General features: G+C 35.2%; 1 protein-coding gene, 1 long non-coding RNA gene and 1 pseudogene across 2 annotated transcripts; 2 read left to right on the forward strand and 1 right to left on the reverse strand.

Moving 5' to 3' along the window:
* The first annotated feature begins 38,147 nt into the window (after positions 1–38,147).
* On the forward strand, positions 38,148–43,610 carry LOC124885589. The gene is made up of 2 exons (XR_007042821.1): positions 38,148–42,743; positions 43,350–43,610. It is a non-coding gene; the product is annotated as an uncharacterized LOC124885589 (long non-coding RNA).
* Positions 43,611–44,069: 459 nt separating this feature from the next.
* On the reverse strand, positions 44,070–54,484 carry LOC107877834 (respiratory burst oxidase homolog protein E). The gene is made up of 14 exons (XM_047393614.1): positions 53,523–54,484; positions 53,213–53,372; positions 52,201–52,249; positions 51,807–51,920; positions 47,935–48,360; positions 47,479–47,862; positions 47,304–47,399; positions 46,545–46,660; positions 46,294–46,464; positions 46,054–46,207; positions 45,773–45,961; positions 45,499–45,627; positions 45,009–45,087; positions 44,070–44,413 (listed from the first exon to the last, which is right to left on the reverse strand). Exons 1-14 carry the CDS (start codon positions 54,178–54,180, stop codon positions 44,304–44,306), a joined length of 2,835 nt encoding a protein of 944 aa, XP_047249570.1. The 5' UTR covers positions 54,181–54,484; the 3' UTR covers positions 44,070–44,303.
* Positions 54,485–55,500: 1,016 nt separating this feature from the next.
* Positions 55,501–59,651, forward strand: LOC107876453 (annotated as a pseudogene).
* Positions 59,652–72,089: the final 12,438 nt, after the last annotated feature.

The following is a 72,089-nucleotide window of genomic DNA, read 5'->3' on the forward strand; positions in this document are numbered from 1 at the left end:
CTCGGCTAAAGTGACAAAGATGTCACCAACTGGGTCAATAGATAAACAGATCAATGAATCTCAGCATTATAAATGTCTCCTTGAGGCGGTGGGGTATAATCATCATCTATTTAAAGATCCCAGAGAGGACTGCTAAGGATTGGTGGAACTCTATGAGGGTTAGTACAATCAGGAGTTGGGACCTTAGACCGAGTTCGTACCTCGTAGGTAGGACGAGTTCCATCCATATTATCCTCAAATGGGATAAAAGAGTTTCCACGAGCATCAGATCTTTTGGGAGGTATGATCTGAAAGCGAATAAATGAGAATTAGAGGAGATTTCTATATCCTAGACTTAATAGCCCAAAAGTAAAACACAAAAAAGGAAAATATTTTTAACTGTCTCATAGCCTCTGTCTTATAAGTGTGGCACACTACACACCCATAAAAGAGACTTTACTTGACACAACTTTATGGACACCCAATGACACAAAGCCTATGCCATGATACCAACTTTGTCATAACCTGAACCAGGGCCTGGCCGCGATGGGTATCTCAATTCTGCTATAGATGGAGACCACCCCCTTTGTCTAGTTAAACTGAACACAATACACTAATAATGTATGAATTTTGAACATATAACAAGATAAAGAAATTAAAACTCAAGAATTATTAGAATGTCAACAACTGTCCTAATCCACAGTATCCACAAAGCCTCTAACCAAACCAAAAACCAATCTAAGTCAGGACATGTCCCTGACGATATCCAAAAGCAAAACCAAAGAAGTAAGTCTATGACATAAATAAAATAGGACTTCAAAATGATAGCTCTTTCAGAGAATAGAAGCTCACCACTTCAAAGCTGACAATTGACAATCCAGAAATCCTAACACTACACAAAAAAAGGCAGAAGTGTCTCTGGTTCCTACATCACATGGGAATACAACGTTCAAACATGGTTAGTGGGTTAAGCGCTAGCATGTAACTCAGGAAAGGGATAAAATAATGCAAAGTCAAAACCATAGTAAAATTTGTATGCACACAATGTACATACATATATATAATCATACTAGGTAGGGAACAGGTCTTAGCATAAAGTAAAATATTAGCCTTGACTATATAGCTCAACCATTATAAACAGGGACCCACGGGCTATATGAGTTTTGCTCCCCCCTCTAAAAGGGCCCCAGTGAATATTTTCTGCATGAATGAGAGGTATCAAGAAAGACCAGGGAATACCCCGACCCCACGTCAATCTAAGATACAAATATATAACAACTGTGGTATAAGCACACAATCATCAAGATGAACCCTCACACCAGCAAATATGAGTTTCCAGTATAAGTCCTTCAAGACTCACACCTTTGTGGCTTAGCTACATAACCCCCATTAAGCCAAATTTAAAACAAGTTTTACATAACCCATTTATTTAACCATGGAATGACACATTAAGGCACACCACAGGTATTGTCATACCCATATGCTTCAAGCTTACACTCATGACATTTTAATTACATTCCATCATCTTGGAGGAATGCCACAACTTCTTTTATTCATTAAATCAAATTTGGGGAATTCCTCAAATTTATTTTATTTATCAAATCAACTCGAGGGAATGCCTCTACCCCCCGAGGTTTTAATTTAAGTCAAACCATGGCCAATAAAGCCTTCAAAATCCATATTTAACATTTTAACCAATTATGCAATGCAATAATGTGGGTAAGTAATGTCAAATCATGTGATAAACCATATTTCAAAACCAAGGACACTAGTGGGTTGAGGAAACACAATTCCCAAACCAATTTCAGTACCAAAAGCCATTAAATTGGGGGAATGCCTTGACCTCCTTTCAAATTCCCATACCCATGAACCCTATTAGTTCAAAAACATTTGATTCAAAGCATAAAGAATTTATGATAATCATGGGAAAATAATTTAAGACTTAACCATGCGAAAACCCTTAACCCATGTCTAAACCCACATTTAATTTCACATCAATAATCATTTAATACATATGCTTAAAGGAAAATAAGTTTGAGGGTAGAGTCATACGCCTTAAAGTACAGATAATTATGAAGAGAAATTAACCCTTGATCCCCTAGATGGCCCACTTTAGAAACCTTGGCTTATTCTTTCCTTAGGGATTTGAGAGTGTTTATGATTGATAAAGGTTGGAAATAATGGCCTCAAGGTGTTTTATGTACGTAGGGTCTAACTAGGTAGAAAGGGAAATGTCCAAAGTGCCCTTCATTAAAAGCTAAAAAATTATCCTTAGTCACTACGGGTCACTATACAACTAGTAAGGACTCGCTACAACTCGTCACCGCAAGTCATAATCTAGATAGTAGATAAGGGACCCCTCTCCGATAACTTTATGACTCACACCACATGACACATCAAGAGACCTTATAAATCATAGGGTCCAAGTCATAACCAAGACAGAAACATTTAGGGTACACACTGGTCACCCTATGATTTGGACACCACGACTCATAATGAGTCTTTATGACTCGTGACCTTTAGTCATAATCAGGTTAGTATCTAGCCACCACTCACTAGTCAGATAATGATTTGGCTCCTATAGCTCGTAAGAACACCTTACAACTTGTAAGGTGAGTAGTAGGTTGTTCAGTGAGTTCAAAAACTCAAAAATTACCAGTGACCAAATCTCAGGGTGTTATAAGGATGCTTATGACAAAATTTGGGGTTGGTCGAGTCGCATAGAGAGAACTTTGTTACTTAACAGCTAAACACGTCAGCGAGGAGGTGGTAGAGAGGTTATCTAGATTTTAGGATAGCTAGATCCCCACCAGCGACTTGAACTCAGTTCTTTAAGACTTTCTTAGAGAAGTATATGCCAAGAAGTATGTACGAGCATCTTTGAGATGAGTTTTCTTCTTTGAGATAGGGTTCTATATATGTGGTTGAGTATAAGGTAAGATTTCATAAGTTAACTAGGCATGCCATTATGAATTTTCTTATGGAGTATGAGTAGATTTTATGCTTTATTAGGGGATTGAGATTACCGCTTCGTAGGGCTACATAGAGTTTGGTGACTTTAAGGAAGTCTTTTTATGAGATTGTTAAGCATGTTTATTCTATAAAGGACATGGATCATAAGGATCAAGAGGGTAGAGATAAGAGACCTTATTACTAGGGAAGTTACATTGGGGAGCCACAATAGTTTATAGTTCTCAAGCCCAGGGTTTCATAGTAGGTACCCCCAGCAGCAACCTTATCAGCATTTGGGTTAGCCTAGTCGGCAAGCATCATTTTAGATATTAGATGGAGGTCAGACCAATTATAGTAGTTCTAGTGGTAAGAGCAGTAGTCAGCTATAGAGGGGTGTTCATTTAGGATCATAAGAGCAGTAGTCAGCTATAGAGGGGTGTTCATTTAGGATTATCGAGTCGGGGTGGCCATTTTGGATCCATCAGACCTTTTAGATAGTGTAGGGTGCCTAGGGCATGTTATGACTGCAGGTTTGTTGGTCACTTCGCCCATGAGTTCCCCAGTGCAGGATAATTGTGCCTTTAGTTCAGACTACACAGCCAATCAAATTAGCGCTGATGCTAGCTAGGAGTGGTGCATTGTCACAACCTGATCCTAGTCATGATGGGTATCTCAAGCCCATTGGGGCAGAAGACTGCCCCTTCACCTAACTTCTAGAGCACAACATAACAAATAGTGAAAGCCAACCAAAAAAATATATAATAAAGATAGATAAGTCTAATCAAGTGCTAAGAGTAAAACCACAATGACCAAAATGTCCCAACAATTTCCACAAAAGCCTCTAAATCAGAAGTAACAAACTAGGTCGGTACATTTCCCGACCATGATAAAAGAAAATTCACAAATCCTAAAATATGAAAATAAACGTAATAAAATGGTAGGCTTTTCAAAAAATGGAGGCTCACTACTTCACAGCAACTCAATCAACGGACCACACCACTTAACATTGTATAGGAGTAATAGAAAAGCCCTCAGACCCTAAGTCATGAAATAATGCAATGTCCAGGAATAGTCAGTGAGGCAAGCACTGACATGTAACTCGAGGGAAAGTGATAAAATAATGTCATTGCCAAAAATCAGTCAAAACCACATTCATAACATTTATATTTATATGGATGTTGGGAGAGGGATAAGGGTCATGAATATTAGAGTTTAAAGTATTAACTTGCACTATGTAGCTTACCCCATCCTAAAGGCACCCATAGGCTATATGGGTCTGAATCCTCATATTGAAAGAACCCTAGTACGTGTTAGCCGCATGTACCGAGGAAACCGCAGAAAGGATAAAGACACCAAGGCTGTCATCCAATATAAAAAGTATGCACCAAGCATCCGATCATGTAGATGCCCACATCGGTAAATGTAGTTTCTAGTGTTGGTCCCCCCAGGACTACACCTTCACGATGAGATACATAATTTCCCTTAAGCCCAAATTAAAATAGTTTACATATAAACCCAAGCATTAACTAAGGAGTCTCTATTAAGGCATTTTCTATTATGGTATCATCATACCAATATGTTTGCAAGCTAATTTGATTATGCTAAACCAATCCATATAACCACTTGACTCCCAAGTTCCATTTAGCAACCAAAGCATTGCCACCAAGGGAATTTCAAAACCATTTTTCATTATCCATTTATCCTTTAATGTAATGTAATGTTTCAAAGATAAGTTAAACTATGTGAATGGTCATATTTAAAACCAAGTTCACAAAGTGGGTTGAGGTTAATGCCAAACCAAGCAAAAATCCATCAATTTGGGGAAACCCATGTTCCCCTTTCCAATCCTCATACAATGCACCCATTCAGTCCTAAAAATCATAAATTAAAGCATGAATAATCCATTTAAAATATGAGAAAAGTAATTCAAGGAATAACAATCAAAAGCCCTCAACCCAATTTTAAACCCATCAATTAAATCACATGAATATTGAGTAAATAAGTTTCACAATATAAAAATACAAGTTAGGGATAAGTAACATGCCTAAACTACCAAAGAATTTTGAGAGGACTCAAAGTTTGGAACTTCATTGTTGAATTCCTTAGAAAATCCTAGTATCGTATGCCTTGGGACTTAAAGAGGAAAAAAATAAGTTTAATCTAAATAACTAAAGGCAAAGAGGTCCTTTGAGCATTTTTAAGTCATGGGAAAGAGCATAAAGGGAGAAAAGACCAAAAAGACCTCATTTAAAATATGCAGGAAAAATTCATAATAGTATCCACGACTTGGGTAACGACTGATACGCTCAAATTATGAGAGAGTAAGCGGTTGCTGTCAAATATAGAACCCAACTAGGTTGGGGTCAAATCCCACAAGGAATATGGTGCTAATTAAGTTGTATGCAGATTAGTTGACTTTTAATCATTCGTTTCCATAAAACAAAAATGGAGAATTCAATTCAGTTCACAAATTAATGGTTTCAGTTTAACGAGATGAAATATATGTAGTAGTATTCAAATTCAGAGAAATAACAAGCTAGGGTTATGTCCACCTTGTAGTTTTCAATACTTTCTAACTATGGGCTTTACGAATTCATACATGCATCGTGCTTACAGAGAAATGTATTCTATTTAATAACATAATCCTAGTGTTTCTCAACCATCAAGGACTAATTCACTTTAGTTCTCTCAAATCAAAAGTGTTTACAAAAACAATACGAAATCTCCAAGTAGTTAATCCTATTAAGGCATTAACATATGAAATAGGGGTTCAAAATTTTATTTTCTTGTCACTTCTCTCTTTTTTGAACCTCAACCTTTCTATCGAACAAGTTGAGTTTTAAGGCACATCCTCTGTGTTTGCAACCATGAGAATTCAAGATAAACGAAAAGAGTATGATATAAGCAGATCAATACATGATGAATTCAAAAATCCAAAGTAATAAATTGTATGCTACAAGGCTTCCATAACCCTATCTAATAAACTTAGCTACTCATAAATAAAATGGGAATCACAATAGAAATATTCATCATACCAAAAAGTGAACACAATCTTAGTGAAGAAGATGAAGTTGCATATTTTTCCCCTTAGTGCTAAGCAGCCACTCTCCAATCCAAAATAATATAGAATAATGAATTATCATAAATTTTTATAATCAAGTCTTTTTAATAATCTGTTCTCTCATAATTGCCCTCTAAGTCCCTAAACTAATAATAAATGACAAATTAGTCTTGGGCATAGTTTCTAGGCACCATATTTGATCCAGACTGCTACTCTCTCTTGTGCCATATGCCATCCGCATTCCATAGTCCTATTAAGTCTCTATCTACCTCATTAATACCTGAAATTATGCTAATCATATCAGTTAGCTCAATCACATAGAAGTAGAGTAAAAACATAAGAAACTAGGTACTTTGTTCTCTAAACTTAGCTAAAATATGGGTAAGTTATGGTGCTTAGGCATATATATACACCCAAGATCACCACCCCACACTTAAAACTTTGTTCGTCCTTGAATAAATTATCCATTTTTTCATACTACACAAGTCTTAACACCCACGAAGGAAAAACAAGATGCTCAAATAGCTCACACAACAATTATGAGCAAGAAGTAGATTCATGAATCATTACTAGAGACAACCTACCCTCAAGAATAGACTCATTAAGTTGGAAAATTCATGCATACCATTTAAACAAAGAAATCAGATAAATTACCGAACCTTCATCAACTATGTGCCCTCACAACAAGAAAGTTACCCATAATCACTCACAATCATGCAATTTCTAACAAAATGGGTACAAGAATCAAGTTGTGCTCACTCTCACAAAGAATCCTCAAATTACAACTGATGACCATATGCTTGCCCTTAGTGTAATGCTCCACTAATATCAGAATGCTAAGATTAGGATCAAATAGGTCTTTTACGGGTTGTAATACAGGCTAAAGGATGGGTTGGAACTACTTTGGCCAGAAATAGTGACTATCTTTCCTAAGCGCTTTTGTACACTACATTATGCAACTAAAACCAATTTCTAACAACTAATTTATACCACTTTCATCTATCCATATCTTTTGTTTTCACCCTATCCCATTAAAATCAATTAATAACACTATGGTGGGAGTATGCAACCTTTTCAAATATATTTTTGTTGCACCCATTTCACGTTACGTACCCTTATGATAGCTACCCTCAACTTAAGCGATTTGCCTTAGTTGAGGTACATAATGTCCAAGAAGGACCAGGGCCAAAACAGGTTCATTGTAATATGTCCGAGATAAAATTTAGAACTTTTTTTCAACAATTGTGGCTACTCCCAACCACATCAATTGCACACACTAATAACTAGAATTTTGGGCATTAATTTCACTTTTTTCCTCTTATTGTCAAACTCTTAACTCAAATTGATTTTACATTTTAGCGCTTAGGAGCTTTGGGAACAAATTATGGTATATTAAAGAATGGGTTAGGCCACATATAAGGCTAACAAAAGAACAAGCTAAAGGCTCAACGGAGCTAGCTAAGATAATGTGCAAAGGTAGTTCAAAAGAAGGCATGAACAATAGTTGTCAAAGAAATGTCTAAATCATCTCCTAAACTCACAATCTTTATTTCGCTTTGCATACACACCAGGAAAGTTCTAGCATCAGCTGCAATAAGGAATATAAAACAGTATTACACACTCATTGGCTCACAGTCAACTCAATTGGGAGCATTATAGATTCTCGACCCAATAATTAAATGAATTCAAATAAAACCAATAATCACAACAAGAGTCACAACTAGAGCCTAGGTGTTTCAAATGTAATGATCCATCACATACTTATGTTATAATGTCATGTGATCCACAAGAATAGTTACATGCAAGTAAATGACTAATTTTCTCTTAAGACGGTCATCATCCATCCATCATCGAGAAAAATACCTAATTATGACTAAATCAAACAAACATCTAAAAAAAAAATAAACAAAATAACTAATCCTATCATAGAAGTATACTAAGGAGAAGGTACTATTTTCTTAAAAAATAAGTAGCAAAGTAACCAGCCACCCTACACTTAATCTAAGCACTATCCCCAGTGCAAATAACAAGATAAAGAAACTGGTTAGTAGTACTTCTCATCCACATTAAGAGTCATGTCACCTGCATGGAGATTATTATCGGAGCCATTTTTCCCGTATTCATCATATCATCTACATCAGCCACACATAGTGAAACTAACTTTAACTAAGATGAAGGTGGTGAAGTCACCACCCCATACTTAATTTGTTAGTATAAACCAATTAAGTATTATTGTCGGGTACTCATACTTCGCTGACATACACTTTGATATGGTGCACCAACATTAGTCACAATACAATTCACTCACTTCAATTCCACCAATTTTACTTTAATGAAATAATTTGTGAACAAAGTTATGCCTTAGAGATTCACCATATCAATATACATAAAACATCATCAACTTCACAGGATTTAACCAACACCATGTTCCATTAAGTAAGTTGTGAAATAATGGCCACACAACTAAACTACATTAGTCATGAATAATTCAATCATATGCAAAAGCTCAAAGTCCTACAAGAACGGTATCTACTATAACAATGATGTTTATCTTCCCAAGATGCTCAAAACCCCTCTTTGGCATAGACATGGCAAAAATTTAGTCCATAATCCTCAAGAAATTAATTAAAAACTACAACATAAAGTCACAACACTTAAGGATTAAGAAAAGAAAAACTTACCTAAAGATGGAAGATTGAAGAAATAAAGGGAGAGTTGTGGAGATTATGAAGCAAAGAAGAATCTTGAAGGACAAGGGGAATGTTTAGAGTAAAAGCTTGTACATCTTAGGGGAGAAATAAGGATGAATTTGGGAATTTAGGTGTGGAGTCTATTTAAAGAGGAAAATCTGGATCGGATTGACCCAATTAAAAGTCGGGTACTAAACTAAACTTGGAGTGATGTACGGTGCACAAGTTATCGCATAAGTTTAAGTGTGTGTCGCATTGGTCATCGCACACATGAAATAATGATCCTAAGCGGTATGGTGTGCGTCGTATATCTTATCGCACAAAGGTAAGTATGCGACGCATAAGCAATCACCAATATTAAGGTGTGCGCCGCCTAAGGTATCGCACAAGTAAAATTGTGAGGGCATGCGGTTGGGTATGCGACGCACAAGTAATCACCAATATTAAAGTGTGCGTCGCATAAGGTGTCACACAAGTTAAGGTATGCGCTGCACATGGTAACGCCTACTTGAGGCAGTAGGCTTAGGCTATGTCTTAGGTGATGCCTTTACCATGGCCTATGTAAACTTGGATACCATGGCCCCATTCTTCATATAAAGCATTGAGAAAGGTCCATACCATGGAGGCTTTACCCCCGCACCCCCATCAAGATCAGTGGTGGGCTCTGGGATTGGGCCTATCGGCCTGATCTCTATGCTACCACCACAGACCTCATTGAAAATCACAAAATAAAGTCACACCATGGAATTTTGAGGGGTTAGATTAACATAATTCGGGTCACGACTCTAACACAAATCATGACTCGAGCCTTACACATTTGACCACTCCAACTTACCTGTAATGTTTCTATTACTCCTAAACTTACAACCATTGACATGGCTTAATTCTAAACAAAATTTGGTACCAATCACCTCCTTAGTACTTCATGCACCTACACTTAATCAAAAATAACTAAAAATGATTAGAAGAATGAGTTTACTCCCACCAAGAGTCGTAGTTTCTGTCGTGGCTCGACTCTTATTTTTGCATTTTTATTTAACATGATAAAATGAGAATAAGATCATGGTTTGCCTCCCATGCAGCACCTAATTTAATATCACAGCATGACTCAATTATCTTGACTACTCAAGCTTCGTCAAGATACATCGATGATACCATTTATACCTTATTTTCATAGAATGCATCAACGATCGAGCATATACTTATCTCCTTTTGTTGTTTCATGGATTTACACACTTCAAAACTAACCTCTTTCCCATTGAGCCTAAATTTCAGCTCATTCAAATCTAGGTCAACTAACACTCTCCCAATTGCTAAGAACGACCTGCCTAAAATTATGGTTACTTTAAAGTCCACTTCGTAATTGAGAATTACAAAGTCGACAAGAAATATAAAATCAGCAACCTTTACAAGTACATCATGTAGAATCCCAATCGGCCTTTTCATCGATCTATCCGCCATTACAAGTTGCATGTTTGTGGGTATAGGGTCTCCTAAACCCAACTTCTTATAAACAGCTATCAGCATCAGATTGATGCTAGCTCCCAGATCACATAAGGCCTTAGCAAAATCCAGAGACCTAATCGTATAAGGGATGGTGAATACTCCTGGGTCTGCTTTCTTCTTCACTAGTGACCTTGTATAAATAGCACTACAATGATGGAGATTATCCACCAGTTCGTAGCTTACCGCTCATTTCTTCGTGATAAGATCTTTCATAAAATTAGCATATCCTGGCATCTGCTCAAGTGCTTCAACTTAAGGCACATTCACTGTCAATTGTTTCAACATAGCCATGAATTTGCTAAACTTGCCTTCATCTTCTTTCTTCTTTAATCATTGTAGAAATAGGGGTGAAGGCCTTGGGATTTCAACTGCAGCAACTTTTACCTCCTTTCTTATGCCTTGCTCCACATCACTAACATGCTTCGGGTTAGGTAGTTGTTCCACTTTCACACTCTTTCTTTTTGAACTTTCCAACTCTACAGGTACCACTAAAGATTCATCAAATATCTCCTAATCTATTTCAACCACATTAGTATGAGAGGATGTCTTAATCTTTGACTAGATAACATTTTACTGCTCCTAGTGGTAATAGCCATACACGATCCATCAGTCCTCAGATTTTGAACTATATCACTTGGTAGAGTCCCATTCTATCTTTGGTTAAATATTGTAGATAATTGGCTCATCTGCTGCTCCAGTTGTTTAATAGTAGTTGAGTGCGAATTTACTAGTTGACTAATGGAAGATATGTCACTCTTCATCGTAGTCACCCTAAAATTGGTCTTCTTAACTCCCTTTAATATTTTCTCTATCATGTCCTCCATAGATATTTTGCCTGAACTGGTGGCAGCATTATCATGGCTTCCAACAGGTACATAAAGTTCATTCCTGTTACTTTTATTCTTCTAATCTCCTTGATGGTTCCAACCTTGGTTTCCTTGATCACCGATTCAGAAACCCCCCTGGTTATACGAATTATTAGCCTCTTCCTCAGTGTTTAATTTAGCTTCCTTACCGTAGGACCCCACAACTTTTACCTTTTCGACATTCCCTAATAGCAAATGTTTCATGAGCAGATCCATCTGGGTTTTTATGTGATCCATATCCTGATCACACTCCTCTTTTTTCCTATGTTGCTCTGTTGATATTACACTAGGCCCAATATTACTTGCTACCATAGAATCTCTAGTATTCCAAGCTCTACTTGTCGTAGTTATTCTTTTAAACATGTCTGCAGCCTCAGTAAATGTGAGCTTCATAAAAGCTCCTCCTGCAGCATTATCTACTATTGGCTTTGTAAGTGAGTTTAAAGCTCTGTAGAATATTTCCATCAAGTGTTCATCAGTCATGTTATGGTTTGGGCATTGAGTCAACTTTTTTTTAAACCTCGCCCAAGTCTCATGTAAAATATTCATTAGCCAATTGCCTAAAGTTGTTGATATCATCCCTCAACTGTAACATTCTGGAGGGCGAAAAGAACCTTTCTAGTAAAGCTCCTTTCTTATTCAACCACATAGTTGCCTCTCCAGACATAGACAGTGGGAACAATCTCAAACGAATAGCATTTTGTCCCACTCCAGGATTATCAAACAACTTACAAATATTGATGAAATTCATCAAATGTAGATTTGGATCATCACCAGGTAATCCACCAAAGAGTCCTTTTAAATTCAGTAGCTAGATCATAGTACTGGTGATGTTGAATTTCACCCCAGGAGCTAGTGGTGGCATAATGATTGCCCCTATATCTCCAGCTCTATCTAAATTGTCCTCATCATTATCAATATCAAACTGAACAGCTTGGCGATCTAGTCTTTCTCTGAATGGACAATTTTGATTTACAGGTGCAACTACTCTTGCTACATGCATCCTATTATCTAGGTCAATTAAATTATCATCGCCCAGGTCCTCTTCATCTAGATTAGGTACCCAACCTGGGTTATCTATATTCTATTAATTTAATTGAGCATTAGCCAAAGGGACTAATCTTTCAGCTTTCTGTTGGTTAGCCATTCTTTCAATGAGATGAGATTTAGGATTGAAGGGTGATAATGGTTCTCCTAAGCTTTTGGTTTATCGCATAAACAACAATGAGCCCGTAATAAACAAAAACAACAAATAAATGTAAAATAAGTAAACTTGACTAACAATCAATTAACACACATAAATTCAATTGACAACCGTATTCCCCGATAACGATGCCAAACTTTAATATGCCCAAATTACACCTCTCTTATGAGAGAGTAAGCAGTTGTTGTCAAATATAGAACCCAACTAGGTTAGGGTCGAATCCCACAAGGAATATGGTGCTAATTAAGTTGTATAGAGATAAGTTGACTTTTAATCATTATTTTCGTAAAACAAAAAGGGGGAATTTAATTCAGTTCACAAATAATGGTTTCAGTTTAACAAGATGAAATATGTGCAGTAGTATTCAAATTGAGAGAAATAGCAAGCTAGGGTTATGTCCACCTTGTAGTTTTCAATAGTTTCTAACAATGGGCTTTACAAATTCATACATGCATCGTACTTACAGAGAAATATATTGTATTTAATAACATAATCCTAGTGTTTCTCAACCATCAAGGACTAATTCTCTTTAGTTCTCTCGAATCAATAGTGTTTACAAAAACAATAAGAAATCTCTGAGTAGTTAATCCTATTAAGGCATTAACATATGAAATAGGGGTTGGAAATCCTATTTTTTTATCACTACTCTTTTTTTCGAACCTCAACCTTTCTATCGAACAAGTTGATTTTTAAGGCACATCCTCTATGTTTGTAACCACGAGAATTCAAGATAAATGAAGAGAGTATGATATAAGCAGATCAATACATGATGAATTCAATATTTCAAAGTAATAGATTGTATGCTACAAGGCTTCCATAACCCTAACTAATAAACTTAGCTACTCATAAATAAAATGGGAATCATAATAGAAATATTCGTCATACCAAAAAGTGAACACAATATTGGTGAAGAAGATGAAGTTGGGTGTTTTTCCCCTCAGTGTTAAGTCGTCACTCTCAAATCCAAAATAATACAGAATAATGAATTATCATAAATTTTCAGCATCAAGTCTTTTTAATAATCTTTTCTCTCATAATTACCTTCTAAGTCCCTAAACTAATTATAAATGACAAATTACTCTTGGACATAGTTTCTAGGCGCCATATTTTATCCAGACTGCTACTCTCTCTTGTGTCATATGCCATCTGAATTTCATAGTCCCATTATGTCTCCATTTACCTTATTAATACCTGAAATCATACTAATCACATTGGTTATCTCAATGACATAGAAGTAGAATAAAAACATAAGAAACTAGGCACTTTGTTCTCCAAACTTAGCTAAAATATGGGTAAGTTATGGTACTTAAGCGTATAAATAAACCCAAGATCAATGACTCATGAGGTTTGACCATGAGTCGTGTCTTGGAGTCATTACCCATGGGTCGACAATCTATTCCTTTACTATTATGATGATGAGTCTCTCATTATGACTTGTTATCTGACATCACGAGTCATGACAAAGACTTGTCGTCAGGGGTCGAACTCTTGGGTAACTCTCTGTTGTAACAACAAGTCCCTCTTAATGCTCATTACGTTTGAAAATGAGTCATTGTTGGTACCGTTGTCACTAGCAGTTTTGACATTATTTTTGTAACTTGGATAATTTTATTACTCAACTCTTGGAGGGTATAGAGCCCAAGAACTTAGGGTGTCACATGCACAGAACCATAAGGGTAGTCCCTAGTGTTCCAGAGGTGGTCCACGAGGGTAGGATAGATGGTTGAATAGTTACCTAGTCCAGTAGTAGACAAGGCTATTTGTATGTTGTACTAGATAGACTGAAGGTTGAGGCTTCGGATATTGTTATCACAAGAGTGATTTTCATATGCCATCATCCAACTTCTACTTTCTTTGATCCTAGTTACATATTTTCATAAGTTTTAGCTTATTTTGCATCATGATTGGGTTTATGTTTGGAGTCTTTATCTGTGCCATTGTATATAGCTATCCCTGTGACTAATTCTTTAGTAGTAGATCAGGTATATAAATCTTGTTTGGTGATTCTTCAGGAGTTTAATACTCAGATTGATCTCATTGTCCAAGATATGGTAGATTTTGATGTGATTCTAGGCATAGATTGGTTATCTTCTTACCATACAGTCTTAGATTATTTTTCTAAGACCGTTAGCTTAGCCTTTCCTAGCATACCCTCAATTATGTGGTAGGGTTTTGTTAGCCATGCATTGATGGGGATTATTTCTTACATTTGGGATAGGAGATTGAAATTAAGAGGTTGAGTCATTTCTTACATATGTTTGGGATGTTAATGCTTAGAGTATATTGCTTGACTCTGTCCTTATTATTCACAAGTTTTCTAGTATGTTTTTGGCTAACCTACCTGGCCTTCCTCCCAAGCGTGATATAGATTTTAATTAACCTTGATCCAGGTATCCAACCTATTTTTATGGCTTCATAACATATGGATCCTACTGATCTAAAGAAGCTTAATAGTCAGCTTCAGAATCTTCTGGTTAAGGGTTTTATCAGATTAAATATATAACCTTAGGGTGCTTCAGTTTTGTTTGTGAAGAAAAAAATTGATGTATAAGTATGTGTTTTGACTACATGCAGTTGAATAAGGTGACCGTGAAAAATAAGTATCCAATGCCATGCCTTATATTAATGCTTTATTTTACTAGCTTCAGAGTGCAGCAGTGTTTCCTAAGATATATTTGAGGTCTGGTTATCAGCAGTTGAGATTTAGAGATGCGAACATCCCTAATATAACCTTTAGGACTCATTATGGTCATTATGAGTTCCTAGTGATGTCTTTTGGATTGACCAACGCCCCAACAGCTTTTATGGATCTGATGAACTACATGTTCAGGCCATATTTAGACTCCTTCATGATAGTAATTATTAATGGCATTTTGGTATATTTGAGAAGTAGAGAGGAGCACGAGCAATATTTGAGAATTTTCCTAAAAATTTTGAGAGATCATCGGCTTTATGCCAAGTTCTCAAAGTATGAGTTTTGGCTTGAGTCTATAGCTTTGGGTTTTACTATCTACTATGATACATCTAGTATTGGTTTGGTATGTGTTCTAATGCATACGGTCATGCTATTGTATATATGTCGAGGCAGTTTAAGGTGCATGAGCGCAACTACCCCACTCATGACTTGGAGTTAGTAGTGGTAATATATGCACTTAGGATAGGCATTATTTATAAGGGATTCGTTATGTGATATTTACTGATCACCATAGTCTTCAGTATATATGACCCAAAGAAGCTTAATTTGAGGCAGCATAGATGGGTTGAGTTGCTGAAGGACTATAATATCTCTATTCTCTACCATCTAGACAAAGTGAATGTGGTAGCAGATGCCTTAAGCCAAAAATCAGTAAGTATGGGTAGCTTAGCCTTTATTTTAGTTTCTTAGTGGCCGTTGGTCATGGACATCCAGTCCTTAGCTACCTTGATGGGTCATTTAGGTATTTCTGGCCCTTAAAGGATTATTGCTAGTGTTAAGGCCAGATCTACTTTTTGGAGTAGATTTATGGCCATTAGTTTGAGTATAGCAAGATTCGTAGAATTTGAGGACAGATGTTGAGAGGTGAGTTTAGGAGGGATACCATAGATTTTAAGGGTGATCTGAGGTTTGATGGTCGTATTTGTGTTCCAAAAGTTAGAGATTTAATTCAGTTGATTCTTTATAAAGCTTATAGCTTCAGATACTCTATTTACCCTGGGACAGCTAACATGTATAGAGATTTAAGGCAGAAGTACTGGTGGAGTAGTATGTGAGGTATATGGCAGGGTTTTTCACTCGATTCATTTGTTTCCAGTAGGTAAATACCGAGCACTAGAGACCTAGTAGATTGCTTTAGCAACTACCCATTCTCAAGTAGAAGTGGTAGCGAGTTACAATGGATTTTATAGGTGGATTGCCTTGCACTTCCCGTGGTTTTGGGAGCATTTAGGTCATCATGGATCGATTGACCAAGTCTACATATTTTATCCCTATTCAAGTTTCCTATAGGGCCGGAAGGTTAGCCCATGTTGATATTTAGGAGGTGGTTCGCTTACATAGGGTATCTGTCTCCATTATTTCAGATTCAGGCTCTCAATTCACTTCTAGCTTCTAGAGGACATTTAAGGAGGATTTAGGCATCCTGACTGACATTAGCACTCATTTTAACCCCACACTGATGGGAAGTTGAAGCAGATAATTCAAGTCTTGGAGGACATGCTCTGCTCTTATAAGTTGGATTTTGGGTGTCAGTAAGACCAGTTTCTACCTTTAGCTGAGTTTGCGTATAATAATAGCTTTCATTCGATTAGCAAAATGGCACCATTTGAGGCATTGTATGGTTGGTGTATCAATCTCTTATTGGTTGGACTTCTGAGGCTAGGCCTCATGGTAAAGATTTGCTTTGTTAGTCTTTGGACCAAGTTCAGGTGATTTAGGACGCTTTCAAGCAGCTCAGAGTAGTCAAAAGAGTTAGGCTGACCGTAGACATCGTCCATTAAGGTTCAGAGTTAGTGATAGGTTTTTTCTATGAGTATCACCCATGAAGGGCGTTATGAGGCTTGGGAGAAGGAGCAAGCTTAACCCCAGATATATTAGACCCTTTGAGATCCTACAAATAGTTGGGAGGTAGTATACGTGTTAGTATTGTCTCCTACCTTCTCAGCCATCCACCCTGTATTTCATGTATTTATATTGCGATAGTAAATTCCAGATGAGTCATACATGCTTCAGTAGGACTCAGTTCAGTTAGTCAAGAGGTTGGCATTTGTAAAGAGACCATTGTCCAATTTGGCCAGAGATGTCAAACGGTTGCGTTCTAGGGACATTCCAGTAGTTAAAGTTCAATGGCGATATTGTCCGAAAGAGGAGACTACCTGGGATATCGAGCGTGATATGCGGGTCTAGTATCCCTACCTGTTTGAGCCTTTAGGGATTTTCTTGCCCTTTAACTTTTGGGGATGAAAATCTTTTTATAGTGGATGTTGTAATAACCCTCATGGTCATTTTCCTTATTTTTGAGCATTTCCAATGTCTAGAGCTTTTCGATAACTGCCTAAGTTATTTGTGACTTCTGGGACTAATGGTTCAATTTCTAGGCGGTTCGTCTAAGAATTCTAGTGATATCAAATATATTGTGGAATATTTAATCCAAATTAGCATTTGGTAGAAATATAATTTATTACTCTTATAAAATATTTTAATTGTATAAGATCTTTAGTTATAATATATATATATATATATATATATATATATATATATATATATATGTTATCTTATAAATAGATTTATAACTTATTAATATTTTAAGAAAGGATAGTGAACCTCGATAAGTTAAAATATTATTATTATATAATAGAGGTTTAATTAGAAATAATTTTCTATTAATTATGGTATATTCAAAATATGATATTTATTTTACCAAGAACTTATGCAATACCAGAGTACATACTTGATATGGACCATGCAAAGTAACGGATAAAATCAATTATGGTATTAACACCACAACATTCCAGGTGGAAGAATAACATCAAAAGGACCATAATGAATGGCCACGTTCTGACATTGTGACATAATATGGATTGAACAAATTGTTTAATTTAAAAATGACCTTTGTGTTACACGTTTTTCCTTTCATTTTTTCACAAGACAAAGATCCTTTTATTGCCCATTCTCATTTTAGTATGTACATTCTAATAGATAAGTAGGCATAGTACACTGTTTCACTTAATAAATCTACTCATATATGTACGTTAAAGAGGAGGTTGAGAAAAATTCATATTTTTGATGCGGTATTTGATGATAAAAATGAAATCAATTATCTACGTTAAGTTATTTAAGCTTGAGTTCTAGTGGGGCACTATTCGAAGGCTTCTCAGAGAAACTTTTAGCTTTGGCATCTAGGTAGGCTAGATTTACTCTATCTTTAGATTGAGCTTATTTATGGTAATTGTGTACTATTATACAAGTTTTGGACAAGTACTTGTAGTTTGTGTATCATTTGACATATATATATCATGCCTTATTTATCCGATTAGGATCCCGTTCTGGTAAATTTTGGTCCCATATCTTTTAGTATGATATATCATCTATCACTTTAGGATGTGAAATTAAGTTGCAAAACTTTGGATTCATCCTTTTTTAACGATACGCTAATGGTTATTCAAATGTATTTTATTTATGGATTAGGATCATCATATACTTTATTTCTGTCATTGATTGTCAATTTTAGTGACACTTTGGCATTGGTTATGGTATGGTTTGGGTTTTAATTTTACAGTTTAGTATGGTTACTATAGTTTTGGTTCGATTCCGACATTTGGTTATGATGATTTGAGAGTTTTAGTACTTATTACAGTTGTTCTAGGAGTGTGGTTCCTCTGAGTTACTGTTCGAGTCCGGCATTTGATTATGAGTTTTGTTGTATATCATATATGTGGTCCCTTATTATTATCCACTATTTTCTGTTTGAATTCGGCATATGCCCTCTTGTTACTACTATCCATCACTATCAGTTCAAGCTAGATGTCTAGCCTCTCGTTACTAACCATTGGTGCTAATTCAAGACCGGTGGACATTTGGATGGCTACTATGGTTTCATGAGGTTGGTTCAATTATGAATTATATACACTTTTCTTTAAAATTACTTCTTATGTGTCCCACCGACTTATGGGGGCACGGTTGGGTTAATTGTCTTTTCAGTATGCCTAGCGGGCATATGGGGGACCAGTTAGATTATGTTTAGTTTGTCTTTTATTACTGCGTTATTTATCTTTTTGTATTTGCTTTTACTTATTCCTTTTTCATACTTTCATAGTTTGATGGGTATTTACCTTTCTATTCCTATTTACTATTGAGTTAGTCTACACCTTCTCATTCTAATTATACTTTTCCTATATTGAGCTCAGTCGGTCGATGATACCTACTAAGTACCCATTTCTTTGGTACTCATACTACATTTCTGTATCTTTACAATAATGCAGATTCGAGTACTAGCAGGCGATATTGACATGATTCCTACTTTTTAGTACTGATTCAGAGTAGGGTGAGCTTGCTGTCGTCTGAGGTTGATCCTTCTCTATCTACTCCAGTTTAGTCTTTTGTACTCAAGAAGACTTGTAAATATTGTGTATTTTTTGGATTTTTTTACTACTCTGGGTATCTTTTAGTAGCTGCTCTAGTACCAACCATACCAGGTCTTCGGAGGGATTCATTTATATATTTTGGTCCTTTTCTTTCTCTCATTTGGATTTACTTTATATGTTTTCTTTTTTCATCTTATTATTACTACTGTTGTTATAATTATATGTGGCCTTTTTCTAATTACTGCCTGTTACCCCAGTACCTATTATTTTAGGCTATAAATTGGCTTGCCTACTTGTGGGATAAAGTAGGTGTCATCATCACTTGAGAAATTAGGCCGTGAAAGATATGATGATGAAAACATAGATGACACACTTGTAACACCCTCAAATTTTGAGCACTTTTATTTTTGGCCTCCCCGTGTTCTAAACATTGATTTCTGACTTAAATTGTACTTGGGTATGTTAAAGAGGTGTCCCCGGGGAGTTTCAGAATTTTCAAATGGGGTTTGGAGTGGTTTTGGGTCACAGAGGTAGTAATCCTTCATAATATTGATGTGCTGTGGAGGCTGGCTTCTGCAATAGCCTCCGTGACATAGTGGCTAGTCTACGCATTAAGGACCGCAGCATGAAGGTTAATCTCAGTGATAAGGTCCATGTCAGGAACCTATGTAAAAATGTTGTTGTTTTGTTTATTTAATTAGGATAATGGGTAATGAGTTCCTTTTGGACAGGGATGACTTTTAAACATTACATAAGCATATTCCCATCAATTTTCATGACACAACATCGATTATTTCACTCTCAAACTCTTAACCATAAGAAAGAATAAGGGCTACAATGTACGTTCATCATTTGGGTTCCAAATTCTCAGTTTTCACGACACAATATCGATTATTTCACTTTGAAACTCCAAACCTCAAGAAAGCATAAGGGTTATAATGTATGTTCATCATTTGGGTTCCAAATTCTCAATCGCCCATAAATCTTTGTGTGTCTAAGGCATGTTACTCTCCCCTAACTATTATTTTGTAAAAGAATGCATTTTAGGTTACAATACATATGGTTTTGATATTGTTATTGGAACATGGGTTGAGGGGTTTTGAATGTTTGCTTTTGAACAATGTTTCCCATGGTTTACATATGATTGTTCATGCTTTATTCATGGTTTTGAACTTGTGGGGTGCATAGGTATGGTGAATAAATTAGGGGACTATGATTTTCCCAATTTGTGAATATTGACCATTGAAGTGATTATGACCTCAATCCTATATTGTGAAATTGGTTTTGAATATGAAAAGTATGCACATTGAACTATTGCATAATGTGAAAGTCTAATGAAGCATATTGGCTTTGAATTGAACCTTGTGAGGTTATGTAACTCCCCAAGCTAATGTATAGTGTGGTTGGTATGACGATACCAACAATGTATGCCTTAATGTGTAATTTGGTTTAATAAATGGGGATATGTGATAAATATTTTCATACGGCTTAAAAGAGAGTTGTGCAGCTGGGTCGTGAAAGTGGCAGTCTCGAGGGACCAATACTGGAAACTGCATTTACCGATGCAGGGGTCTAAATGGCTTGACGATTCGAGTCCCCTTACTTATGACCAGGTGGTTCAAATCTACCTTATTATTATTATAATTATTATTACGCAATTGGAAAGTTTGAGTCCCAAAAATTACATTATATGATCGAGTGCTTAAGTCGCCTTAGTATATAATTGGTAGGTTCGAGTCCCCCGTGTATATATATGAGATTATTCTCCGGTTCGTGTGGCTACATGCACTGGGGCCCGACCAGGGGATGAGAAATGGGGCCATATAGCCTATGGTTACTATTATATGATGGTTAAGCTACATAATCCAGACTAAGGTTTTAAAGTACATGTTAAGCCTTATTCCCTACCCCAACATATGATATATATGTATATATGTATAAGCATTTGATTATGTGCATCGAATTTGAATGATTTTGAACTGTTAATCATGGTATTATGTTATTCTATATCCCTGAGTTGCATGTTAGTGCTCCAACTACTAACCGTCTTCAGACACTGTATCCCCACGCATTGCAGGAACTAACCATATTTTTAATCCTCCTGCACAGTGACTAGGTGATCATAGGATATCTCGTGAGTTATAATGAAGTGGTGAGCTTTCATTCTTCAAAAGACCTCATTTCATGTCTTGGGTTCCGTTATGTATTAACTCGTTATTATGGATTTATTTTTGGCTATGGTCGGGGGCATGTCCCGACAAATTTATCATTGGTTTTTGTTAGAGGCTTTATTGGACAAGTACTATGGACATGGGATTGGTTGTTAAACTATGAACTTTATTGAGTCTGAGTAATATTCTTCTATCTCATTTTATGTTAGAGTTCTATTGTTATATTGCATTGCAATCTGGTTGACTAAGCTATAGGGGTGGTCGCCAGTCTTCAGTGGACTTGAGATGCACGTCACGGCTAGGCCCTGATCCGGGTCAAAAAAAGTTGGTATCAAAGCCAGGTTTATGGTCGGTTGGGAGTCCACAAAGCCGTGTCAAGTAGACTCTCTTTTATGGGTGTATTGTGCGCCACACTTATAAGAGAGAGGCTACGAGGAATTTAGGAATGTTTCCCCTTTTTTCTATCTTATTTTTGAGCCATAGAGTCTAAAGTCTTTAACTCCTCTAACTCCCATTTATTCTCCTTTAAGATCATATGTCCCAGATGATCTAAAGTTCATGGAGACTCATCTATCCCGCCTGAGGACAATGTGGGTGGATCTCGTCCAACTTATGGGGTAAAGACCCGATCTTGGTTCGCTACTTCTGATTGTCCCCAGGAGTTCCACCTGTCTCCCCTGATCCTCTCCCATTTGGTGACACTCGTACTCAGTCATCTCTGAGAGATATTACTAATGCTGAGTTTCATAAATCCATTCACTTTTTTACCCTATTGGTGATATCTCAGTCACGTCAGATAAATTTTGTTGATATTGTTGGGAGTTCATCTGAGGCCACTATAGTTGGCCGATTTATGAGGTTGAGCCCTTCAACTTTCACTAGTACTAAGGTTGATAAAAATCCTTTAGTTTTTATAGATGAGATAGAGAATATCTTCTAGGTTATGCATGCTACAGAGGTAGAGTGTATGGAATTTATTGCTTATTAATTAAAGGATGTAGCATATCAATGGTATAAAGAGTGGGAGTGGCTTAGGAGTGATGATGTTGAGTTTACTTTGTAGGATGATTTCTCTAATGCTTTTCTTGATCGTTTATTTCCTCAGGAGTTGAGGAAGGCAAAAGCTGAGGAGTTTGTGAATCTAAAATAAAGCAGGATGGTGGCAAATGAATATGCATTGAAGCTCTATCAGTTATCGCGATATGCCCCTGAGCATTCTATCATGAGGGATAGACTAAGGAAATTTGCTACTGGTATATCTCATGAATTGATTTTAGAGAGGAAGGCTATCTTATTAAATAAGGATATGGATATCTCTTGATTGGTGGTGTACATGTTGTAGGTTGAGGAGGAAAAAAAGAAGCAAGCAGAGGTGTGGGATAGGCAAAGTAAGAAGTTTTAGTATTTGAATCAGGATTGAGGTTAGCAGCAGGGTGGCAGAGATTTGTAGATCATCATTTTTGGAGTGGTGATGATTATAGGGCACAGGGTGCCCAATCTCAGGTCACTAGGGCCTAATTATCTCCATCATATCCTCCTTAAAGATTCTATGGTCAATTGTACCTTGGTCCGTGTGAGAAGAGGAGGAATATGTGTTTTGGTTGCAGTCAGATTTGTCATTCTTAGTGTGATTGTCCTTTTAGAGTTGTTTCTGGGGTGAACATGGTTCATGTTACCTCTTCATCAGCTCCTGCACCAAAGGGTGCCACTTCTACTACCGACACTAGTCGGAATCGTCTCTATTCTCTTAACACCCTTAAGGATTCAGATGCATCTCCTAATGTCATCATTTATACGTTGAAACTCTTCACTCGTGATGTGTATTGCTTACTTGAGCCAGGATCCCCTCTTTCTTATGTGACCTCATTTGTGGCTGTGCATTTTTGTTTTGGTCCTAAATGTATTTTAGACCTTTCTTTTTCTACTCTATTGGGTGACTAGGTGATTGCTTGAAGAGTCTATAGGGGTTATGTGGTAACTGTTGGTGGTAGGGAAACTTTGGTGGATCTGATCAAACTAGACATGTTAGGTTTTGATGTCTTCTTGGGGATAGATTAGTTGCATTCATGTTATGCCTCTTTAGACTGTCGAACTCATAAGGTCATTTTCAAATTCCCTAATGAGTTAATTATTGAGCGAGAAGAGAGTTCCTTAGTGTCTAAGAGAAGGTTCATATCATATCTTAAAGCCCAAAAATTGATTTCCAAGGGGTGTCTTTATCATCTGGTCTGGGTTAAAGATTCTAATACGGAAGGTCCTTCTTTATAATTTGTTCCCGTGGTTAGCAAATTTCTTGAGGTCTTTCCTGATAATTTTCTTGGTGTCCCTCCCGATGGGAAAATAGAGTTTTAGATCAATCTTCTTCTCAACACTCGTCCTATCTCTATGCCTCCTTATAGAATGGCTTCGATTGAGTTGAAAGAACTTAAGGAGCAGTTGAAAGACCTTCTTAACAAGGGTTTTATTTTCCCTAATGTATCTCCGTGGGATGCTCCCGTCCTTTTCATGTGTAAAACAGATGGTTATCTTCGGATGTGTATTTATTATCTTTAGTTGAATAAGGAAATGGTGAAGTATAAGTACCTTCTTCCAAGGATTGATGACATGTTTGACCAACTTTAGGATGCTAAGTATTTCTCTACAATTGACCTTTGATCGGGTTATCATCAGTTAAATATTAAGGTAGAGGATATCCCTAAGACTAGTTTTCATACCTGGTATGGACATTTTGAGTTATTGTTCATCTTTTTTGGATTGACCAATGCCCCGACGGCATTTATGGATCTCATAAATTGGGTATTCCATCAGTACTAGGACTTATTTGTAATTGTGTTTATAGATGATATTTTGGTATATTTGAAGAATGGGGTGGATCGTGCCAACCACCTTTGTATTGTGTTGCAGGCACTAAAAGATCATTGTTTGTATTCTAAGTTTTTGAAATATGAATTTTGGTTGAATGTTGTTACTTTTCTGGGTTATGTTGTTTCTAGTGAGGGAATCGTGGTTGATCCACAAAATGTTGCTGTGGATAAGAAGTGGCCAAGACCCACGACTCCAATCGATATTTGGAGCTTCTTAGTTTTAACCAGTTATTACGGGAGGTTTATAGAGAGCTTCTCGCAATTATTGCACCTATGACTAGGCTGACTTAGAAGAAGGTGAAGTTGTTGTGGTCCAATACTTGTGAGGGGAGTTTTGAGAAGCTGAAAGATAAATTGACTTCTGCACTAATTTTGACCTTGCTCGAGGGTAGTGATGGCTTCGTGGTTTATTATGATGTGTCCCGTGTGGGGCTTGGTTATGTATTGATACAACATGGCAAGGTGGTGGCATATGCATCTAGACAGTTGAAAGTTCATGAGAGGAATTATCCAACTCATGATTTGGAGTTATTCGTTGTAGTGTTCGCATTAAAGATTTGGTGTCACTATCTATATGGGGTCATGTAGATATCTATTCCGATCATAAGAGCCTGCAATATGAATTCACCCAGAAGGAGTTGAATCTCAGGTAGAAGAGATGGCTTAAATTGCTCAACGGCTATGACATGAGTCTCCACTATCACCCAGGTAAAGCAATGTGGTTGCTAATACTCTTAGCAGGTTATCAATGGGTAGTCTATCCCATGTGGATGAGGAGAAGCGGGACTTGGTGTAGGATATTCATCGTTTAGCTAATCTATGGGTGCATCTCTTAGATTCTAAGGAAGGTATATGTTTGTGCAAAAGGTGGCAAAGTCATCTCTTGGTACTGGGGTAAATAAGAAGCAGGTGTTGGACCTTATCTTGATGCAAATCAAGGATGATATGGGTAAGTAGAAGAAGATGTTTTTAAGATTGGAGGTGATAGTATCTTGAGGTACCAATGGAGGTTGTGTGTTCCCAATATGAATGGGTTGAGAGGTAGAATTTTGGCCGAAGCTCATGAGTCGCGTTACTCGGTTCATCCTGGTTCAACGAAGATGTATCGTGACCTTAAGGAGATTTATTGGTGGAATAACTTAAAGAGGGATGTGGCTAATTTTATGGCTAAGTGCATGGTGTGTCAACAAGTGAAGCTGGAGCACTTGAGGCCTGGTGGGTTGTCTCAGAAATTGAGTTTCCTGTGTAGAAATATGAAGTAATAAATATGGATTTTGATACCGATCTTCTGCAGACTCAAAACTAGTTTGATTCTATTTGGGTTATCGTGGATAGGATGACTAAGTCTGCTCACTTTTTATCGATGAGGACTAATTATTCTATTGAGGACTATGCAAGTTTATTTATTCAAGAGATTGTGAAGTTGCATAATGCTCCAGTTTTTATTATTTTTGATCATGGTACTCAGTTCTCATCTCATTTTTGGTGGTTATATTAGAGAGGTTTGGGGACTAAGGTAACCCATAGTACCGCTTTCCACCCGCAGATGGATGGACAAGCAGAAAGGAACATTCAGACATTGGAGGACATGCTTTGAGCTTATGTAATTGACTTTGGTGGTAGTTGGGTTGACCATTTGCCTCTTATAGAATTTCCATACAATAATAACTATCAATCTAGCATTGGTATGGCTCCGTTTAAGGCGTTGTATGTTAGAAGTTGTAGATCCCCTATTAGGTGGTTCAAAGTTGGTGAAACAAGGTTTTTCGGTCTTGATTAAGTTCATCAATCTATGAGAAGGTAAAGGTAATTCGAGATAGGCTTAAAACTGTCCAAAGTCGCCAAAAGTCCTATGCAGACGTGACGCAAAGAGAGTTGAAGTTTGACGTAGGTAATTGGGTGTTCTTGAAGGAATATCCCATGAAGGGAGTGATGCAATTGATAAGAAGAGAAAGCTCAGTCCCCATTATGTTGGCCCCTATCTGGGAGTAAAGAGAGTGGGAAATATTACTTATGAGTTAGACTTGCCTACAACTTTGGGTTCCATTCACCCTGTGTGTCATGTGTCCATGCTAAAGAAATGTGTAGGTGATCCTTCCTTAGTGGTTCCTATTGAGAGTGTCGGTATCTCGGATTCCCTATCATGAGAGGAAGTCCCAATGGAGATCTTGGATAGGCAAGTTCGTATGTTGCGTACTAAAGATGTAGCTTTAGTAAAGGTCCTTTGGAGGAATCATAAAATAGAAAAAGCCACTTGGGAAGCAGAGGAAGATATAAGGTCTAGGTACCCATTCTTATTCTATGTGTCGGAGGAAGGAACTTAAGGTATGAATGTGTTTTCCCTTGTTATCATCCATGCTTATCATTAGATTCTGGTGTAATATTGTTTATCTCATGCGAAAAGTGTCCTAGCTCATTATTCAGGGATGAATGGTCATAAAAGGGGGATAATGTAAGAACCCCATATTTTGAGCATCTTTATTTTTGGCCTCCCTATGTTCAAAACATAGATTTTTGACTTAAATTATATATAGGTAAGTTAAAGGGGTGTCTTGGTGGAGTTTCAGAATTTTTGAATAGGATTCGGGGTGGTTTTGGTTACGAAGACAGTAAGCCTCTGCGATAACAATGTGTCATAGAGGTTGGCTTCCGCAATATCCTCCACGACACATCGGCTAGTCTCCGCATTAAGGTCTGCGACACAAAGGTTAGTCTCCGTGAGAAGGACCGTGCCACAGACCTATGTAAAAATGCAGCTGTTTTATTTTATTTAATTGGGATGAGGGGTAATGAGGTCCTTTTGGCTAGGGACGACTTTTAAACATTACATTAGCATATTCCCATCAGTTTTCATGACACAACATTGATTATTTCACTCTTAAACTCCAAACCCCAAGAAAGCATAAGGGTTACAACGTACGTTCATTATTCGGCTTCCAAAATCTCAATTGCCCACAAATCTTTGTATTTCTAAGGGATGTTACTCTTTTCTAACTATTATTTTGTAAAAGCATGTGTTTTAGATTATAACTCATGTGGTTTTGATATTGGTATTGGAACATAGGTTGAGGGGTTTTGAATGTTTGCTTTTGAACAATGTTTCCCATGGTTTACATATGATTGTTTATGCTTTATTCATGGTTTTAAACTTGTGGGATGCATGGGTATGGTGAATAAACTAAGGGATTGTGATTTCCCCAATTTGTGAATATTATTGACCATTGAAGTGATTATGACATCAATCCTATATTGTGAAATTGGTTTTAAATATGCAAAGTATGCACATTGAACTATTGCATAATGTGAAAGGATAATGAAGCATAATGGTTTTACATTGAACCTTATAAGGTTGCGTAACTCCCCAAGGTAATGTATAATTGAACCAAGGGGGTTGTTACCTTGCAAGTTGCAAGTGGGGTTGGTAGGACGATACCAACAATGTATTCCTTAATGTGTAATATGGTTTAATTAATGGGAATGTGTGATAAATGCTTTAATGGGGCTTAAAAGAGGATTGTGTAGTTGGTCCGTGAAAGTGACGGCCCGAGGGACCAATACTGGAAACTACATTTCTCGACGCGATGGTCTAAATGGATTGAGGGTTTGACTCCCCTTCCTTATAACCAGATGGTTCGAGTCCACCATATTATTATTATTATTACGTGAATAGAAGGTTTGAGTCCCCTACATTACATTACATGATCGGGTGCTTAAGTCGCCTTAGTATATGATTGGGCGGTTTGAGTCCTCTATGCAAATATATGAGATTATTATCCAATTTGTGCAGCTACACGCATTGGAGCCTGATTGGGGGTGAGAGTTGGGGCCCATATAGCCCGTGGGTACTATTATATGACGGTTAAGCTACACAATCCAGGCTAAGGTTTTAAAGTGCATGTTAAGCCTTGTTCTCTGAGTTACATGTTATCGCTCCAACTGATAACCGTCTTCAGATGTTGTATGCTTACGCGATGCCGGAACTAGCTATACTTCTACTCCTTCTACACAATGACTAGGTGATCATGGGACAGCTCGCGAGTCAGACTGAAGTGGTGAGCTTTCATCCTTCGGAAGACCCTATTTCAATTTTTAGGTTTCATTATGTATTGACTCTTTATCATAGATTTGTTTTTGGATATGGTCGAGACCATGTCCCGAATAATTTATCGTTGGTTTTTGTTAGAGGCTTTGTTGGACAAGTACTGTGGACATGGGATTGGTTGTTGAACTTATAGACTTCTTTGAGTCTGAATCATATTTTTTCTATCTCATTTATGTTGGAGTTCCACTGTTATGTCGTATTTCAATCTGGTTGACAAGGATAAGGGGGTGGTCTTGGGTCCTCGGTGGACTAGAGATGCCCGTCACGGCCAGGCCTTGGTTCGGGTCATGACAACACTTGCCTTATAATCCGATCATGGCCTCTTCGAACATTGAACAATTGATTTCTACGACTAGCCAGCCTCCCCAACTTCTTAGTGATAGTTAATTTCCTATATTACCTAACACCACTCCTTTAAATCTTACCTACAAAACCACAGATAATGACCATAAATCGCCAACCATGCCTACGCTTTTTCCCAATGGAGATATAACAACATGTAATTATTCCCCCCTATTGAAGCCTTTAAATATTAATTTTCCACAAAATGGCAAAACACATCAAATTCAACCTTTGCTAATGAAGAAGCCCACTTATAAAGATGGTATACCTAGAATTACGTAAACTGAGGATAAAGTAAAATGTATGAACACCATTGACAATTTCCAATATACAATGATTGGAAAGTTTTCATACGGATGGCCTGATTCCCAAGCAATGCAATGTAAAAGGTGGATGCAAAATTGGGCTATTGAGAAATAGGCATATTATTATGTGTTTTGAATTGTTTGAAGATTTTGTAAATATGATGTCTAATAATGCTTATTAACTACTGCAAAAGATGGAGTGTCATGTGAAATAAGGCCTCTTACTTATGATGCAAAATTCAAAGTTGGTGAAGAAACGATGCAAGTCATGGCCTAGATATCTTTCTCTGACCTTTGGCCCAATTTTTTTTGTAAAAGAATCTCTGTGTCTGGATAATAACAATGAGAATTGTACTGGAAACAAAGATGAAAAAAACACAAAAGAGTGGGTCTACAATTCTTTTTACAAAAATGAAAACCAAAAGTTAATGCCAAAGCACAAAAGTAACCAGGCGATGCAACCTCTAGTACTAATGATGGTGAACAACTAGAGGGGGAGAAGTAGGCACTAATATTGATAATTTTGTTAGCGAGACTACTAAAAATTGGTTTTTGCAAAATATATCAACATATGGTAGTGGTGAAAATAGAAAAGATGAAGAAGAGAAAATGGACACAGTTGCAAATAATCAATGTGCTTTTGAACTTGATCAACAAAATGATCTGATAGAAGACCCTCCACTTGTAATTGAGGAGAATGTACAGCAAAGGACAAATCACCCATCACGAAACTCCAAGATATTGTGACATATATGGGATTTGAAGATACACCTGCAAGTACCAAATAAAAAGGATTTAAATGGGGTTATGTCATTACCAGAGGTTAACTCTAGCAAGCACACCAAGAAAAAGAAGAAAAGAACTGAAAGAGGAGTCTTGACGAGAAGTGCAGCTTCCAAATCCAATAGTACTTTATGAAGAAAGCTCTAATATCGAATCTTAGATCAGTGAGAACCCAAAAGGCTTTTCCCAAGGTTCAAATGCTTAGTAATTTTCATAAATTTAGTTTTATAGCTTTGTTAGAACCTTTCCAAAGAGCTAATCAAATACAAAAGTACAAGAAGAGATTAAAAATGTCTTATGTAGGAGAAAATTACAATGGAGAAATATGGATTTTTTGTCAAGGAATAGATAGATGTGGAAGTTATCATGGACAGAGATCAGAAAATCACTCTTGAGTTATTTTTCCAAGACATTGGCAGATACTACATTATCACACTAATATATGCTAAATGTTCAGAAAATGAGAGACAGTCTTTGTGGAATAGTATCTACAATCTCACTTTGAACATGACTTATCCTTGGATTATTGGGGGAGATTTTATTAAAATTTTAAATAAAGAATAAAATCTTAGTGGTCTTCCTGTGATGCATCAACAATATGAGGATTTTGTTTTTTATGTCAAATCAAGTAAATTGGAACAAATTCCTTTCAAAGGAAATCCTTTTACATGGTGGAATAGAAGATTTGGTTCATATTGTAATTTCAAGAGACTAGATAGAGTTTTCACAAATGAAGCCTTGTAAGACTATTTCTCAAATAGGGAAGTGGAACATCTAGCCAAAACTAGTTCTGGCCATGCCCCTTCCTTATTACCTTGGGTTAGAATAATCAGAGTTAAAAGAGGCCTTTTAAATTTTTCCAATTTGGAGCTAAGCATGGAAGTTTTATAGACACTTAAGAGAGATTCGGCATACTGACAAAGAGGGTAATTGTTTTTATAAGTTTAAGCATAAAATTAAACATATAAAAATGGTTTTATCCAAATGGAGCAAAGAGACTTTTGCAGAATCTTCTCATTAGAGAGGAAGTGGTAAATTAAAAGAGCAACTCTTTGAAGAAGACTCCTCCCCTGAAAACAAAAAGTGTTCTTCAGCAGGCACAAGCAGAGTTGAAATTATATTTGCATTATGAAAAGGAGTTTTGAAGACGAAAGGCTGGACTTATCTGGTTCTCAGAAGGAAACAGAAATACTAACTTTTTTTCATAACTTTGTAAAGGAAAGAAAATAAAGGCTCAAAATCAAAAGAATTCAAGATTGTGATGGAAAATGGTTGGAAGATAAAAATTTGATGGCTACAAAAGCTATAAATTTCTTTCAGAATCAATTCACATGGGTGAGGAAAGTCATGATTTCACTATTCTTGAACACATTCCCCATCGAATATCAGAAGCTGAAAATAAGGAACTTAATGTGATACCAAAAATAGAGAAAGTCAAACATGTTGTTTTCAGTTTAAAGGGAGAAAGTATTTGTGTCCCTAAAGGTCTTTCAGGTACCTTTTATCACATTTGTTGGGATGTTGTGGGACAAGATATTTTGGAACTAGTGAAAGGTTTTTTTTTGAAGGAAATACACTTCCTAGAGCTATCACTCATACTAACCTGATTCTACTTCCTAAGAAGGCTAATCCTCAGAGCTTTGCTGATCTTAGACCTATAAGCCTCAGTAACTTTATCAACAAAGTTATCTCTAGAGTAGTTCATGATAGATTGAAAAATATTCTTTGTAAATTAATTTCATGCAATCAGTCAAGCTTTGTTAAAGGAAGATGCATTATAGAAAATGTTCTCCTCGTACAGGAGATCATTTATTTTTATTAAAATGGACATGGAAAAAGCCTATGATAGAGTCTCTTGGTTATTTCTAAGTAAAGTTTTTAATAAAATGGAATTTTCAGAAGCTTTCGTAGAGCTGATATGGAGATTGATAATAACTGATATTCAATTCTTTTCAATGGGCAAACACATGGATTTTTTAATTCCACGGGAGGTGTCAAACAAGGGGACCCATTATCTCCAACCTTTTTTATTATTACAGCAGATGTCCTATCAAGAGCACTTAACGATTTACTTGATAGGAACAATTATTAGGGTTTTGGACTTCCTAAATGGAGTACTAAGATCAATCATCTAGCTTTATACAGATGATACAATAATTTTCACTTCTGTAAAAGAATAATCAGTTCAAATAACCATGGAGATTCTTAGACATTATGAAAAAACCTCGGTCCAACTTGTGAATAGAGAAAAGAGTGCTTTCTATATGCACAGAAATTGCTCTACAACTCTGGAACAATAGGTAGATACTTAGACAGGTTTTTCCAAGTTTACTTTTCCTTTCAAATATCTTGGATGTCTTATTTTTCATTATAGAAAGAAGAAGGTGTACTATAATGATTAGATAAAGAAAATAAATGACAATTTGTAAAATTAGAAGGGTAAACTACTTTCATATGTTGGTAAGGCAGTGCTAATCACAAGTGTCCTTCAAAGTATGCCTTTATATTTGCTTTCAGTTATGGCTTCAACCAAATTTACCATCAATGAAATGTATAAAGTTTTTGCAATGTTCTTTTGGAGTAACAAAGAAGAAGGAATAAGTAGACATTTGTTAGTTTTGTTGAAAGTTTGCATACCTAAAAAGAAAGTAGGTTTGGGATTTAGGTCCTTTTTTGAAGGATCAAAAGCTCTTTTTGCAAAACTATGGTGGAAATTCAGAACTTCTAGAACTTTGTGGTCTACTTTTATGTGGAATAAATATTGCAAGAAGTTCAATCCTACTTTAGTCCAATGGAAGGGTGGCTCACATTTATGAAAGACGGTGCTAGAAGCAAGAGATTTAATGAAAAGTCACATATGGTGGGAGACAAGGTTAGGAAATGCAAGTTTTTGGCTTGATAATTAAACTAGACTCGAATCACTTGCTAGCATTTTACCTGTTGGTTTTGTTATAAATCAGAATATTGATAAAGTAAGTGGTGTGTTAAATAATGGGCAATAGAATGTCCCTCTTCTGGTTCAAAATCTTTCTATGCAGGTGGTGGAGCATATCACAACTCATCTCCCTCTAGGTGATATATCTAACAAAAGTGATAAACCTTGGTGGAGCTTATCTAAGTGTGGGGAATTTATAGTCAAAGCAACTTGGGACAAGGTAAGAAATAGGAAGGAAAAATATCTTTTTGCTTATGGATATTGTGGAAAGAGAAGCTTCATATGGATTATATTGTGGATAGATGTGGAATTGTTATAGTTTCAAGCTGTAGGTGTTACTTAAACCCTCAATTAGAAACTATAGAGCATCTATTTTTAACAAGAGAATTTGCTACTAATATTTGGAGGAGATATGTTGCAGTTGCTGGTGTTCATGGGCCTTTTATTCAGATAAAGCATACTATTGTTAAATGGTGGAAAACCAAGTGCGCATAAAAGTTAAAACCTCTTCTAAGAAAGATTGTTGTTTTTATTGTATGGAAAATCTAGAAATGGAGAAACAATGTAGTGTATAGAGGCAACATGACTAGCAATCGGGTATTTTATGATATAGATCTTAATCTATATCACTATGCTTTGATGAAATACCCTTGGCTAAATGCTATTCCTAAAACCCAGCCTTTAATGGTATATATCTTTGAAAGTCTTACGTCAGGGGTTACTTGCATACCTACCAACAGGCAATTTCTTAGAAGAGGTGCATTCAAATACAATACCGATGGTGCGTCTTGGGCTTTTTGTATTAGAAATGATAGAGGAAAAATTTATTTGTGCTAGTGCCTGCACTATTCCTAGATCATCAAGCTTGTATGCAAAGGCCAAATCTATTCAAAAGGGTATTGAATATTGTGTGAGGCAATAATTACTACTTTTGAAAGTGGAAATAAATTCTTTACTAATAAATAAAATTATTGACGCCAGATGAAAGGTCCCATGGATAGGGAGCATGGAGGTGAAAAGGATTAAAGAATGGAGAAACAAGGAATGTATAACTTTCACCCACACCATGCGAGAAGGAAATAAAGTTGTGGATTTTTTAGCTAACATTGTTTATTTTACAGGACCAATTAAGTATACTCAGTTTGCAGATATTTCTACTAGAGTAAAAAAATTGCTAAACATAGATAAACAATAAATTCCAAGGCTACGTTTTCAAAAACTGAAGGGTATCACACAAGGGAACACAATGCACATAAGAAATGCACAGGGCAGCTCAAAATAAACACAACAAAAATTGACTTGTAAAAGAATTGTAGATATATCATCAAGAAGAGGATTTATTTTAGAAGACAAACCTTTTGATTTTATCTCTTACTCTTGACCTTTGATAGTGGTATTAACTTCATTGGGAGGTTCATTCTGCTAAAGGAAAGGAGAAGAAGTTAGTATCAAATGATTTTTCAACATAGTCACTCTCTGCTGGGAACCAATCATACAGATCTAGCTGGATTTCTTACCTGAGATGATTTATAGACTACTTAGCTCATCTATATCTTAAATAAGTTTCTTCATTTCTAGGGTTTGGTTACCATAGTACCCAGTGAGAGCTTTTTGGGGTGTCTTGAGATGGAACCTACCTAAAAATTATAGAAAAAATAATAGAAAATAATCAACTCAAACAAGATTCCAGCTAAAAATTTAGCTTAGTTTTCTCAACAAATCAAAAATTAGCTTAGAGTCGAGATTTCCACTAGCTATCAAATTGCCATCGAAGTGAAGAAGATGGATCGCCAGCTGCGGAACCTTCGATACTTAGGCTTCTGATTTCCTCTTTTGCTTGTTTACTTCTTCTTTTCTTTTACTTTTCCTTTTCATTCTTAGGGAGAGTTTTTTGTTTTCTATTTTGGGCTAGTTTTCCTTTGAAATAAACTTTTTTTGTAGAGATTTGAATTGGAATAAAAGAGGTCGATGAGTCTCACCAAAAAGTTAATTAAAAAAAGAATATAAAATATGATATTAATATATAATAATTAATTCTTTTATATATTGGCCGTTCATCACGTGGATACTAATACTAATCAATATATATATTAGAGGCATCTGATGTGGCATGCCTCAAAATTCAGCATTCCTATTTATCTACTTTTTGATTTTTTGAGCTTTTTTTTTAAATTAATTCATTTTTCAATTCTACCCATTTGTTTATTAATAAATTCATTAAATATCATTTAATTTCACACGTTATACTAGCAACAAAAAGATAAATTTCACCTCTTTGAAATAATCCTCGATTTTCTCCTATTTTCTTCACCAAGTAGCATTAACAATTCTTCTAAGAAAAAATAAAAAATAATAATCAAAGTTTCATTTGCTTTCTTTATCTCTTATTTGAGTAGATAAAGAAAGAAGATTTGATTCTTGACTATTAAGATATCAACGCAGTATCAATACAATCAGCCAAAAGTTACTCTTCATTAACAACAAATCGGATCGGACCGACAATTCCTAGAATCGTAATACTAATCAAAATCCGATTCTCTTTTTCGGTTTGATTCTTGTTTGGCTTGTAAAGCAACATATTTTTTTTGCAACTTCAATTTTAAAAAAAAAAAAATTTACTTTTTCAGTTAAACAAAATAAAGGAGTAAAAAAATTAAGATTTTGAGTTTTGAAAAAAAAAAAAAGAAAAGAGTGGTTTAAGGGTCAATGCCGATGTATCGAAAGTACCAACCTTCTTTGCAAGAGTCAAAAGAGAAAGCAGAAGAAACAGTGATCCCCCTTTTTTGGTGTTAAAGGGGAGATCATTAACAAGTTCTTGAGGATTTCTACTATTCACAATTTAATTTTATGAAAGAAAAAAATTAAAAATTGAAAGAATTGATGAAAGAAAATAAAGTTTTTATTGGGGGGGAGGGAGACCACAGAGGAATACAGAGAGAGGAGAAGATTGGTGATGATGAGTTTTGGGCTAGGGATTTTTTTAGGGATAAAAAGGAGAAGTAGATTTTATATAGGATTAGAGTTTTTTGTTGTTGCTGCTATCTCTATTTTATGGATTTTTTAGAGTGATAGTCATTTTTAATTGTTTTGATAAAGTAAAGAAAGTGAGTCAAAAGGTAGGAAGATATATGACATGTCAAGCGGTAATGTCAATTTGACCAAAAAAGTAAAATCTTGTAAACAAAGAAAATTTTTATGTTTTTGTATAAAAATGAGTTTTTGAATTAAAAAGCTCAACTGACTAATTTGTAAGTCCCTCAGTTTCATTTATCTTTACTTAATTTTCTCATACTTAAAGGGGCCATCGGCTGGAGTCTTGGAGCAATGGTAAAGTTGTCTCCTCGTGGCCTATAGATCACGAATTTAGATTGTGGAAATGCTTGTGTTAGGGTAGCCTGCGTATATTGTATTCTTTGTGGTGTGACCCTTCTCCGAACCCTACGTGAACGTGGAATATTTCGTGTGTTGGGCTGCCCTTTTGTTGCTTGTCGTTTTCTTGAGTATATTTTGATGGGGTTCTTGTTGGTTTTTTCTAAAGACTTGTCTTTTACTGTGCCAAGGTTTACGGCTAAAACATTAAGTAAGTTCTTGAACAATTTTGAATTTCATCCTTTTTGGCTTCGCTAATGATCAGAGAAAGGCTATCATTTCTTATATTTGTTGGTTTTTTCTCTCATTGATGCAGCCTTTTGAGAAATTCTATTATATGTCCAACTGGGAAAGAACCAGAATACAATGGGACAACAACATCCATGTCGCTGCCCTTCACTTTGAACAGCTCACAAAGTAAGAATCTTGAATCCATCCTCCTAATTATTTATCGAGCCACCTTGTGCGCACCTTGACTATTCCAAATTTTTTTGTCCTTTTTTAGAATTTATTTCAATTTTAAAAGACATAAATTTCACCTTAAAATTTTATAAAATATTAAAAATAGTCATATTTAATTCTTTCCATCATTAATGCTATTAATGATAATTATATCATTTTCTTAATTCACCCTTTTTTTGCTTTGTTCTTTTTATTTTCTTTTATTTATTCAATCAAGAAACTTGATAATATATACCTCTATAAATATTGTCTTTTTTCAATCGAAATTGATTTGTCATTTTGGGGATATGGGGGATTTTTAAATCATTTCCGCAGCTCAAGAAAAGTGTCCATTTTTCTCTCCCTTTATATATATATATATATATATATATATATATATATATATATATATATATATTATTTATTTTTATTTTTGCTCTTCAATAGTTAATTTTAATTTTTTTTATTTGTTTTCTAATTTTTACCTTCATAACCCATCAGCTATTAAATTTCTATTCTTTATAATATCATTAACTTCATGACATTTAAGTTTTCATAACATCCAATTATTTAATTATGAAATATAAGATACCTTTTGATACTCCTCCACTTTTATCTATATAAAGTCATAATTTTTTATTTCATGAGATTCATATTTAAGAGTATTCTTTTTGTTTCATATTTGAAATAGTTCTTTATATTATTATTTATAATATCAACTTCAAGTTTATGAAGAAGGCTTTTGGAGGTTGATCATTTGTCAGAGGGACTATCATACACGAGCTTAAAAAATTGTACACTAATTCAGTATTTCTTTTTTGAACTATTTTCTTATGGTTAATGTCCAAGAAAAAGGTGTGTGAGAGTGTATATGGGTATGTTCTCTATATGTAACTTCTACAATATGAACGTTCATGATTTCTTTGATTGTTGTAAATTTTATTTTCATGTAAGCAATAACTATTGTACTTTTGTTGGTGCTACTTACTAACCAAACTTCAAACAAGTAAAAGTGAACAGAGTAGGCGTGACACATGATTTTTTTCCTTTTTCACCTATATTTGATTCATTAAAATAGTGGCGTTTGAGGCTTTTAGGGAATTTTTTTTTTGGGTGGGGGGGGGGGGGGGGGGGGGGGGGGGGTTTGAACTCATAGAAACCTTCCAAGTTTTGCGATGTGATTTATGTTTGCTCCAAGATATCTGAACTTAATTGGTGCGGAAGTTGGTCGACTAACATCAAGAACCTTGCTTTAGATGTATATGCTTTCGTGTTTAAAAGTATTTTGCCGGGGCATAGTATTCCTAGATTCTTGTATTGTAATTCATGGATCTTAGTATTTGTTGCAGAAAAAGAAAGATAAGTTTTTGAGTTGCTCGATAATTTTAGTATTCGGAATATGTAGTAATAATGGATATGTACGAAGGAAAGGGGTCAAATGAGTATGAGATAGAGGAAGAGAAATAAATAGAATAGTTTTTACAGTAGTATTAGTAGTAGTATTGTTAGTACTCCCCTACTACCTTATTCTTCGATCTTTTTATTTTTACATGTTGTTTCCTCTACTTCCTTTGTCATACTGGTTGTTGTTTGTTTTTTTTTTTTTTTGTTGAAGTAAGTTGTTTCATTTCGGTATCAAGCAAATGCAAAGAGTACAAAAGTAGTTATGCTAGATCCATTACAATATAAAAGTTAAAACCCAGGAGCCAGCCACTAAATCAAAAAAACTAAAGAAGACTTAACATGACTATGGACAGCCTAGAGTTAAAGAGCCAATGAAATCTACGTAAGCAGTAGAAGTAGAACTACTCATGTATGTCGGGTTGGACCAACAAAATAGATTGAACAAACATTTGGTCTTGAGAATTTGAATAGGAGTTGAAATTCCATCAAAACACCTACGGTTCCTTTCTGTCCTTAGGCACCAAAAAATACATACGGTCTTGAGTATCTGATAGTTTGAGGCATCACCCCTTTCAAATTGAAGAGGGAAAGGTACACATGCCACATATCCGCAGCCACTACGCAATGCAAGAAAAGATGATTAACTAATTCTGTGTTTTCCCGACACAAAAAACATCTACTAACCAGCTGGAAATTTCTTCTACAAAGATTGTCGAGTGCCAAACAAGAATTCAGCAATGCCAACCAACTGCAGCCCATTACCTTCGGCGGTAACTTTGTTTTCCAAATAAGCTTCCATGGCCATAAATCTATGATATCATTTCGGGCATTCAGCAATTTAGACCCTTCCGTTACACTGTATTTATTTGCCTTAGGACCCTAACAAAAGATATTTGTAGCTTGAGGGGTTATGTTGGAATCTTTCAGTCTACCCATTAATTCAAACAGGCTCTCAAGCTCCCAATCGTTGAAGTTTCTCCTGTATAGTAAATTCCAGTGATTGCCCTCTCTGTTTTGTGCAACTGTAGAGTCAGGATCATGTGCAAAAGGAAATTCCCAAGCCACTTGTCTTCCCAGAATTTCACTTTCGGCCATTCCCAACTTTGAATGAAATTTCTTGAAAGAAATCTTCCCGATATTTTCATATATGTTTCCATGGCCTTATCCCATGTGGAGAATTACTTTGGTTAGTACACCAGTGGTTTAGTTTACCATGCTTGGCTGTAACTACTACTTTCCATAAGCTATTACCCTCCATTACATATATCTATAGCCACTGTAACAACATGTTTTTGTTATGCTTGGCTAGGTCCCTGATTCCCAACCCCCCTTATTGCTTTGGTCTAACCATATTAGACCATTTAACTAAGTGAAACTTAAGCCCTTCATTGTTACCCTCCCAAAGAAAGTTCCTCCTAACTTTAACCTGCTGCTTCAAGACTTTACTAGGCAATGGAGATAGTGACATGAGATACGTGGGTATACTATCCATGACACTATTGATAAGAGTTAATCTACCACCATTGAAAGATATTGCCTCTGCCAAGTAGCCAGCCTTTTCTCTACCTTCTCTATAACACCACTCCAAATATCGCTGGACTTATATTGCCCCGAAAGGTAGACCCAAGTAGGTTGCTGATAAAGACCCCACACTCACTGGGTAAATCACATTCTTGAGCATATTGATGTGGAGACCTGAAATAGCTTCAAATATTAGAAGGGTTAAGTTAAGATGTTCTACTTTGGATCTTTCAGCACCATAGACTATCAAGGTATCATCGGCAAAAAGCAAATGAGAAACTGATATTGGGATATCTGCATTGTTTCCCATAGTAAAGCCCTCAATCCACTGCAACTGATTGGCTCTGTCCAACATCTTGCTGTGGCCTTCCATAGCAAGAATAAAAAGGAAGGGTGGGAGGGGGTCACCCTGTCTAATGCCTTTTTGCGAAAAAAAAATCCAACTGGACTTCTGGTAACTAAAACAGAGTATTTGACTGTAGTGATGCTGTATTTGATCCATTTAATCCACCTATCTCCAAAACCCATCTTCCTCAACATATTTAAGAGGTAAGTTCAACTGACTTAATCAAAGGCTTTTTCAATATCCAGTTTACACAAAATACCTAGCTCTCCACTTTTGAGCTTCCAGTCTAGAGCTTCATTAGCTATTAAAACAACATTTGTGATTTACGTGAACTTGATGAAAGCATTTTGTTGCACTGAAATCGGCGTCCTAATTACAGTTTTAAGTCTTTCTTGGCAAGAATTTTCTAGACACTGCCAATAAGGCTTATTGGCCTGTAGTCTCTAAGTTCAATAACATCTTTTTTTTTGAAACAAGAGCAATAAAAGAAGTATTGTTGTACCTAACCATGTAATAGTGTTGATGGAGTGATGCATTGCCCCCAAAACATCAGTTTTAATGAAACCCCATGTCTTCTGGTAAAATGGTATAGTATAGCTGTAAGGACCCAGAGGAGCGCAAGAGTTAATTGCTGGAAGAATTTCATCCTCTTCAAAAGCTCTTTCTAACCATTCTTTTTCCTCCAAAGTAACGCTGCCTAGATTATCAAAGGTTGCAGTAGGCCTTCATTGCTCTTTTTCAGTGTAAATATCTTTGATAAAAGTCGAGAATTTTATTCTTGATTTGATCTTTGTCATTAATAATCTCATCTTCCACCTTTAATATATCAATTTGATTGTTCCTCCTATAGGAATTTGCAATCTTCTGAAAATATTTGGTATTTCTATCACCCTTCTTGAGCTATAAACACCTCATTTTTTTTTGCCTCCATGACACTTCTTCAGCCTTAGCAATCTGTTGTAATTCCATTTTTAGGACCAAAATCTATCTTTTCCTGCTTGGGATGGAAGCCTATTTTTGGTTGCCTGCTCAATAGCCATAAGTTCATCCAGTGCTTTGCTCTTTCTAGTTTCTAGCTTGCCAAAGATTTCTCTTTTCCAAACAATGATATCTATTCTAAGACACCTCAATGTCTAAGATAAAATAAAATATGGACTACCCCCAATAGAGTAGTTTTGCCACCATTCTTTAAATTTATCTAAGAATCCTTCCTCTTGCAACCATATATTTTCAAATTTAAAATAGGAAGAAGGATTGCCTTCCCAATCCCCATTTTCCAAAAGCATAGGTCTGTGGTCTATAATAACTTTTGGAAGAGCAATTTGTTTTACAGCTTTAAAGGTGTCGCTCCATTCAGATGAGATCAAAAACCTGTCTATTCTGGATGCTTGAATAGAATTTTCTCCTCTAGACCAAGTATAGAAAGTACCTTGTAAAGGATCTTAGATGGTATTTGAGAAGCTTTGCATGGCTTTTGATCTTCAGATGCAATTATTTCACTTTTAAACCTGCATATATTGAAATCGCCACCTATAACCCATTGCTCATTCCAAATTCCTCTAATAGAGGCAAGCTCGAGCCATAGTTCCTCCCTTTTAGATTAGAATGAGGGCCATAAACACTTGTGAAGCACCATCGGAATTCTTCTTGAGAACTTTCTAACATACAAAAGAGAGTGTATGAACCTTGCTGTTTGTCAATGCAATTCCACAACCTTTTATCCCAAAAATTTATTATCCCACCCTTGCTGCCACTTGCTTTGAGCTCGATCCAGCCAGCCCATCTATTGCTCCACATTTGTTGAATCATTTGTGATGACCAATTGACAACTTTTGTCTCCAACAAGCAAATAATGTCTGCGAAAGGTGTCTGGACACCAAGCATGCAAAGGAATTCCAAAAGCTTTAACCCATTTGTGCTCCGACTTTGCGGAGGAGGTTCCGATCATGGGAAACCACCAAGCAAGAGATAGACGCCTACCATTCCAGAACCAATCACCAGATTTGATGCGAGTGGTTTCTTGCCTCGACGAAAATTCAAACAACAATTGATTGTGGGCTAATGGAGTGACTTTTGAGGCCTACAGTAATTTTTCACCTATTGATGAACCATTTTTGTATCACTTCGGAGTTGGGGCTCTGGTTGAAGGGATCGTTCAAGACACCAACAAGGCATCTGCTCAGAGGATGGGAATTTTTGACATCATTGTTTTGACTCAAATCTGACCAACTCGGCAACTTCGTTGTAACGGAGTACGTTCTCAGTTGAGATGCCGGTGAAGAAAGGTTTTTTGGGGTACCTCCGTTTACCCAAAAAGTTAAGAATCTTATCTGCAATATCTATCCACCCCCAGTTATGTCCAGCTTCTGGAATTATCACAACCAATTTCTTCTCGCCCAACCAAATCTCAGTTCTTATAAATCTCCCGTAAACATTGTAATTTTGGTACACTCTGAATATCATGTTGTTTCCGCGGCAATCTCCTGTAAAGATCCACTGCACCCTTGGAAGCTTGCTTGAGATTGTCGAAGACCCACCTTAGGTTATCTTCATCTATTTTGATGTTACTTGAGAAACGACTGCCGCATTCTGTAATTGAGAACCATCTGGGAAAATCATCACTGATATTTGTAACTTCAAAGGACTTATCATCTGAAACAAAGAAAATCTTATCTCCCATTGGGTTTGACCGTTGACAATTTATATTCTATCCACGTTCAGATTTCCCCCATAGTTCCTAAACTAGGAAGAAGAAGGAAATTTAGAAAAATAGTAATCACAGGATGTAAAAACTGAATTGTTTGAAAGAAAGACGATCAATTCCGGCAAGTCTACCGGAAAACGTAAGTTTTGCAATCCTAGAAAGTAGGAGAGAGTGTGTCATTGGTAAATGTGCCTGGGAGCATTTTTACATTACTGTTCTTTTTTCTACTATTTTCTATATGGTTTCTTCATTACTGAATTCCCTTTCTTACTGTTTTGGATATGCGTTACTTGAGCTGAGGTATATCGGAAACAACCTCTCTACCTTCAAAAGTAGGGGTAAGGCTGCATACACCACCCTCCCCGGACCCCACTTGTGGGATTTCACTAGGTACGTTGTTGTTTTTATCAGACAAATATAGAGATATCTTGATTTATTGTCATTAATCATTAAATACATGTCTCTATATGGTAGAAAGGTGTATCTAGGCTAGGACTCCAGATTGAGGATCCTTGCATTTACATCTAGTATTATCACCAGCTATCATTACCAATGGCCAGCTCCACATTTTTTGTGCTGAACTTTTAAAGCTATTTCATTTGAAACCCAAGCTAACTAGCTAAGTACGTTATAGCTTTTGTTAGTCTAGTATCCTTGTTGGATTTCGTTAATTCCTTTTGCGAGAAATGTGACAAATGAAAATGGGTGACACTCTCATGGTAAAGATGTACATCTTTTATTGTAGACAAGCAGTATCACTGTGGACTTGCTCAAAGTTCTGTGCCATTTGCTTCGTTGCTGGAATATTTGTCGGTTATACACTGAAGCGTCGTGTACGCCTATGGGCTTCCAAACTTCTCAAGGGATTGAAGGACTAACAAGTTTTGGATACTTACAATTTCTGATTGTAATTTCATTTTCCATGTAGGTATCACACTGTACCTTTTTTTGCCATGTTATACAGAAGTCTCTTATGGCTTTTTTTTGCTTAAGCACTGAATTGTACTTATATTCATTGTTTCCCAGTGTTTGATGCTAATTTATTGATAACCCTCTTCCTTCAATAATTTCTGATATATCCTTGGACCTTTTTTGACAACATAAAATAAAACATAGAAACAAATATATGAGACAATTTATGTATCTTGAAGTTGGAAAGAATTTTTTGTAAGATTGCTTAGGAAAGCTGATAGGTATAACTGCCTTGTAGTAGCTGGATTTGTCATTTACTTGGGCTCATAAAGCAGCATCACACCCTCCTTTTCTTTTCCTTATACTACCTTGCCTTGCCTCCTTTTCTTTAATTCTCCTCTTCATCCTCACACCTGTAACTTAGTGATATTCACAAATGCACCGAGTATGTCATATACCAATCGTCACACCCTACACATAGGTGCATAATAGTGGGACAATATTGGTTTTATGTATTTGATACTGTAACGACAAACATGATTGGTTTCTTGCGTCAGTAGAAAAATCTTTTTGTGGAGATCCCAAAGGACAAATATTTACATTCTCCTATTGATAGAACTCACTATTCTGACTTCTTTCCCTATTGTAACTCGTATTATATATGCATTTACATTTCTCTGAATCGGTATGTATTGATACATTCATTCCTCTTAATCATATGGACAATTATAAAAAATGAGAAGGAAAAAACAGAATACCATCTCGCATATTTGCTAAATTTGCTATTTCAAAAGTACTCCTTGTGGAACTCAAATCGTGTGGATGTCTTGTAAGTCAATTCTTGTGATAGCTTCTTCAGATCCTTTGCTAGGGCAGGCAACCCGCAGTAGAAGACTCCTGTTAATCACGTAAAACTATGTTGTTAACCAATCTATTAAATCTCTTCCTCTTTTTTAATTCTTTTTCCGTTCACTCTTCTGTTGAAAATGCAAAAAGTTATCAGGGAAGTGCCCTGTTGGTTGCTTCTTCCTTTTAAATGGTCGTATCATGAAGAAACTAAAATCGTTTCTGGTATCAGCTTGATCTAACTTTTTGAGTGTTATTTTCTTTCTTAAGTTTAAAGAACACATTTTTCATCTCATTTGTTACTCTGCTTAGTGTCCTTCAAAAGATAAGTTATGATTTATAGTGCCGTACTACTTCATCATGCATTAGTATTTTAGAGCTATATTTTCTATCTTCATCTAGTCGAAAAGTATGCCATTCTTATTATTGGTACTGCTGCTGCATAATTAAGTTCTGCGTCATGTTTCATGTGTTCAATTATATGTATTTAATTTCTTCCTTTGCCTCCATTATGTGATAATTTCCGTTGGAAGGAGGTTTGGACATATTGTAGGAGTGAGAGGTTAACAAATCGGTACGACATAGCACCTCTTAGAACCATATGTGCTTACTGTTTATTAAAGTTTAGGTTGTAGAATTTTCTTACCTACTGTGGAATATGGATATTTCGAAGCAATTTTGTTGAATACTTCCTTCCATTTGGGCCTTGCGAAATGTGTCCTTACCTGCAGCAGAATTAGTTTACTTAGTTTTCTTTTTGAAACTGGTAAGGTTGTATTCTTCAGCATTAAGGATATGCTGGCCACCTCCAAAAAAATAGTAGCAGTTACAAGTTACCTGTTAAGTCTACTATTTGATCAATATCTACTATACACAATTTGTTTACACCAAAAATGTAAAGATACAATGCAATTCCATTTAGTACTGGGTGGAAAATAGTTCACCTCAAGTTTGCTTCTCTCTATTCTGCATTATAGTTGAAAACTTTTCATGAAATTTAGCATCTTTCGAATAATAAAACCTTTTTCTAGCTAGAACATGGCGCTCATTGTGCTAAGCTGAAATTCATTACTTCTTTATATTTCTTTTCCATTTCTCTTCAAGAAGACTTGGTTGAGAGTAGTTATGGATCATACCCGAGTGCCAGACAGGATGTCAACACCATGTTTGGCATGGTTGAGTGCCTGGACCATGCTGATGAGAGTTGACCTGGCATCACCCTCTTCATAAACACTCGTAAGATAATTGTGCATCTCTATCAGACCCTGTTTCATTAAAATCATGATATTTGTCAGAAAAGGTATAGCTGAGCCATTACTATTAGATCATAGCAGAATTCCCGATAAGATGATAAAGGGTGGGGAGGGGTGGGCACTTAAAGATATCCTGCAACAAATCTGTTTACATTACTTTGTGATCCATCTCGGCCACTTCATTCATCACCCCTTTAAACCACTCAAAGGATCCAGGTTCCCTGGTAACCCAGTAAAAATGTGCACTTTTTGTCCTTAGTGATTTCTTTTTTCCACTTGATGCCACGCTTGAAGATGCAAGACTTGTCCAGCTGTCATCTGAAGCGCTGGTTTCAGTATTTGAATCCTAAGGTAGAATCATGGGCAAAGAGTGTGTAAGTTGGGGCTTTTTGCATTCTACTTGGTTAGTTCCAAATTAACTTGAAGTAAGATTTGTACCAGTTCTTCTGATCTTGAATTGTTTAATAGATCCTTTAAGATACTTATAAAAGGCGTAGCTCCAATACCTAGTCCCACGAGGAGCAAGACATCATAATTTTGATAGTCCTGTGCTGGGGCACCATATGGTCCATCAACAAGCAATCGAGGTAAACTGCGTCATTACAAGCCCTTTAGACTTACTAATACGGAAATGTTGATATAAGCTTGGCTGGTCAAAAATCACACTAAGGAAGTTACCCTCTTTGATCAACATTCCCGCGTTCTCTAAACTTCGCCCGGCCAATTTCACATGTTGAACTATCATCCTCTGTGAAAACCCTCTTAAGTTCGTTCGTCCAATCACCTACCATGCGGATGTGCACACTGAGGTAGTCATCTCCTGGTGCTGATGTTATAGAAAATGGATGCCTGGAGGAACATCAAGATGTACGTCAAAATATCTGTTGGTCAAGGCATGATTGACTTAAATGCAGAAACACTACACTTACCATTCAAAAGAGGAGATTGTTGGGCACTGCAGGAATATGTATTGCCCACTCTTGTATTTGAAACTACTAGGCTTTGACATGGTAAGGCTAAAGACATCTCCTGGAAGTACAGAAACCTGTAAGGATCAAAGAAAATCATCTTCATTTATTTCCTGTTTTGTTCCTTTCCTGCTCTCCCTACTACTGTGTTTATCTCAGTAGGTTTTATTGTTTCTTTACTGCTGTCTTGGTGGTGGAGACTGTAGGAACCAGGTGCTTATATCATCTCTAGGAATGCAAATTAGATACTTAGCAAAAAGTCTACCATAAGTCAATGATTTTATTTATGTTGGCTCTCTCTCTTGACTTTGAGTTTGCTAATGGTAAATTGTCACTTGACTTAGTTCCACAATGGAAGTTTGTGAAAGTTGTGGTGCAAGTATGCGATTGATTTCTGATGGTGCTTTATGGTCATGTTTACAATGTAAACAGCAGTGGACTGTATGGCATGGAATAAGAGAAACTCTGTTGCTTAGGGAAGCAGCTGATTGAATATATGGTTTTGCCGTGGTGTTGGGATTGTCTCATCTGTCTCTATGTAAACCCCTTTTTTTGGGTGCTTAAGGGATCTTAAGTTGTTGTTAGCCACCGTTGGAGAGAGTTGAGTTGTTGAGGGGTGTAGACAAGGAGGCTAGAAGCTGTAGTCAAGTGCAGCTTATTGGTATGCGAAAATGAGTAATTTCTCTGTAGATGGAAAACTAGATTGATAAAGCAAGTCACCTTCAAAATTTTTGCTGCATAGTGTTCTGATCGGCATGTTCTCAAACTCCTCTCAGCTACATAGAGGAGCAACGGCATGGAGATGTACATCCATGTCTGCAATATGGGAAAATAAATTGTCAAACAATTCCATTTTGAGTCTGTATAAAACAAATTGCGTGTTCTATGCCCTTACTGTTTTCTGCCACCATTGGTGAACCAAGAATAGGAATGCTCCATGTACCAGCAGTAGCACATACACCACTGCCAGAAGGTGATGAGAGTACCAAAATGCGTTGAAGCCTGTTAATCGATTGAAAGGAGCTGGCAACTTCAATACATTTCTCCTGAAGCTTCGTGTTGCCAGTGTGAAGGCAATTGCCATCAAAATCACCATTGCAATGCCAGTGACACCTTCAATACCGGTCAATAGGCTTTTGTAAGTGGGCTTCACGTTGTCAAAATCAGAAGCTATCAATGCAAACGTTTCAGGAGATGAATTAATCAGACGTGGAAAATCACACACTAAATGGTTCCCTGCGTGAAGCAAGATTCCAACTGCAATAGCATGTGCAATAATCTGCAGTTGAAAAAACATTGTTACAAAAATTCTCAGAAGGTGCGCAATATGATCTGTTTGGGTGCAGTTTACCTTGTGAAAATTGATATTATCATCAAAAGGAACGAGGAGCTTGGCCCTAGTAGACCGTAGCCAAGTTAATATGTTACGACAAACTGGTAAAAGAACAAGCGCCATATTAAGCTTAAGAGTCTCTGCCGCTCCTTTAGCAGTTGCCAAGCAGTAACCCATAACTTGAAATGCTGTTCTTCGCCTATACTGCAAGAATTTCCAGGTGAAAAGTCCAGCCATAATCATCGCCCACAGCAAAAGAATCCAGCCTCTTTGCCAGTTATCTAATACGATGCATTTGAGTGCATAGCTTGCTTTCTTTATTAGGTTCTTGGTCTTACTACGAGTTCCTAAATTCTGACCCCATCCAACACTTGTTGTGCTTAAAGGTCTGCTGTAGTTCATGTAATTGTCCCTTTGTAGAAGAAGCGTTTCCAATTGCCATAACTGAAAAGGAAATAGGAATATCAAATTCGTTTTCCCAGACCACTCGGCCGCCGAGCAGATAAAACTACTTTCTTCGTCTCATTGACTGGACAGCGATATTAGAGGTGCCGTTAGAGTTTAGTTTTTAGTTTAAACATTGACATGATACTTCAATAGCTATATAAATATGTCGTTCATCATAGAGCTAAAACTTAAAAGTCATCTTCTGAAAAATATAACTAGCTGTCGTTTTTAGAATAAATTAAAATGAAAGATTGTCTATTTTGGACATTTTCCTTTGGCCCCTCCACCACACCCCATCACCCCGACCCTTTTACCTCACTTTATAGTATTTGTAGAAATTATATATAAATATTTTTGAAATCTTACTTGATAAACACAGAATTTAAATAAGAAAACTACTTGTTTTTTAGTCCTAACAAGTCCAATTCGATTTTTTTTTGCCAAAATATTAAGTGATTTTTTTATATCTATTCTAGACTTGACTGATAGAGTATATATCTTATAAAATTAGTTGAGGTGTGCAACAAGTCGCTGAAGCACCATATTATTTTAAAAAAAAATCCAATCTTGTTCTTGATAAACACAGAAGTTAAATAAGAAAACTATTTGTATTCTAGTCTTAATAAGTTCAATTTGATTTTTTATTTGATAAAATATTATTTCCTCCGTTTCATTTTAGTTGGTCCTCTTTCTAAAAATATTTATTTCAATTTAGTTGTCCCTTTGATGAAATCAAGAGGATTTTATTATGTTCTTTCAATAATATTCTTATCATTAAATGACTAAATAAGTTATATATATTTAAATTTATATTTTTAAAATATAATTAACAAGGCTAACTTGGTAAAATAGATCCCTAATAATTTTTTTCTTAATAAGTGTATCAAGTTAATAGAGATCAACTAATATGAAACAGAAGAAATAAATAATTTCTTCGTATTTATTCGAGACTTGATTGATAAAGTATATCTTATAGAATTAGTTGAGTTGCATGATAAGTCAAGTTGGAGCACCATATTATTAAGAAGAAAAAAAAATAGATCTTGTTTCTTTAACGTTTATGTGGTCCCAAAGTCCAAATAACAGTGCAAGGATTCCCTATGTTTTGACTTAGACGTGGTCGTCCAAAAGAAATTATTGTCTTTCCTGATTTGATTTTTTATCTTATTCTTTTTTATTAATTAAAAAATTAAAAATTTTCTTTTTATACTTTATTCTCTGTATTAATTATTTTTTTAAATTAAAATATAAATATATTTAATAGGGACATTATGATAAATTAATCATGTTATTAATTATTTTTCTTAATCAATGTGTTATCTCAATTTGAGACATATAATTTGAGACGAAGGAAGTACTAATTTATTTTATATCTTATAAGAGAGAATGGCAAGGAGAAGCAGGAAATCTCCGTCAACATGTCTGTTTCTCCTACTTCATAAATTATTTCCTCCGTAATTTTATTATGTCATTTCTAATTAATTATTATAAATTATTTATGTATTAGAAAATTAATAATATTTGATAAAAAAGTAAAATAGATAAAATGATATGTCTGCTTCAGCTGTTTCACCTATAATTTGACTGTATCATCCATAGTTAATTATTATAAGTCATCTAAATATTAAAAAATTATTATAAAGTCATCTTAGTATTAAAAAATTAATATTAATATTTAATGTCAAATTTACTTGACGTTTTATATAAGACTCATTTTTTTTTTCGCAAGTATTTTTGTATAGTAATTTTTTTGTATCATTTCTAATTAGACATGTCTGTTTCGTTGTTTCAATCGTAATTTTACTATGTCGCTCCTAATTAATTATTATGACAATTTAAGCATTGTATCAATTAATAATATTTGATAAAAAGGATAAAATAGATAAAAAAATGATAAGATAATCAAAAAAAAAAATTCACAAGAATTTTTTATAGTAATTTTACTATATCACTTTTAATTATTGTTGTGAGTCATTAAGACGTGTCTGTTTCGCTGCTTCAATCGTAACTTTACTATATCACCCATAATTAATTCTTATGTTCATCTAAGCATTATGACACTTAAATTGAAATAGAAGAAAAAAATGCTATACATCACAATAATTTAAATTTAAATTATTTATAAAATATAATTGACTATCAATTCCATAAACGATATATATTATTTGAAAATTATATAAAAAGTATTACAAATTATAATAATTAATATCTTAAAAAATTTATATAAAATATATTAGATATTTTTAAAAATATTATAAATTACAATAATTAAAATAAATTTTTAAAAAATATTTATTAGGCCCATACCTTATACGGACTATTAATAACTAGTATATATATATAAGAAAAAGAAAAGAAGTTTGGGGGTCCAAATATGTACAAGCCATGGTTGGACAAGATAGCTACTAAAAGCACCTACGTATCATTATTTTATTTTGTCCTGTCTTAGAAAGAATAACACTTTTTCCTATTTTGTAATCAAAACAATTTTACTTTTTATCTTTATTTGATTCCACCAAAAAGGCTTCATTTAATTAAAGATAATAATAGTACATCTTCTAGTAATGAATAGTTTGGTAAAAATATATATTCTTATTTTTTAAATTTTGTGTCTGATCAAACAATGACACATAAATTAAACAGAGGGATTAGAATTTATCAAATGTTTGTTTGGTATTATTCCCTCCATTTCATAATAAATGAATTGTTGGATTTTGACAGGCAGATTAGGGAAAAAACATTAAAGACATAAATTTAACACAACTTTTCATTTTTATACCAAAAAAAGAAAAAACTGATCTTGTAATACATTTTCAAAAGTTAATTGGTTGTCAAATCACAAGGATAAATTTGGAAAAAAAAAATCAATGATTCACTTATTTTGAAACACCAATAAATACCTCAACGATTCACTTATTTCAAAACGGAGGAAGTATTTTTTTGGTGCTTAAGTTCGTTTGGTAATTGTTTGTAAATAATTGGATTTTTTTCTTTATTTGTCATAGTTTTTTTTAATTGGCGTAAATTTTGATTAATATTTTATGATAATTTTTTATTATATTGAAAAAAGAGAAATTATAATTTATAATGCTTTTTTTATAAACTTTGAATAACTAAATTTTAAAATACTGAATTAAGTTAATCAATATAATTTTAAAAAGTAATCAAATTGACTCTTAAAAAATAAAATATGATAATTATTTTGACAAAGAAGAAATATTTATTTTATCAAATTGCCGTGTAAGAAGATGTTTATAATATAATGTCACTTGTATAAAGTAATTAACTTTTTATGACAAACATTACTAGTAACTTGACAAAAACGAAAACTGACTTGTTAAAGTAAATTAATACTATATACTATTTATTATGTAAAAATATCTTTGTACTGTGTGGTGGTAGGATGACTTAAATCGATAACTAGAGGAACAAGAAAACGTTACCTCAATGTAACCAAGACCTTCAGGGTCCAATTCCTCCATAATTAAAGAAGCATACTCGGCTGCACGTTCCTTCAACTTCGACAACTTATTGGCCGATGCACTTAGCATAATTAGCTGTTGAAAGAACAAAATATATATACGATAAGAAATTTTTGCGGAAAAACTATATTTTACTATTAATAAATTAAATGAATATTCCTCCTCAATTAACGTATTTTATTCTGTTTCACAATACTATAAAATATCATATTTGATAACTATATTAAAGTAATGCTTTTCGAATTATAGAAGATGCCCCTCTGTCCCTAATGGATTTTGCACAAATAGAATATGGGTTGACTTAAATTTTAACCTTTCTCAATTTTATTCAGCAGTTAACCCATGATAATCTTACCTCTTGAACTTCATCTCTCGTGATTTTTCCATCTCCATTACTATCCGCCCTACAATTACCACACGTAAATCATTAAGAAGTGTATAAATAAAGAGATAATTAAGAATTATATTAGGTATTATGGATTCTTTTGTCATACTTGATTTTATTCTTTCTTGTTTTCCAACACTCATCTTCATTGAATTATCATGATATATGTTTTACTATAGATGTCTGTTGGTTTTCTCTTTGCTTTTTCTTCCCTGAATGAACTGGCTCATTGGTTTATAAATAGCCGCTCCAAACTTAGGAGGTCAAAAAAAGATCAAAAGTCAAAATTTATTGAACTGAAAAGTTTAATAACGAGGAAAACAAGGTTTAAAACTGCAAGATCAGCCCCTCCAAAGCAATCCTTGTAAATCACTCCTCCTAAACTGTAAATTATATTATCCAATCCCTTTTTAGTCATGATCAGGTTATTAACTTATCAGATGCAAGGTCACACAGCAGGGGCGGATCTAGAAGGCCGGGTGGGGTTCCCGGGAACTCACTAACTTTCGTGTGAATATAGTATTTTTATAGAGAAATCTAGTAAATATATAACAATTATAAGTTGAGAATTCATAAATAAAATGTGTTGCTGGTCTAGTGGAGTAGAGAGACTTGTAAAAGCTTTGTTGACCTCTTTGGTTATGGGTTTAAATCCCATTAGTTACTATTTGATTTTATTTTTATCTAATATGGAGAACCCATAAACCCTAAATCCTAGATTCGCCTCTGTCACACAGTACACCACAATGAATTTATTTTACGTAACAAGAAGTGGACCAATCAAAACAAATTAACATGTTATAATAGTTTTAAGTATACTGATAGTGTCTTTATCATGTCAGTTTATGACTTTAAATTCTTATTTCTGAATATAGGACATAAAAAGTTTGTTTTTCGTGTTTAGATAATAATAATGCATGCTTTGCAACAAATTAAAGTGGCCAAGAAAATGAAAAAAGAAGATAATAATAAGAGAACCCACATGTCAAAGAAAATTTGAAGACGAGCGTCAAAACTTTGGTCAGAAATCTGTAACCAAAATTCGTGAAGCTCAGTTTTGGTTATCTTTGTCGTCCTTTGACGCCGCCGCCGTACTAGTGCATCAAAAACCCCGACTGCAAACTCCTTCGAATCCATCATTCCTGCACATGCATCATCACACCATTGTTCAATATATTAAAAATAGTTTATCTGATCAGCTAAACGAATTTTATGCATGATTTACAAAATTTTAGAAATGTAAAAAAGATGTCATTCATATGGTTTACATGAATTGAGAACTTTGAATGTACCAATGCATTCACCAAAATCTTCTCTGGCTAGTAAACCGTCCTTTGCCAAAGCATGAAACCGAGCCTCCACTTTTTTCCATAGCACATTTGTGTCTGATTCACTAGTTGTTTTGCTTATGAATCTCAACCCTCCCAGCGCACGTTGAGCCGCTGATTTACTCCTTACTAGCTTCAATTTCGATTTCATCTCCTCTCGTGCCAACAAAGTGTTATGATTACGATGTTGTTGAAAATTATCATCGGCCACCTCCGATGCCCCCGCTGACGTCCGTGATCTCACGGACGGTGATCGGGTCCATGAGAATTTCCTACGAATTTTGGAGGCCGCCGATGCACTACGTGCTAGAAACCCATTTGGAGCTTCTTCTTCGCCTTCATCACTCCCTTCAGCATTAACGTGTGATGGTGTTGGCGCTACGCTACACAAAACAATTGAATTATCATCCAATTCAAGTGTAACTTCCACTAAATCTTGATCATTATTTCTCCTCAAATCATTCAGGAAAATTGGCAACATTGCTCCTCCCACATACTCCCCGCCGATGTCTAACGTCTCCGCCGGCACCGTATCATCCGGTAAGTCAAAATTTCTACTGTAACTCGATCGTTTTGAGCTGCTGCCCAATGATGATGACCTCAAGAATGATTTCAGCTGCATTTTTTTCTTCTGAAAATCCCCAAATAATGAACACCAAAATCTCCCTTATTTCTTGTAATGCAAACTAACTTATGAACTCACAACAATTAACAAGAGAAAAAATTAAAAAGGCTTAGATCACACGGTTCGTTCCTGAATGTTCTTAAAACAAACACCTCTCAACCGATCTCTGAACACGATTTCAACGCTTTATGTTTGGTTATGCCCCAAGTCTCTTTCTCAATTTTACATTGGTTCCATGTAGAAAACGAGAGAGAGAGAAGAGAAGAGAAGAGAGATTAGTTGGGGTTTGTTCAAGAAAACTCTATAAAGAATAGCATCCTACTTAATAATATAACTAAATTGTAGTACCATATCATGACAAGTTACTGGTAAACTATCGTTGTACATTCCTAACATAATACCCACTACGTATCTACCATTTTCTTTACTAATAACTTGTAATATAAACTTGGTTAATCCTAATTAAGCTAGCATGCATTTTGGGCTAATTTTCTACTAACGATATTGCTATTTTAATTAAGATGATATGTAATTTACGTGGTTTCGATCGTTATTAGACACGACATGCGAATTAAAGCAAGTAGGTGAAACGTTAACTTGGACGATGTTACCTCATGTGATTACGTCCATAGAATTACACGTCTGTTAGAAAAACGAGCCATTTCTTTTCATCGACTTATCTTTTCACTAAGATCATCATAAGTTTTCGTTTGATCACGTGAGATAAAATTATAGTTTGAATTCATGATAAGGAATCATATGAGATTTCTAAATTTTTATTTAGATGTGCAACTTGAAATTTTAAGTTGTATTTTATTTTTTATAAATAAAAAAACTTCATAAGTTGTGAAAACTATCAAAATTGTACTAATTCTTTATACAATCTTATCAAATAAGTAAAAGTTCATAACAAAAGTATAATATAATATCACAAAATTATTTTGAAAAAATACAATATATATTTATCAAATAATAAATTTAGTGAATAATAAAAAATGATAAGGTATGAGATCATTTGAAGTAATAAAGATCATTTGAAGTAATAATAAATTTTATAGGCGTTTGACAATGAAAATTTAAAAAAAAATAGAATTGGAGTTGAAGTCGGAGTCGGAGTCGGAATTGTGTTTGATCATATCTTTTTCGGGAGATTTTTGTAACTATAAGGTGAAGTTGAAATTAGAAAAAAGTGAAAAAAAGTTGACATCTATTTTCACTTTTTCAAATAAAACTTCAAGTTGTATTTGGAGTTTTTATGAGCAAACATTATTTTTTAATGAAATAAAAATATCTTTTCTAAAAAAGTGAATATTTATCATGACGGAGCTATACGTTGGTGAGACTAATAGTTAAATGAAATATAAATAATTTAGAAATTGATAAAAGTAATAATATGAACTATAAATTTTATTTACATATGAAATAAATAGTTGGTAAATATAAATGGTGAAATTCTTTTTATAAAATATAAACTTGTGGGTTAATTTTTATATTTGAAAAATCTCAAATTTATGATTTGAAATTTTCAAATCATATTTTTTTTGAAAAATTTGAAATTTCATATCATGATATAAAAGCATGACATGATCAAATGTTGATTTCATTTCAGGCACATGAAATCACATGTCCAAACGCCTACCTAGTGTGTTATTTTATTAGACTCTAACTTTTATATAAGAATAACCTAAAAGAAATTATCACTACAAAAAAATGGGTATAATTGCGGGGGTTTATTTGTGGGGATTATTTTAACCCCTGTAAAATTATATTAAATGCGGGGGTTAAAAATGTGCCGCTAAAAATTATTAATTTCCGAAAGTTTTAGCCCCCGCTATTCATAAAATAAATACCGCTAAACCTAACATAATTTGCGGGGGTTATACATCCTAAAAAAAATACCGCCCAATAAAAGAGTATATCCCCATTTCCCCCCCAAAACATTTCTCTCTCTCTCATTTTCACCAAAACAATTCTCTCCTGCTATATTGAGCCGGCCATTGCTACTTTGCGGGAGGTACATCGGCCATTTCTCTCCGGTCGGCCATTTCTTTTCCTGCTCCGATTGACTTTAGAGAAATATCTAATTTATAGATAATTTTCCCTCCGATTTCACTTTTCCCTGTTCCCTCGCATCGACCAGCGATTTCAGCCGGTGCATCATCATCTCTCTCACACATACTTGGACAAAGTCAAACCGCCGACTGTCTGCCACCGTCGCCGCCGTTCCTCCTCCCCCTTCGTGTCTCTTGCCACCAGTTACTGTAAATTGATCGAGTTCTACCAATTGGTTGTTTTACTGGAAAAGAAAAATACTAGTGAAAATTATCAGGCTTTCCTTGCAAAAAAGTCTATCTTTGTCTCGAAACTTCCAGGACATTTTGATTTTTGAGTTTGCATGGTAAAAACTTCGTATGAATTTGTAGAAATTTAAGAAATTTCTACAAATTCCCCAATTTAAGAAATTTCATATCAATTATGCCCAATTGGTAGGGATTTTCCAAAAATCCCTATGAGGCAGTATTGATAATTCCCCAAAATTGCTTTAAAATTGTTTGATTTGTAAGCAAATTGGTTCAAACACTATTAGTTTGATTTTTATTTTAGGATGATGTTGCAGCTTGTTCGAGTACTATGCAGACCTCGCTGAAGCTCTAGATTTGAAAAAGAAGACTCCAGCTAATCTTCATTTGGATTCATTTAAGAGTTATGTTCTTAGAGAACCTCTCGGTGTTGTGGGATTGATAACTCAATGGTAGGTGTTGTTTTTCAGAGTTTTTTTTTAGTTTTACAAACCACACATTCATGATTGAACTTCTGCGTTTCACTCCTAGTTCATTGGAAAAATTGGACCATAGTCCTAATAAATGTACAATGAGAATAACATTTTTGTGTACTTTTTGAAGTCAATGATCCTTTTTGTTTTCATAAAGCAGGAATTATCCATTGTTAATGGCCACATGGAAAGTTGCCCTAGCCCTGGCTGCAGGTTGTGCTGCAATACTTAAGCCGTCTAAACTAGTATCAATGTGCGTCCTTATAGCATATCATTATCTATATCCTGCACATCATTTGTTTCTTTAATCAAACAACTCTAATTTTTCAATTGCAGTACATGTTTGGAGTTGGGTGAGATCTATACAGAAGTCGGTCTTCCTCCTGGTGCCCTTAACATTCTAACAGGATTGGGGCCTGAAGCTGGAGCTCCTTTGTCATCTCATCCTCATGTGGACAAGGTTTTCCTATTTCTTTTTCGAGTAATGCTTTTTGTATATTTATCAAATCTCACATTTGAATGAATTTTTTAAACTTTTGGGGACAAATTTCATTTACAGAAAGTGCCCCTACATAGGCTAAGGTCATAACTGCTGCAGCTCAACTTGTTAAAGTATGTTCTGGCATAAATAAGTAATCTTTTAGGTTCTAACTGACCAAAACTATCAGGTATACGGGTGGATAAATTATAGCTAAGCCATTTTTGTTTCATTTGCAGCTAGTTACTCTTGAGCTTAGCGAAAAAAGTTCAATAGTTGTGTTTGATGATACCGATAACCTTGACATAGGTTTGTCTTTTCTAAAAAAAAATTGTACACTTCACCATTTGGTTAAGAAGTTAACTTCATCCTCGGTTCTTGATCCTATGTTCTTCGTTGTCTAATACAGCTGTTGAGTGAACTCTTTTTGGTTGCTTTGTGAATACTGGTCAAGTTTGCACTACAACATCACGTCTGATAATACAAGTAAAAATCACTATATGTGGATGAGGTCCACATAATTAGTCACAGTGTCTTCTTTTGGTTAACTCTGTCTTGGTTTGGCACTATTTACCATTATCTAGGAAGTACCTATTAGAACACCTATTGTGTACGTTTGATCATCAAGTCATCTCGTGCTTGGCAGAGTAATCAGAACGTGAACTCCAATTCTTAAAACACATTGTGATATGGTTATGCTCGAGAGAAGATGCCCGGAATGGTATCTCCAATTCAAAATTTCATGAAAAATTGGCACTAAAATTAGCATATCAAGGCCAGACAGATTGCTGATTACTTAAGTTCTAACTTATAAGAAATTGCAGCATTTCTCGGTCCTTTTGATGTATTATTTTGTTCTATTTTCCTGTCTGTTATAGATGTTAGAGCTTTTAATGAAACCAAATCGTCGATACTGTAGGAAATCATTGCTTCTGAATTTTTGGACAGGTTGATTCTTTGGACCAAAAACATCAAGATCTCTGATCCCTTGGAAGAAGACTGCAATCTTGGTCCCATCGTTAGTTTTGGACAGGTAGGAAAATATATGTTTTTGGGTTAATATAAAATGCGGTTCTACCTGTAAAGTACTTCAGAAACAAAATAACATGTTTAACATTAAACTGACACTTACACATCTTATCATAGTGAATAACTTATTAGAAGATGTTATTTTTGGTTTGTTATTTCTAGCAGATCTTGTAGATGAAGTGGTAACTATAACACAATCTGTAGATAATTTCTACGTACTTATTTTTGTTAACTTGTAGTATGAGAAAGTATTGAAGTTCATCTCAAATGCCAAAAATAAAGTTGGCGAACGACCTCAGGTAAAAAAATCCTTCCTGGCAAAATCCTGATGGTGCTTTGTTTGTCAATGTTTTGTAATAGAACTCAAGTCATCACGATTGAATTACAACACTTGAAGAAAGGATATTATGTTCAACTAACAATTATTATTGATGTTAATACCTCCATGGAGATCTGGAAAGAGGAAGCATTTGGACCTGTTCTTTGTGTCAAAATATTCAAGACTTAACAAGAAGCCATTGAACTAGCAAATGACACCAAGTGAGTTTCCTATTCAGACTTTCACCAATATATTGTGTGTATTAAGTTCTAGTCATGTTAGTATACTTTAGGTTCATATTTTCTAGGAGTTCTATAGTCCTGTCGGAGAATTATATGTCGATAGAAAATAGAACCAACTTATTCGTTGTTGTTGATCTCTTTCCCTTTGTCTCATAGGTATGGTTTGGCTTCTGCTATGTAGGAAGATGTAAGATACAAAGGTGGGAGTATTTATCTTTTGCTGTAAGCAATTTTTTTTTATCAATTGGCATGGCATTACTACAAGAGTTAATTGGATTTTGCAGGCTTTCCAGATAGGGATCATATGGATTAACTGTTCACAGCTAACTTTTAGTCAGCTTCCATTTGGTAGTAATAAAGCATAGTGGTTTTGGACGTGATATAGGGGAGTGGTAAGCACTCACTAATCTAAACTCACGTTGCGTAAGGTTTATTAAAAGGAAAAATGTTCTCTACCAAAAATAGTTGAAAAAAAAGTTTCACTTTCAACACTCGAACTTGAGATCTCTGATCATTGCTTGTGATCATTGATGCAAAGGTCTTGAAAAGTACTCGAACATTAAGCAGGTGATAGAATATACTTCTGATGATGCATGGGCTTTTTACAAGTAGCCTTCAACGAACTAGTGAAAGGCTAGTCTATTAGTGTTTTCTCTGCTCGTTAATCAATAAACAGTTGTAATTCTATTAGTGTTTGCAAGGAGATCACAGGATGATAATGATCCTAATCATATTCTTTGATTTTGTTGTATTTGTCTTGGATATTCAATTATGATGATGTAATTGTGTGATTGGAGTGAATTTTAAAATATTGAAGGTTTTGTGTTTAAATTTGATTTTGTAGTTTGAAGATACTAGTTAATGTTGAAAATTTGGAGTTTGAAGATGTTAATGTTGAAAATTTAATTTTGAAGTTTAATGTTCAATATATTTTTGATATGCTTTTCAATTACAATGTTTAATTACTGTGTTGTATTAATGATATTTGAATTGAACAAATATTGAATTGTAGGTTATGCCTAAAGGAACAATTAAATTTGAGCTAAAATTAGAATCTATAATTAGTTATTGAAAATTGATGGGTCCTGCTAATTTTTTTAAAAAACATAAAATAATTGCGGAGGTTTTAACCCCCGCAAGTTTTAAATAAAAATTTATTATAAAAACGAATTAAATTTAGAATAACGGGGTCGTAACCGCCACAAATTAATTATGGGGATCGAAAAAAACCGCCGCAAACTGTTTGTGACGGCTCGTATTGTGGGGGTTTTGGGAACTGCCGGAATTATATTTTGCGGGGGTTTAAAACCCCCGTAAACTGTAAAATTAACCCCCACAATTTAACCCATTTTTGGTAGTGTATGTACTATCATGCCATTTATCACAAATAATACCTCTCCATTTTATTTTACTTGACCTATTTGAATTGACACTCCTCTTAAAAAATATTTATTAGGAATTTATTTATATTACTATATTAGTTATGTTTTGAAAATCTAAACTTGACTATCAATACTTTATGTAATCATTTAATAACAGGGATGACCGGTAATGAAAGAAAATACAAAAACATCTATTGATTTCATAGATTGAAAAATTAATTAAAATAATTATTTTTTATAAGAAGATCAATTAAAACAAAATGAATAGAGTAATCCCTAATAAACAATATTACTGACCTGCAAATTATTTAGACAACCCGAGACAATAAGTTATCAATTTATCCCAATTTATATGACACAATTGAAATTATGAGATTCAAAATTATAAATTTTAGCTTTATATTCGGACATAGAAGCTTTATATTTTTTTAAAAATCATCTAGATATTAAGTTTGTGAGTGTGTGTGTATATACATACATACATTTATGCATACATACATACATATGGGCAAAATACATGGACAGGGGAAAAATACATAGACAGGTCCCTGAACTTTTTGACTTTTTCCTTACTGGAACCTCAATAAGGCCATGTACCTATTGAACCATTTTATCACTCACAAACCATGTCAATTAAGCATAATTACTGACATAACGCTAACATGGTATGACATGTGTAATACACTCTCCACTAGGAGAGTGAGAAGCCATAATTTACTGTAATTTTTTTCTTTTTTAATTTTTTTTCCTATTATCAAATTAATATGTTTGATGAGATGCCTGTTTTACATTTTTTCTTCTAATTTTCTTGGTTGGATTTGGAGTAGTGGGGGGAAGGGGGGCAGTTACTACCTAGAAAACATTCATACTTGTAAATATAATGTTTCTTCAATTTCTTATAATTGATAGTTAGCATATTTGTGATTCTTTGATACATTTTTCATTCAATTGAAGGTAAAAAACATTTCAAAATGATAACACTCAACTTACATGTCAATTTAGGTGCAAGACGGTCGTTGTAAATATATTTACAGAACTAAGAGTCGGGGTCGAATCCACGAGGAATAATGTGAGTGACGATTGAGTAGGTTCGAAATGAGAGCTACTAACTAGATTTAAACCTATGGTACAAAATGGTTTGGGTTTTTGAAATAGCTTTTATCATATAAACATTCTTGGGCTTCTAAGGAACTAATTCGAGACTAAGAATAATTAGAGCGTAAATAATTATGAATGGATTTTGGGGTTACGCTTTCCTAGGGGTCATGCATAGATCCGTGAAGATTTGGTGCAAACTCTAATCGTTGATGATGTGGTAGGCTAGGTTGAAAGTCCCTGAGGTTAGTTTTTCAACAAAACCTCAAAGATGTCACTCATTAACTCTTTTGAGTACCTAACGAGTGTGCCAATTAAAGCCACCCACTACCTCAATTGAGCACCCCTATTTCTAGGATGGTACCCAAGGGATAGTTAACCTCATAATTGCCCTTAAATCTAAGATAGCAAAAAATTAGCAAACTACACCCATTAGTTGTCTACTATTGTCTTGATTCCCACATCCCTCTTTCAAGGATGATATGAGTTCCGAAAGTTCATCCAAACCCCTCTTTCAAGGATTGTTTGAGCTTTCAAGAGTTTGGGATTTTCACCCATCAAATCCATTTGAGTATTTGGGGCTTTCACCAACAAATCTCAATCAATTTAATCAAGCAATGCTAGAACCCATCATCAATAAAATAAAATCTATAAAAATATATCACAACCCACACACTTGCACCTTACTCAAACATAACCCCAATAGGTAGATTTAGAAAATCATAGACATAATAAATACAAATAAACCAAAACTTCCATAAAAATTATTCATTAAATAAATTAAAGATAGGATAAATTACACTTTAAGCTCTAATGAATCTTTAATGGAAGATCCCAAATCCACTATTTGAAGTTTCTCTAATTAAATCTTAACTCAAATTAGTACAAATTTAGGCTCCAAGCTCTAAGAAATTGAAAAACCATCAACTAAGGATAGGTAATGTGTAAGATGGAAGAATATGGTGAAAATAAGCTAAAATTCCCTATTTAAGCTCCAATTTCACATTTGCCCAATATTATAAAAATATCACCTTGCTCTTGATCTGCTTAAGTAGGTGGAGAGCGGGTGGAAAGTGGATGCAAAGCAGATGACCCTTTACTTTCAAATTTGACCTCCTTTTGACTTTAAAGACTTGCTCATCTTCCCTTTTCAACTTTTCCTACACAAATGAGCATTAAGTATGAGATAAATATGAAATCAACAAAAATTAATAGAAAAAATATAATAATTTAGGCTTAAAAGGTACTACAAAGCCGTCAAATGATGGGTTATCAACACCTCCAAACTTAAACTATTTATTGTCCTCAAGCAATCAAGAACAATTCAAAGAAATAGGGTATTTAACTCAAATTCACCCAAAAGAAAGCCATAGTAAAGGAATAAGCTAACGAAGCTCTTCAAATACTTTCTAAACATGTTATGGCAATAAGTAAATCAAAATTTTTCAATAAGCATATATTTATGAAGCAAGGATGGAAGCTTGTATCAAATGAACCTTCCAAATCAACAAAGCATCTTAAGAGAAAACACAAAATTTTTAAAAACTGTCTCAATCTTTATAATGCAGCTTACTTCACCCATTTACCCAAATCGAGAGTAAGACTTCACCCTCTACCTCAAAGTATTGATGCCGCTCACAAGCAAGAGTTATCTCCACTCATACAAAATACATGAAAATTTCTAAAGGAGCTCAAATAACTCACTCTCGCAAAGAAATTCAAGTACAGTGAGTAGAACCATAGGCTTATCTTTTGTGTTTTTCGTTACTAATGTAGACTAACGTAGTTTAAAATCGCCAAAGTCTTACGGGTCAGGATGAAGACTTAAGGTGTAGGAAGAAATATCTATGGATCAAGTGACTAAAATACCTCCTTCAATGCAATTTCTCAACCCTTTCTACCCCAAAATTTTTAAACTATCCGTCTTATTCTTCTTTAAATCATTTCCCAACCTTTTTTATTAGCATTTACATAATAATTCAAAGCCAGCATTTTTGTTCTTTCTTTATTTGACTTTTTCAAAAGACTTTCTAACTTCGAGCTCTTCTTAGTCTCCCATTGTCTCATTTTTATTCACATTCTATGGGCTAGGCTATACAACTTTATCATCAAGTATGTCTCTTGTCTATTAAGCACATTAATTGACCACCTTACATATACCTTTATTGTTTCATCTTATCATATCACATTAATCCCTCCAAACTTGGAGTATCAACCACCCTTACATTACTCTCCCAACTACACAAATCCTCCAAGCTTAGGCTTTCACCTATATTTTACTAGCTTGAATCATTCGATGCATCAAAGGAGGTTGAGTGCCAAAAGGAAGATTTTAAAAGAGCTTAGGTGTTTTAGCAAGGTTATCATTATAAAAAGAAAGAAAAATGGGAAAAAAGTGTAATACCCTGATCGTTTCTTAAGCCTAAATCCATTTTTTGAGTGGATATGCATGACTTCCAAAGTGATTAATGTTTAAACCATATTTTATTTCTATAATTTATACTCTTTTTTTTCATGTAAAGCATTGAATAAGATTTTCCTCGATACCAATTTCATTGAAATCCGACATTGGACGAAGGAGTTATGGCCGTTTTACTAAACCGTATCGGATCGCCCAGGTTTGACGGTCGACCTGGCGGACCGTCAGGTCCCTGGTGGACTGTCAAGATCCCCGTCAAGACAAGTTAGTGACTCCTTTTTCAGGTCACCATCAACGGCCAAGATGGTGGAACGTTAAAAAGTTAACGGACCGTCAAGGAGTCCGCCAGGTCGAGATAAAATGTCTCATTTCTGGCCCTCGAGTGATGGACGACTTAGTAGACCGTCAGTTTCCTGACAGACCATCACTTCAAACGTTACGTCGAGGTAGAGCATTTCAATTTTGGAACTCGAGTGATGGACAATCTGGTGGACCGTCAAGAGACTTGACGGACCGTCAGATCGACCGTCACAGGCCCCGATCAACAAATTTCAGCATTTTTAAAAAAGGTATTTTGGTCATTTCCTCCCCATGTGATCTTATATATAATCAAAGTGGAGAAGAGTCACTCATTTCCTTCTTCTTTCTCTTCCAATCTTCCAAGAATCTCCTAGAAACTAGGGTTTCTACAAGATCCAAAATCCAAATTCTCTTCCAAGAAATTCAGAGAATCTTCCATGAATTTCTCCAAGTTGTTCAAGAACTAAGTTTTCCAAGTCAAAATCATCAATAATATTGGCCTAAAAATTTAATAAGAGTTCCAAACAAGCTTCCACATCTTCAAATCAAAATCCAAGGTATGTGGTGGGGTTTGGATAAGAACACTCCTTTCGTTCTTGTGCCTGAAGATTTAATTTCTACTATTGATCTACATGATCTTTGCAAGTGGAGTTACACCCAAATTTCTTTAGTTATGATTTATGAGATTTGAGTTGAATAAGTTTGATATTTATGATATATTTACCATCATATTTCTTGAATTGAGGATTTATGCTATGAGTTGAATATTCTTATTATGAATTGATGATTTTCGAATGAGTTGAGGTAAGTTTCATGATTTAATCCTTCCATGAGAAGTTGATTATTGAATACATATTGATATTGAAATTGAGAGTCAAGAATGAGTCCTATGATATTTCCTTGAAACTTTTGATATTAGAAATGATTTTATAAGCAAATGTACTTGATGTTGAGAAATATTGTTTGAATTTGAGTTGAGTTAGGAATCCACAGTCGTATATGATTTACCGATGAGATATACTGTTGTTTTGGTCATCATGATAGACCCATGAGTTGTTATTGATTGAGGTAGATTTTGTAACGCATTTTGAGCTGAGTCTGGGAGGAGTATTTAGCACCGAGCAGGAAATTTGATATTTCCCTAGAACTACGAGCCACTGTAGGATTGATGTTGATAATTATGTACCAAAGGCCGAGTATGAGATTGTGATGATGAGATTGAGGTTGTAATCCCTAAGAAGATTACGACACCCCCTCCAATGTGGGGTTCTCTCCTTAGGAGGGAAAAATGTTGAACTCCATGCGGCTCACATAGTGTAGTTATATCGGTTATAAGAAACTCGAACGTCCATAATGATCTAAGTACCATAAGTTACCGATTCACTCTAAGTCATGAGTCAAAGAGTTTGAGTTAAGTTAAATGGTTTATGAGATTTATAAAGCATATGTTATTACTGATGACTTACAAAAATGATGTTTTACATAATTTAAGCGAAGAGAGTTATTATTGTCAGCATGAATGATTTTCTTATGCACTTATGATATTATTTAAAAATGTTGCATCCACCCCCACATACTCAGTACATTCCCAAGTACTGACTCTCATACTCTTTTGTATTCTATATTTCCTCATGATGTAGGTTCAGGTGCTCAGTCTCAGCAACGACAGTGATTTTTGAGTACCTTCACCTATATTTCTGCGATTGGTGAGTCCTCGTGGTTTGAGGACCTGTGTCTCCAATTTTTTCTTATTAATAGATGGTTGTTTACTTTCAGTTCAGTACGAGTCAGTTAGGGATCTGTCCCAATGGCTCCTTAGTCCTATGTAGTAGAGGCTTTGTCAGACTAGTGTGTCAGCATATATAGAGATTTCAATATTTTGTTGTACAAAACCGTATTACTTCGTATCTCAGTATGTTCATATCATGATTATTCTTCCCTAATTTATGATGATTTGTGTCGTAGAGAGTTTTGAAAGTGATGACAAGCTTAGAGGGTTAGCTTGAGGTCACGTGTGGCCTTGAGCACCATGTGATATCTCGGGATAGGTTCTCGGGGCGTTACAAAAAGGCTCAAAGGAGTTAACTAGGAAACGATGTTAAGGTGAGAATTTGATCATGTGATGGGTCAAAAATAGCCTCGGGTCATTCTCCAAACTAAGCTTGTCTAGAATTTCTCTTTGAACACACTCGGGCAAGTTCTAGACTACACATATGTACAAAAATTATTCAAACATCTCACCACATATGGCATCGTACTCATAGAATAAAAAGTTAATATCCTAATCAGTTCGAGCTTAATAAGTTACTCTGAGTCAAGGACTCATCCTTGTAAAAGAGAGCCAAAATTGAATTTAATAGTCTCACTCAAAAGAAAACTCAAGAACATCCTTGATCTATTTTTTTTTTTGAAAAAGAAAACTATAATTTTCTGATTTTTTTCTCAAAATTATTTCATTTCTTGCCAATGATATTTTGAAAGAATTTTTGAACTTTTTCCTCTTCCTAAACAACTAAAGAAAAACTTGGGTGAATGTAAGGCAACATTACCTTTACACTTCATGGGACTTTTGATACAAGTGTGATCTCGTAGATGGACCCTTTTTGTATATGTCAAAGGCAATCGAGAGAAGGCCCGATCTTAAGTGTGGGAGAATCCAAAAACCATCCTTATATATGCACTAAAGGGGTGGCCTTGAAGCCTTATTCATTAAAAGGGCACCTTTGTAATTTTAAGTCTTTTGGGGTATGTAATATAAATAGAACCACTCAGGGTTTTATTCAATTAGTTGATCATATTTTGAGATTTGTAACATTTGCAACACTTTAGTTCTCTCTTAAGAGCTCCAACCGAAACTAGGGCTAGACAAGTGAAGATTCACTTGTATTTGCATATTGGCTTGAAACGTTGGTGTTTAGAGGAGGTAAAGGCCCTCTTGTGTCAACGTAGAGTTAGGTTTGTGTCGCGGATAGTATTTAAGGGTCCAAGAGTATAACAATTCTTGGGTTCTTAAGATTGTCCCTTCATTTGGTCTAACTATTTATCTTGTATCTTGTTGAATCTGTGGTTCCTTGTTGTTGTTAATGTACCCGTAACCTTCTTGTTGTTGTAATCTTATTGTTTATGTGTTGACATAGTGAAGCCGTGTGGGGCCTCTTCGATTCACTATAGTCATTGTAATCTTGTATTCTCCATCTACTTTGTTGAATATTGTTGTTGTTGTCTTGAAAACATAGAGAAGTCGAGTGGGGCCTTTGATTCTCTATTGTTGTTGATCTTGTGGATTTCTTGCATCCATGTTGTGTGTTCAATATTGTATCATTTGGTATCAGAGCTTGTGTTGATTTTGTTCCAACAAAATCAATCTTGGGCTTGGTAGTTGAAAAATATTAAAAAAAATTATTGAAATCTGAAAATTCCTAAAAAAAAAAATCTGTCCATCTTGTTCTTGGCCGACAAAATGGTGTTGTGTTGTTGTCTTGGTCGAAATTGGTTGTAGATCTATAAAAGATTTTAATTGTTTAGTTTGTTTTTTGTGTTGGTTCCTTTTCATCAACACAAAAGTATCCAAATCTAAAGTTGAGCTTGTAATATTGACTATTGTAGTGTTGAATTGAAGTTGGCCATGTGTTGAACCTGTTGTTGAAGATTGGTATAACACCCCGAAATATCATCCCGAGATGCCACACGGTGACCAAGGCTACACGTAGCCTCAAGCTAACCCTTAAAGCCAAAACACTACGCTTGGGTTCCAACACAACAACATACACGCTACGCTAAGGATATATATATAAATATATATCATATCACATCGCATATGGCATGGAATATCGTTAGACTGTACATATATGGAACATCTATACACAAACTAACCAAACAATACACTAGTCTGACATAGCCTCTATACAGCAAAATCAACGAGCCATTGGGACAAACCCCCAACTGACTCAACAGACCAAAGGGATCACAAACAACAACACCAAAACTAGCAACTTGTTCCTCGAACCTACATCATGGAAAGAATATAGCCCCTAAAGAAATATGTGGGTCAGCACAAGATACGTACTGAGTATGTGGGGGCGCATGCAAAATATAAATAATATCATAAATTTCGTAAAAACGTACATACGGACCATAATGACACACCTGGCTTGAGTGACATTGAATCATGCAACTCATAACATCTTAGATAGGAAATGTAGGAGAAAAACCTGATAAATCATTATAGATCATCATAGGCAACTTGATTTACCACATCAAAACTCGGAATGACTCGGTATTTCAATAAACATGACTCTTATGGACAGGGGAGTTTTCTATAACCGATAACCCCACGTGAGCTACGTGGAATACCAACGTTTGAAACCCCCGTTGGTGGGAGCGTTATACTCTTTTCCAGGGAGTACGAACTTAAAACTGCAATAATCACAATCGGGCTCTCTGGCCAATAATATCATCATCAAACAACCCTACGGTGGCACATAGGTTTGGGGAAATACCAAATTTCCCTCTTGGTGATAAGTACTACTCCCCGACAAGCTCAAAACGTGTTAGGAAATCCACCACAATATCACAAGGGTCTATCATAAAGACCAAATCAAATCTCTTTCTCATTTATCAAATCATATCAATTTGTGGATTCCTAACTCAACACTTTTTAGCTCAAAATATTTTAATCTTCCTCAACATCAACAAGGTATCAATGCATTGAACCATAACCGACTCGACATTTGAACAAGGATATGAAGAGTCAATACAGAATATTTTCAACAATTTAACTCATCAAAACCATCCGAAAAATACCAAGACTCATTGCAACTTCAATATCAACATTTCTCAATTTGCCACCCAACTCTCATTTAAAGGTATTTGAGACATCAACCCATAGTAGGGATATAGAATTTCCAATATCAATTATAAATTCATAATAAGGAAATAGTGGAATGATAGTAGAAATCAAGGCTTAACAAATTAAATCATTATACTCTCATAATCAAATACTTTTTGGACATAATTCCATCTCAACATCATACACATATCGGATGACATAATCCCATAGCTCATGGAAAATAATATAAGATATAAAATCATATTTCCAATTCATGGTAAAACATGTAAAATCTCATGTCAATGTAATTCAATAAAAATACCGGGCACAAGATCGAAAGGATAATCTTGTTCAAAGCCCCACATACCTAAAAATGGAAGATGAATATGAACTTCTAACTCCGAAACTTTATTCACAAAAATAAAGGGTGTTTTTCGAAGCCCTTAACATGATCAACTTGAATCCCAAATCAATTTGAAATTTCTACGGTTCAATCAAGAGACATAGAAGGATGAAATTTGGAGTAGTAGGGTTGGGGTTTGAGCCTTAGGAAATTTTGGAGAAAAATGAGCTATTGAATGCTCTTAATAGACTTAAATCCATGGTTTTCCCAGATGGATTGGAGTGGGAATGACCAAAGTACCCTTAAAAATCAAATAATGTCAAATCTGTCCTTTGGTGGACTGTTTTGATAGGCTGAAGTAGATCGACCATAACCTTTTTCTTCGATGGCCAAATTGGATGAAACCAATTTCATTGGAAAGAGGACTTTCAGATCTTTCTATTGATATGTAGTAGCTCACCCAGATCATTATGTACAAGGATTTATGATCGTTTTAAGTTGACCCTAAAATTCGCCTGACCTCAATATTTTTTTCTGCACATTTACTGTTCACCACTATTCACAGTTAGATCGGAAAGATCATAACTCATCGCTCGAGTGTCCATTTTAGATGATCCACATATAATTGGAAAACTTATTTGATGCTCTACGCGATGACGAATTGTGTATCTAGAAATTCTAGGCAAAAAAATTATTAATCACGATAAAGAACAAAATTCAATACATTTTCGTCCGAGATCTTAACAAAAATTTTTTTGGGGCATCATAATTGGTGGCCAATTGGTGGTGTGGTTGTTATGTTCATGAATATTGTTATTGTGTTCATCTTATTCTTCACCTAGTATTATAACTTAAACTACAAAAAGTGCAAACTTGCTTCAAAATGGTGAAGATAAAAGTTTTAAAGTTTGATGGTGAGAAGACTTGAACCGTCACTTCATAGACTTTTTCAACTACTATCCTTAAATCAAGGAGCCTTGTTTTGTGGAACTAGTACAATTCAAGATCATCCTTTTGAGAATAAACTTACAAAAGACTCAAGACTTATACTTTCCCTCCAAAACCAATTGCCTTTCATTCTAAATTGTGTGAAGGTTGAGAATTTCAAATTTGTGACTAAGTTGTGTGGGACCGAGACAAATTACATGTTGCCATGTCACCACTTGCTACTGTTCATGTTAATAATTAAACTCAAATTTGAATTTTTCTAGTTTTTAATTGTTGATTCTTGGTTTCATTAGTTGATCGTAGAACTAATTAACAAACTAGTAAACTCCTACTAGATTGTCAATTAGTCCTTTGTATCCCTTGTTCGTGTCTATGTTTCTTTTGTGCTTTTGTCATTTTTATAATCATAGTGCTTCTTGGTTCAAGTTCGGACATTACTTACTTGATTCATCCAATAAAGAATCCATTCCGACTAAGGAGTAGACTTAATCTTCAACTCACCACAACTACAAGCAGACTTGCAAATATTTGTGACATCAAGTGTGAGACCACAACGTGAGTGAGAGAATAGTGAGGTTGTTTGAACTAACTTGTGTTTTGTTTTGTAGGTTTTGTGTTGTATTGTTGTGTGTGACATAGTGGACTGATTTGGTGACTTGTTGGGTCGTAACTTGAAGGATTATTTCTGATACCATTAAAATGAAACCCCAGGCTTCAAATACTCAAACAATGGATAGTAATGCCATCAATATCATTTTGGCTTGCCTTGAAACTATGTCCTGAGATGTGGTTAAGTTGAATGTGGGTCTTGAGAAACTAGATACGGATGTAGCATCAATGAGGGAGATATTAGAGCATGTGGAAAGTCAAAGCAGTGGACCATCCACCCCTCAACATATTTCCCGACCACTACTCCCGAGGCCTTGCACCAAATGTTCCATCCACCGAGATAACCCTCCAATGTCACAAACTGAACTCCACTATACTCCCTCACCCGAGACCATGAGAGGCCAATCCAACCACCACTTCAAAAAGTCCAACAAGAAGGACTTGGAATCCAAATTCCACCCCACAATTCGAGCGCTCCAGACCAAACTCCACTTGGCCAAAGATCTTATTATCCACCAAATCCAAACCCGTAACTACAAGCTCTACTTAACCTAAATAAACCTATCTAACATGAGGGGTATGGTCCATTTAATAATGATTACATGGGGGGGGAAGAGGTACGAGGTAGACATGTTGATCCAAGGGAGGTTCATGGCTGAGAAAGAAGAGTTGGTCATTGGAACCAACAAGGGAACCAAATCCGTGAAGTAGGAATAAATACCATCAAAATGGGGCTTCGAATCTTCAAGGCTGAGAGTGATCCCGGAGAGTTTCTTATATAGAAATCCGCATGTGAGAGGGTCTTCCATGTCAATGATCTTACTGAAGAGAAAAAGAGTTGCTATGCGATAGCTCACTTTAAGGGTTATGCTACTACATGATAGAAGTATGTTAAGCGTTTTGGCAATGTGTTGGTAGAAGGGCAGCACCCTCCTTGGTTTCGGCAGAGGTATCTCATGAGACAAAGGTACCTACCCAAAAGATATTATCAAGAGCTCCTTGCCAATTTGTATAACTTGAGGCAAGAAAACAAAAGCATCGTGGCTTACTACGATGAGTTCCAACAACTCATCTTGAAACTTGATCATAGAGGGAAACAAGTGAGTCATGACATCATACAATTAAAAGTGGGGTTGAATAG

This window comes from Capsicum annuum, chromosome 7 (genome assembly GCF_002878395.1).
Source record: "Capsicum annuum cultivar UCD-10X-F1 chromosome 7, UCD10Xv1.1, whole genome shotgun sequence".
Lineage (NCBI taxonomy): Eukaryota > Viridiplantae > Streptophyta > Magnoliopsida > Solanales > Solanaceae > Capsicum > Capsicum annuum.

Bases quoted from the DNA above. Each gene is read 5' to 3' on its own strand.
- LOC107877834 (XM_047393614.1), bottom strand. From the start codon at position 54,180: ATGCAGCTGAAATCATTCTTGAGGTCATCATCATTGGGCAGCAGCTCA. The intron at 52,250-53,212 runs GTGGGTTCTCTT...TGGTAATTGTAG, and splicing joins CTTCAAATTTTCTTTGACAT to GGCGGATAGTAATGGAGATG. The intron at 44,414-45,008 runs GTAAGAAAATTC...CGTGATTAACAG, and splicing joins ATATCCATATTCCACAGTAG to GAGTCTTCTACTGCGGGTTG.